The sequence below is a fragment of the Carettochelys insculpta genome, chromosome 29 (genome assembly GCF_033958435.1).
Source record: "Carettochelys insculpta isolate YL-2023 chromosome 29, ASM3395843v1, whole genome shotgun sequence".
Lineage (NCBI taxonomy): Eukaryota > Metazoa > Chordata > Testudines > Carettochelyidae > Carettochelys > Carettochelys insculpta.
In genome coordinates, this window is record NC_134165.1 from 7,418,580 (window position 1) to 7,480,315 (window position 61,736).

Consider the following 61,736-nt stretch of genomic DNA (forward strand, 5'->3'; position numbering starts at 1 on the left):
TCGGCTATGTCTACACTACATGACAAAGTCCATTTTAAGGCAGTTAGCTCAATTTTATAATGTCACTGTCCTCACTGTGAATGCCATTAGGTAGATTTTAGGGAGCACTAAATTTAATATTATTACACCCACAAAGCAAGTTGGCATAGTGCCAAGTTCGAACTTAAAAGGTCAAATGAATGCTAGAGTGGAAATACCATTTCTTTTAAATCAACTTTAGTAGCCTCCCGTATGTATCCCACAATGCCCCATGGCTGTCCACAATGTCCCATGGTTGTCCTCTCTGGCCACTTCCATCGCCCTGCTCCTCAAGTGTGCAGGAAGTCGGTAACAGGAAGCCCATGAATTTGAATTTGGCACTAGGGGACCCGTGAAATTGAAGTGGCCACCTGGGCCCATTTTGAAAGAATTTATTTATTATAAGCATGGCAATTGTATCTACTCATGAAAAACATAGCCCCAGCATGGGAAGGAGGCTTCTCCCCTGCTCAGGATATAACAGGAGTCTGAGATTTTTTTTTCTGCATTGGCACCAGCCAATGGCAGGGGTGTGATTAAGAGGGGAGGGAAGTGGCTGGGGGGGCCAGTTGTGATGGCACAGTCACCTAGGTGATCCCAGGGCACAGCTCTCCCACGTAGCTTCTAAGGAGCTCAGTGTTGGACACGTCTGTATAATAAAGTCTGAAGTCAAAAACGCTTCTAACTCAGTGCACCACAAATTGTCTTCTTTCCATTCATGAGTATGGGACCTGCAGGCTTTTCCCCTGCTTGGGGGAGTTGGCTTTAGTTTTTAATGGGTTGCACTTTCCTCAACTTTACTATCCTACTTTTCCTCATCTTTGCTATTATTCTACTGTACTTCTGGCAGATTGGCCCAGAAACAGGGTGCTCTGACAGCATCTATCGTCACTGGGCTGCACTCCAGCAAGCGGCTTGGGTCAGGGCGGGCTTGGGAAAAATGGTGCAAAAATTCCTTTGTCTGTTTTGTTTCAACTGGGGCGGTGGAAGGGCCGTGATGGATATCACAAGCAGTAATCTGCTCCTGTAATATTTTCAGGGAGGATGTTTCTGGTTTCAAGAGGGGGGAAAAGTGGCTGTGGGGGGGGGCAGTTGAGATGGCACAGTCACTGGGTGATCCTAGGGCACAGAGTCATTCTGGCATGTGGGTATGACAGTCCCCTGCCTGGCACGCTAATTGGCTGATCAGGCAAAAAGTTGTATCAAAGGGTGTTCTTTCTAAGGGGGGAAAGCAGCTGAGCAACCAGTTTTCATGGTTCATTCACCTTCTGAAGACAGCCTATCTGGTTTTCTTTTGCCTGGGATTCTCAACTTTTCCTTCTTTCCTTCTGAAGAAATGGCTGTTTGCTTTCTACGTGAGGTGAATGAAGGCAGTGCAATGTGGGAAGATGACATCACATACCCACAACCACTTGCAGAGCATTTTTTCCCCATATTACACCAGTGATAAAACCCAGAATGCTACAGGGCTGAGGGAACTGTGGGATAGGTTCCCAAAGTGCACTGCTGCAACAGTCGACGTTTGGTGATTCATTGTGGCAGCACTAACTCAAGTGTGTGGGGAGGTGAGGATAATCAAAATTGAATTTATAAAACCCAGCATTATAAAATCAAATATGTGTAGACGTAGCCTTAGAGCATGTGAGGCAGATGTTTGTCTAATCTCTTCTTAAAAACCTTCAATGACAGTGATTTCATAACCTGACCAGGTTCCAGAACTTAAAGTTGGAGTTTTCCCTTTTAGCTCAAGTTAATCTCCCGTGCTGTAGATTAAGTCAACTCCTCCTTGTCCTACTCTTTGCACTCATGAGCTGTGTCTACACGTGCACGCTACTTCGAAGTAGCGGCACTAACTTCGAAATAGCGCCCGTTGCGGCTACACGCGTCGGGCGCTATTTCGAAGTTAACTTCGACGTTAGGCGGCGAGACGTCGAAGTCGCTAACCTCATGAGGGGATCGGAATAGCGCCCTACTTCGACGTTCAACGTCGAAGTAGGGACCGTGTAGACGATCCGCGTCCCGCAATGTCGAAATTGCCGGGTCCTCCATGGCGGCCATCAGCTGGGGGGTTGAGAGATGCTCTCTCTCCAGCCCCTGCGGGGCTCTATGGTCACCGTGGGCAGCAGCCCTTAGCCCAGGGCTTCTGGCTGCTGCTGCTGCAGCTGGGGATCCATGCTGCAGTCACAGGGTCTGCAACCAGTTGTCGGCTCTGTGGATCTTGTGTTGTTTAGTGCAACTGTGTCTGGGAGGGGCCTTTTAAGGGAGCGGCTTGCTGTTGAGTCCGCCCTGTGACCCTGTCTGCAGCTGTGCCTGGCACCCTTATTTCGACGTGTGCTGCTTTGGCGTGTAGACGTTCCCTCGCAGCGCCTATTTCGATGTGGTGCTGCGCAACGTCGAAGTTGAACATCGACGTTGCCAGCCCTGGAGGACGTGTAGACGTTATTCATCGAAATAGCCTATTTCAATGTTGCTACATCGAAATAAGCTATTTCGATGTAGGCTTCACGTGTAGACGTAGCCATGGAGAACAGATTATACTATTTTCTTTACACAGTGTTTTCTTTGTAAAAATAGAGGAACTGGTACTCAGCCAGCTCCCTGCCTCCTGCCGAGGTTCCCACAGCTGGGGCTGCTGGCAGGGCTCCCCGATCCAACCAGCTCCCCACCATGAGGCTGCTGGGGTCCTCCCACCACCTAGCTGCGAATCCCACAGCTGGAGCTGCCAAAGTGCCAGTACTCACAAGTGCCGGCACAAAAAAAAGTACAGTAGGGTCTCACAATTTGTGAACTCAATGTTCGCGAATTCAATTATTCGTGACTGGCCAAGTGGCCGCTTCTCCTGGGGCTCTAGCAGGACCACCAACAGATGTTGCTTCCCCGGGGCTCTGGCAGGAGCACTGGCAGCCACCGCTTCCCCTCCGGCAAGAGTGGAGGCAGCCGCCGCTTCCCCTGGGGCTCTGGCAGGAGCACCGGCAGCCACCGCTTCCCCAGGAACTCTGGGCAGGAGCACCAGCAGCCGCCGCTTCCCCTGGGGCTCTGGGCAGGAGCGCCAGCAACTGGGTGCCATATTTGTGAAATTCAACATTCGCAAGGGCTCTCAACCCGGAACCCCTGCAAATATGAGACCCTACTGTACTGCTTTTACATATTTGAAGGCTGATGTTTTGTCCCTCCTCTCTAGATAAACATGTCTAGTTCTTTCAACACTTCCTTACAGTTCATATATTTTAAAGCTCTAGTCTCATCTAGTTGCCCTCGTGGGATGATGTCAGAGCCAGGTCCCACCAGGGCAGAGCTGGGCCTGGAGCTGACATTGTCTCTGCATCCCACGTTCCTTTCTGGACCCTCCAATTTGTCCACATCTTTCCTAAATACTGGATAGAGTACACTAACTGAGACTACATGAGGGCTACATCATACATACTCCTACTAATACGTCTCTGAATGATATTGGTCTTTGTGCAACAGCATCACATTCTTGAATCATCATCCATTGTAAGCACCAGCTTCTAAAGTAAAAAGTATAGATTTTTGGGTCAGTTTTTACTCATTGTGGTTGCAGAGAAAACTCTGAAAAATGTGCTCTGTGCAAATACCAAAGGCAGAAACACAAGAACTCCCATAATCTCATGGGTTTTAGGAGTCTGATTCATGATTTTGAATACTCGGGGATAACAATTCATAGCCATCAATTTTAATACCATAAACAACTGTTATCATAATATACTCTGAACCCACTAGCGCAGGCCAGCAATCCTTATCCAGTGCTTTTCTGTCACTTCTGTTTGAGTTATAACATCTACCCATTTGTTAAAAGTCTCCAAGTGATAGAGATTCCACTCCCATCTTGGGGTTAGTTATTCCAGTGGTTAGTTCCCCTCCCCTTTAGATATTTATATTTTATTTTTAGTGTGACTTTGTCCAGCTTTAGCACACAGCTATGACTTTTCAATCTGTCATCTGCTGTCAGAAATCTTTCCACGGCTGTACTTTTACACTGTGATCAGATCACACACAACTTTGATAAACTATCCAGATTAAGCTCCTTCAGTATCACACTTTCCACATTCCTCCCGTTACTCTAGGTCCTTCTGCTTACACATGAGTTTTCTGAGACTATGTCTTCACAGTTATCTACAAATGAGCTAACTCATCTGTTAGTCTATCCTGAGTGAGAGCCATACAGAATGAAATAAAATTGGAACTACAGAGGGACTGGATTATTCCACAGAGTAATTGCGTAGGTCTATACAGGATCTGGGGGTGTAATTTCCAACCCAAGTAGTTATACCCACACTATTTCATGCTAAAAATAGCAATTTTGCTGCACCTACTGAAGTTCTGATGGAAGTCCATCCATCATGAATAGACCCTCCTCCTAGCCTAAGTGTAGGAACTACTGGCTCCACTTCTCACCTGAATGTGGGGAACAACAAATGAAAAAACAAAGACAGGAGTGAGGGCCAGAGTCAAAAGCTGGAATCCAAAGAATGCCTGACAGCACCCAGGGCTCCTCAAAAGCATCCAGGGAGCCAGTAGACATGGTCCAGAGGAATTCTGCCTGAAGATGTGACTTCAAGAACAAACAGAAATACACCCGATGGTCACAGCACCTCCCCATCTAGCTTCCTCCTCCTGGCATGGCAGGTGGCCACCTTGCAGCCCACAGAACCATGATGGAATACATACTGGCCCAGTGGGGTTTCTTACCATCCCTGCATGGCAGGACATGGCACTGGGGCAAGATGTGAGGCTAAGGAAGTGAAGTACATGCAGAAGCTGTTTTCTGGGCATAGTTCACAGGTCATGCAGCTTGCTCAGGTGATGGTGCCAGGGAGGTTTGAAGGGCAGGGCCTGATGGTAACATCTGGACGGCCAGGGTTAAGAGGTAAATTGAGAGTACCCTCATGCAGGTCCCACTCAAGGAAAACATGAGAGGCAGGCAGTAAGGCTGCCCTCACCTCCAAGAGAAGACACTGGGAGAAATTCGTGGCGAGTCCCACGTGCCAGCTGAGAAACTAGGGGTCCTGGTTGTGCTCTCTTGGCTTTCCAGTCCTGATGGTACCAATCAGGACCAACCTCCAGCACACAGAGGACTCCCCCATTGCACACTGAGATGGAGATTGTATAGCAAAGGCTCTGAAAGAAGGTCCTCCTGCTAAGTGGCTACTGTGGACTAATGTGAAACTAACTTCCAGATTCTGGTGAAGACTGGCAACTCAGAAAGGCTTGTGGGAGACCCACAGGGGGAGGTAGAAGAGCTGACAGTCATATTGGATCTCTCAGAGGTAGCAGAGGGAGGTGTATGCCAAGCAGCATAGCTGCAGCTGCAAGAGTGAAGGTCTAGGGTTAAGTATCAGAGAGGAAGCCATGTTAATATGTAGCTTCGAGAACAACAAGAAGTCTTGTGGCACTTTATAGACTAACAGATATTTTGGAGCATAAGCTTTTGTGGGCAAAGACCCGCTTCATCAGATGCATCTTGTTGGTCTGGGGTTAGTCGCCTCAAGTATAATCCCTTCTGAGACCCTGGTTGTGTACTTGGGGCAGCTAACCTGTCCTGCTGCAGCTACACTGCTCTTTTTGCTAAGAGAGCTCAATCACAGGTGGGGTTCCAACCTGACCAGGATTGTCCATTTTTTTGAAGTAACTATCCTGGGAAATCTGTAAGTTTTCCTAAGACATTGAAAGTTCTGGTTGCTGTTACACTCATTCCTCATCTTTCAGCCTGCCTTTTCCTTGAGGTTAGCCCTCTGATCAAGGAGTTGCCTTTGGTTTCGTCTCTGGAGGAGTCTCTGCTGTGCAGGTGGGGAGGGGGGTGCATGGCCCACCTCAGAATGGGGAGGAGGGCATTGCCTGTCGGGGGAGTCCAAGTCTAAGAAAATATGGGCTTTCTCGCCTCAGGCCCTGCCCTTGCTCCACCCTGACCCCAATCCTTCCCCCAAACCATGTTCTTCCTCTGCCCTGCCTCTTCCTGTCCCTGCTCTGCCCCCTTCCACCTGCATCACACCCCTTCCTGCAAATTCCCTCTCCTGTCTGATGTGACCCACTCCCCACTTCTTCCAGCCCAGCTCCCATCCATGTTGTTCAGGGGAACAAGTGGAGCAGGGCTATCTGGAGCTGGGTCGCTCCTCTTCCCACCACCACAGTGAAGTGGAGCCACCTAGCTAGGAGATGGTGTGAATGGAGCAGGCTACTGGGTTGCTCTGCTTCCCCTGGCTCCTGCTGCTGCTGTTCAGTGCAGGGGGCAGCCTGGCCAGTGCTGCCAGCCCCAGTTCCCCCAGTAATTCTCCAGGCTGCTGTGGACCCCAGGGTGGTGGCCCCAAAATGCCCAATGGATGGCAGCTCTATCCACAGTTGGCTTAGCAGAGGAAAGCAGTGCCAGGGCTGAGCAAGGCCCATGGATGGTGTGTCAGGGAAAGCAGAGCCAGCTTGTTTGGCAGGGTCCAGAAGTGCCTTGGTCTGAATATGTGGGGCCTATTGAAAGGACAGGAGTGATAATAACTGCTGGGCCTTACCAGCATGTTAAGGTCCTGGGGAAGGTAGGGAAATGGCTCTAGGTTCCCAGAAAGGGTGGGGCCTTCGACAGAAGGGGCAGGGGCAGGGGCAGGGAACCAAATTCCCCAGCCAGCTCTTCATCGCCACGGCTGCGGCCAGATGCCAGCACCACCTGAGCTCTGGCAGCCATTTGAGGGCTCTGGGGTTCCACCTGCTGCTGCAGCGTCCCAGGCCCCTTCAAACTGCTGGGCCTCAAGGCAGCTGCCCCTTTTGCCCCCCGCCCCGCCCCGCCCCGGAGCGTGGGGGCGGGGCTGCCAATAGGAGGTGGGCAATGAGGCAGGACTGCCCTGGAGGGCCGCTCCTCGCCGGTGCCTCACGGCCCTTTCACCTCTGTTGCGGGAGGAAAGTGGGTCCCGGGCCGGGTCTGCAGGGCCCGTGCCAGGCTTGGCGGGGACAGTATGGCCGCGCTTCATTGGGGGAAGTGGGGCCGTCGCCAGTGGGCGGGCGTGTTCAGCGCACAGCAGCCTAAGAAGGGACCCGCAGAGCCCAGCAGAGCGGACCGCGGGGCCACCCCCACTCCGGCATAACCGCTTCGGTTGCGCTAAGCTCACCCCGGGGGCCTAGGAGGCTTTGACAACTACCCCACGTCCCTGCGGAGACACCGTAGCCAGCCTGGCTAAACTCCCCGCCCCAAGATAGGGTCGCGCCGAGCGGGGATGCACAAGGCCAACCCAACTTGCCTGCTTCTGACCAACCAGAGAGCAAGGATACCAACTCTCACCCCGTCTCCTGATCGACAGTTACTTTAGCCAATCTTAACCCGCGGCTCTGGCATTTAATGGCTGACAAATATTTTGCCCTAATGACTGACAAATATTTTGACCAATGAGCTGTTAAAATTGTCGATTGACGTTGCTGTTTGTCTTGATTGACATTTGTCCAGCCTATGGAAAGTAAGAGTGAATTTGATTGAAGGCTTTTTTCTAACGGCGACCGAGGAGTGGGTGAAGTTGCTCCAGTGGAAAGGGAGTCAGGCGGGTCGCGGCGGGCGCGACCACCAATGACGGGGTGCTGGGCAGAGCAGAGCGTCCAATGCGGGCGGGAGGCGGAGCTGGGGAGCTGCCGTTACCGTCTGTCGCAGGAGGCAGTCGCGGGCCGTCGGTGAGGGAGTGAGAGGGGAGTGGGGCGCGGAGTTGCCGTCATGAGCTACTCAGGTGAGCAGCTGCTGCGGCCGGGTTCTTAGGGCCGGTTGGGCACAAGATGGTGGTTCCCCGGTCTCAGGCGGGTGCCGCGCTGCCCCCTTGTCTCCCATGTCTCACCGCGGCCTGCTCTGAGCTCTCCTCCCCCGGCCTCTGGCGCCGTGGGGCGGGCCTGGCCGCAGGGCCGGTCTTGTAGCGCTCTGCTTTCTTCATGCTGCCTTTTCCTTGCGGGGGGCGTGCGTCCAGCGGGGCCTGGCAGTTCCTTTCCGCTGCCCGCAGAAGTGCAGGGGCCGGGCTGCCGCTCACGCCGTAGCACAAACGTATCGTACCCCTACGAGGGCGGACTTGCTGCCGCTGACCCACATCTCGAGGGGGTTGGAGCTGGCACTGGCGCCCTACCGCGAACGAGGCGGGGGCCCCGTTGCCTAGCGTGGGCTGGGGTATGGCACAGGTCCTGGAGGGCCAGAGAGTTGGGACAGGTCCTGGCCGCCTGCTGCATGGCACAGCACGGAGACTAGTACTGGCTCCAGTCCTCGTGCCTGGTGCAGCATAGGGAGCTGGGGTGGGGTGTGCGTGCTGACCTCGTCCCCGTACCTCACAGCGTTAAGGGGGTGTGACGCTGACAATCTCCATGCATCCCTCATCCCCACCGCACAGCGTGCGGTGAAGCTTGGCGGTGGGGGGAATTGTATCTGGCACTGGCTCACACCCCATACACACCATTCCTATCGTGTAGTGCTCTGTGAGGAGAATTGCACTCACCATGCCAGAGGGATGCCTCAGAATTCTCTAGGGCCTCTTGGGAGCAGAGAGAATTGCCACTATCACCAATTTCATACAGCACCAACCATCCAGCACTACAGGGGCTTTGGTTATATGAGGAGATATACAAGTGGGGAGGGTAGTGTTGCTGTTCTTTTACATTTTCTTTGAATGGGCTTTTGGGGAGGGGCTAGAATAACAACCGGGGGTGCTCACATGATTTCCTCCAGTGCAGTGTTAGGTTGTGTTGGTATGAGTATGCATGTAATACAGCACAGGTAATATTCTCCCTCTATCAGTTGTGAATTTTGGACACACTGCAGCGCAGGTGGGATTGATTTGTACTCACCTTACTGTGACTGTATTGTCTTGGTAATGCTGGAAGAAATTTACCTTGCTTTCTCAGATACACTTACCACTGTTTGAAGGAATGGGGTGTAATAAGTGTAGAGAGGATGATAGCAATATGATTTCCCCTTCCTCTCTCAAACCATTGCATGGGCTTTGGAGGGAATATATTAAGCAAGGAGAAGCTGGTACCAATACCCCTGGCTCATGAGGTCTTGAGCAGAGGGATTGTGATAAGTGGGGTGAAGCTGGCACAGATTCTTCCCTTCCCCCTACATATCTCAAATGATGAGCTCCAGAAAGAGAAATTGAGATTTATACTCTGCCAAGGTGGCCAGGCATGGGAATTCTGCATATGAGAGGAGGCATCAGTCTCTACTTCTCTTAACCTTCTGTTGAAACAAAGAAAATGTAATTCAAACTTGTTTAGTTGAAGTTGTCTTGGGTAATGTCTTGGGGATTAGTTTGGGAGCCCAGATTTTGTCACTTTGCTGCTTTTTGATTCAGTTTTGAGATTTTTTTTTTTCTTCCTCAGTGTGATTACAGTTAACTGCCATTGATGCTTGGTTATACATTTTACAATAAATAAAACTGGGAGCTCGAAGAAGGGCACAGAAAAAGTACCGAACTTAGAGATGTGGGGTCTGACCTACAGAATAATACTCTTCTGCTAAAAGACTCTGTTAATCTAGTTATGAAATCTGTCTTATTCTGGTATACCCAATTGTATTTGTGTATTTTTGTATTTTGTTTTGTCCCAATGTTAGCTTCAAATATGATTTGCAATTTGGACAAATAAAAATTTATAATTAGATTTGTAACTTCTGCATCATTTGACAGCTTTGTGTGTAAATATAAGGAGTTTACTTTGATCAGTCGCAGAAATCTCTCAGGACCCTTGTGCACTGTGGTAGCTGGGTGTAGTATTGTTCCTTTTCTTCCCCAAGGGGGTAACTTGTTCAGTGTGTGCACCTATAGCAGCAATTCTCCCTTAGAGTCCTGGAACCGCTATAATTTTCTACAGACTTCAAGGCTTAATGTAAAGACTTGTTTGTTTCCATTTGTTATGGCTTTGATAGACCTTCTGAATACAGATTGCTTCACTTAATAGGTTTATTGAAGCTGTCTTATAGAGGAAAGTTGTAGAGTACTTACGGAAAATGTTATGCACAGTTATTGCTTGACGTATTTTTAAATATGAAATGATATAGTTCACGTGCATGGATTGTAAAAATCAATGTCAGTCATACATAACATAACTAGAGGGTCGTAGAATTTGTTGCATCCTTATGTCAAGCTTATTACGTACGCTTCCAGCTCATTGTATCCATTCTTTCTCAATTTTCCTGAATGCAACCCTCACATCCACCTCTATTTGCGGGAGTCTGTAACCCACACTCAAACTGGGGATTTTGTGCATGTTCCCCTACCCCTGGGGCTCTGAGTGCCTTTCTCTCTCCACCATGTGTAAAAAAGCAAGTTAATTCACTCTTTTCATTGCTGAAACAGCACAGAAGGTTCTGAGATGGGCATTATAAGAAAGAGAAGTGGTTGGTTTGAGGGGATGCCCTCAGTGGATAAAAATTAAGAATACCTACTAAGCAGTATGATGAAGAGTTTGATGTGGTGCATATGTTGAAAGGAGCTATAGCATTTTTGGTGGTCTGTTACAATTTTGTAGGGAAAGCCTTAATTTTTTTTTGCTTCCAAGTAGAAATAGGGTAAAGTGTGAAGCATGTGGCTTTCCTCAAAACAGGAATGCATTTTATGTTGGTAGATGAAGCTTTTCAGTGTTTGTTGCTTGACTGCCATCTTGTAGGCTATTACAAGTATTAAGAACAAATTATGTTGCACTTGATAAGAATCTAGTAAATGGCTCTAACAGATTTGACACTTGAACAAAGACGTTACTTGAAGTTTAGTCAGTTTTCATTTTTGTGGAATTTTGAAGCTTTTATCTGAGATCTGTGTTAAAGACTCAGATGTCTCATGGCACTTATAGTTTGCATTGTGTTGCTAGTGTGCCTCAGTGTACTGTCAGCAGCATGCAAACTTGAATAGAACCTGCTTTCTGAAGTGATGCATACTAATGTTTGCATTGATTATAGAATTACTTTTTGAGGAGGTGGTTAGGGTAGGGCTAACAGTGGCTCAATATACATTTTTATTTGGGCTATCAGTTGCTGTTATCACATGCAGTTGACTCAATTAATCATGATTAATTGCTGCTTTATTGGCAATTTAACAATAGAATAAACACTGAAAAGTTTTAACTTTTTTGGATGTTTTAAGTATATTTACAAATATTTATTTCATTTTACAATGGAGACTGCAAAATATGGAGTGTTCACTTTTTATATTTATTAAAACAACAGGAAGTCCTGTGCCACCTTTATAGACTAATAGATATTTTGGAGCATAAGCTTTCGTGGGTAAAGACCCACTTCATCCAATGCATCTGACAAGAGTTTATGCTCCAAAATATCTGTATTTAAAAACAAAACTGTAAAACTTTAGTGCATACAGGTCCACTTAGTCCTCCTTTTTGTTCAGCCAATCACCAAGACAAATGTTTGTTTATATTTTGGGGAAATAGCATCTCCCGCTTCTTATTTACAGCATCACCTGAAAGTAAAAACAGAACCCAATCAACCGTCTGCTGTTGTACACTCACTTGGCCTACATCTACACTAAAGCCTGACTTGAGATCAGAGATCGATCCACCGGCAGTCAATTTAGCAGGTCTAGTTAAGCTCAGCCAGCTCAGTTGCAGATTACTCTCCCTTTGACCCTGTTACTCTATTCTGGATGAGAAGAGTAAGGAAAGTGAACAGGAGAGTTTCTTCTGTTGACCCCCACAGTAATTTGACTTAAGGTAAAACAAAAAGCAGTCATGTAGCATTTTAAAGACTATCAATTTATTGGGTGATGAGCTGAAGTGGGTCTGCCCCATGAAAGCTCATCACCTAATACATTATTTTATTAGTCTTTAAAGTGCTACATGACTGCTTTTTTGTTTTGTGACTGCATAGATGAACACGGCTATCTCTCTGTAACTATGACTTAAGATATGTCAACTCCTTCTATGTTCATGTACACTGGAGTTGCATAGCTTAAACTGACTTTGTTATAGTGTAGATCTAGCCCTAGATTGATGCATGTTCATTTTTAATCTGCACTGCTTTGCCTCATAATCAAGGAGAACCTGTCATTAACATGGACACATCCTTTGGAATAGTGGTTGAAGCATGACGGGCCAAATGCATCTTTATCATGTCTGGCATGTAACTACCTTGTGATGCCATCTACAGCAGTACCCATGTGTATGACTGTTCAGGCTTTCAAAAATTGGTGACATTAACTCCTGCAAATGTGAACATACTTGTTTGTCTGAGTGAGTGGCCAAACAAGAAAGTAGGACCGACTGGACATGTAGGCACTACAATTTATATTGTTTTAGTCTTTGAATTCAGTTTTCTTTGTTCATAGTTCTGTTAGTAAGTTCAGCTTTTATGATAAAGAAATTTCCCAAATACCCTTATAATGGGGGAATTGATAAATACTCTTTGTAATAAAAATATAAAATGAGCAAACATCCAATATATTTAAATGATATTCTGTTATTGTTTAACAGCGCATTTAGATTAATCACAATTAATTATTTAATCACTTGAACAATGATAAAAATTACGGTTGTCACGTAGAAAACACATTTCTGTGGTGAGCATCTCTTGCAAAATAAATGTTCAAATTGAAATTGAAATAAAAAAAACCCCACTAAATAGCTCATCCCTGGTAGTGTGTGTGTAGACTTGCAAGCTAGATAAATGTGGCATGACACAAGGAATTGATTGATTCTGGTAGCTGGGAAATTATGACTGGGAATTTTGGTTGACTTTGTGCATTGAATGGCAGAAATTGCTAGTTGCAAATGCAGAGCCAGAATGCTATGAGGAAGGCTATGATGATGCAATTACTTGTGCCTAAAAGTGTGTGGTAGGAGATGTGATGAGACCAGAGGTACTAGAAGAAAATTGAGTTTCTTACACTTAATTCACCAGTATCGGGGTGGGGGGGGTAGCTGTGATTGTTTTTGTGGTTACAGACTAATGAGAAGTCCTGTGGCACCTTATAGGCAAACATTTATTGGAGCATAAGCTCTTGTGGGCAAAGACCCACTTTGTCAGGTGCATGGAGTGGAAATTCCAGAGACAGGTATAAATATACAAGTATATGAAAAGAAGGGAGTTACCAATCAAGAGGAAGGCCAGAGTTAACTAGGACAATTCAGTCAGGGAGGATATGTCCAGCAGCTGATGTAAAGGTGTGAACATGAAGAGAGGAGAAACTGCTTTTGTAGTTTGGTAGCCATTCCCAGTCTTTGCTCAGTCCTAAACTGATAGTGTCAAATTTGCAAATAAATTGTAGCTCTGCAGTTTCTCTTTGAAGTCTGTTTCTGAAGTTTTTGGTTGCAGGATGGCTACTGTTAAATTTGCTACTAAGTGTCCAGGGAGATTGAAGTGTTCTCCTATAGGCTTTTGTATGTTTCCATTTCTGATACCTGATTTGTGTCCATTTATTCTTTTACGAAGAGACTGTCCAGTTTGCCCAATGTATATGGAAGAGGAGCATTGCTCACACATATTACATTAGTAGATGGTTGCTCCCGATTATTTGCTTCAGGTTGGCAGGCTGTCTGTAGGTGAGAACTGGCCTGCCTCTCAAGGTCTGAGAGAGTGAGGGATCATTGTTCAGGACAGGTTGTATATCACTGATGATGTACTGGAGAGGTTTGAGATGGGGACTATGATGGCCAGTGGTGGTCTGTTTTTCTTGTTGGGCCCATCTCAAATCCTCATCAACAACTATACACCATGCCACAGTAACTCTAACTCAGGAACCAACCCCTGCAATGAACCTCGGTGCCAAGTCTGCCCATATATCTATACTAGCAACACAATCACAGGATCTAACCACATCACTCACACTATCATTCACTTGCACATGCACTAATGTAATAATATATGCCATCATGTTCCAGCAATGCTCTTCTTGGAATGGTTGGCCAACTACAAAAACTGTTTCTACTCTCTAGAGCAGGGGCGAGTAAACTTCTTATTTTGGGCCCAACTTTTCAACCATGCAATTAGCAGGGTGCCCCCTCCTCCAAACCTGTCTAATATAATCCAAACCAATGGAAATTTCAATTATGTTCATGTGCCAAAAGGGGATTTTTTCCACATGTAAGAAAATAAGTATGTAAAATGTAAAAACTTTATTAATAGGTATATAAATGTGAATAGTTATACATATTTCAACATTTTTAATTAGATGGATAAACTTGAGATTCAGCAGCCAATTGTGCCCCTTATGAAATTTCATGCCCTGTCCTCTCCCCTGCACCCCAACCCCTGAAAGATGTAAGCCCTGCTCCATAGCATGTTTCCTATTTCATAGATGATATTGTTGTGGGAAATCTGCGCCAAGTGCATACACTATTTTAAAACTGCAAATTTTATTTAATAAATGTGAAGACTCCAGCATGGCAGTGGTGAGCACAGACCATTGGCTGCACATATGTGAGAAATCACCTTAAAGGCCATCACCCTTGGAACAGCGACTCAGCACAAGGGCCAGACCTGCTGCAGAAATACCTTGGGGGCCCTGCCCACCTGTGTCAGGCAGGCTCAGCCAAGCAGGCTGCCCAAGTGTGATGGGCTTAGTACGTATGGATCTATGTGTGGGGTGAGAGGGTTCTGTGGGGGATGCTGTAGGTGTAGGAAGCTCATGGGGCGGGGGGGGGCTCTGGATGCACAAGGGTGATTCCAGGTGCAGGGACAATTGGACTTCCCAGGGTGGTCCAGGTTGGGAGAAATAGAACTTGGTGAGGTGGTCTGGGCTTCCTGGGGTGGAGTCTGGGTACAGCTGGTTGGCTCAGTTCAGGTTCCAGGTGCAAGGGCCTCATCAGGGTGGTCCAAGTGCTTGGGAGGGTTTGTAAGGTTGGGGGTTTGGGCCTGCTGAATAGGGGAGCCACAGTTGCTGCTGTCACCACTGGGATTTTTTTCTCCCACAACATTAATTTCTCCACTGTCTGTTTGCTTTCCTCTCCCTGCTGCCCCCTGTCCTAATCTCTCTCCCCTCATTCCCACATCCCATCCCTCTTTCTTCTCCACTGCCTCTTCCTCCTCTACCCTTGGTATGCCCTCACTGTTGTATAGAACACAGAATGGCTCCCAGCACACACAAAAGAAGGGAATGACTGACAGCAGGCTCCAGAAGGGGGTATCCAAATGCAATCAGCTAGCCTAGAGTGTCACTCTCCCTCATCCAGGCAGCTTATTGGCCACAAAAATGGAGAAGGTATTAGCATGTGTTCCTGCCCACCCACATGCTATGCTTCTGTTTTGGGGCTAATGCCCCTGTTGTTTCTCTACTAAGGTCATGGGAGGGCCTTCTCCCTCCCTCTCTTCCCTACCCCTGCAATGATTTTTTTGCTGGCTACTCTAGGTGCTGGGTACCATATTCCTGTGCTGTTGGGGAAGGGCACACAAGTGCTCTTACAGCTTCCCCTTGCTTCCTCCTTCCATCATTATTTGCAGGGGACATGAATACTGTGCACCCGGTGATGAAAATTCCCTTAGAGTAATATGGGTTTGTCAAGCTCTCCTCTCTCTTTAGAGGGTATCCAGTGTCATGCCGGCTTATTTGGGTGCAGTTGATTGGTTAGATGGCTGGTTACTAAGGTAAAAGATTCTCCTTACACTCTCGCTAGCGTTGCTGGTATTACCATATAACTTGAGTTTTGATCACTTTTTGGTCTTTTATCTAGGTTATAGCAACTGGAACTCTGGCACAAACAGAGGCAAGTATAGTAATATCTTAATACATCATGAACCAATGTCATGTAATATGGAGAGTCAGAAAACTGGCACATTTTCACAGCTCAAATTTGTTCCCACTGTGTCTGAATAATATCCTCATATGTCATATATAACTCTGTTTATGTCAGTGTTGAATATAACTGTGGAAGTCAACACGTTAATATTCTGCCTGGTGCAGGAGCAAAACCAGATCTCAGAAATCAGCACAGTTTAAATCCGCTTTTTTTTCCCCTTTTCTGCAAAATGGCAATGAAGATTAAAGTGCTAGAAGACTGAATTTCTAGTTCGTGTCAGAAGGACACACAAATGGCAGTGTGTCTGCAGTTAGGTCCAAACTTTAAACAGGCCTCCCTTTATAAATGCTTGTCTTTTTCCAGAGACTGGGCTTCTAGAAAATGTTTGTGTTTTTAAAAAAACAAAACAGAACCATGATTATTCCAATTGGTCAGTCAACTGTTTTTGTTTTGTAAAACATACAGTAAGATGAGCTTGCTAGCAGTGTCATTGTTTCACTGCTTGTGTTATAATATCACTTGGGGGCCCTGTCCAAGATCAGAGTCCTGCTATGATAAGTACTGAACAGATATGTTGATTCAGTCTGTGTTGAAGAATATGTAGCTTAAAGGGGCAAGATAGAGGGGAAGTGAGAGAGTGGTGTTTGGCCAAAGACACTCCAGGTCAGTAAGTTATCCTGACTCATAAGGTAAGTGTTCTGTCCACTAGCTCATGGTATCTCCTAGTGCTATTAAATATTCTTAAATAACAAAGGTCATTAGACTATAATACATTTTGTGATACTGCCTATTTCACATAATCACAACTTGTTCACAATAGTTTTTTATTCATAAATGCAGATTAACAAAACTGTTAATTTGCATGATATGAAGAATCTTAGAAGTACAGGATTGGCAGTAGGACATGCTGATGATGAACTGAACAAACCTGATAAGTTAAAAGGGGGAAAAGACCTGATGCCGTTTTTAGTCAGTTTTCCGTCCTTATCTACTCGGTAAGTAACATGCCATATGTTAAATCTGAGGAAGCTATTCTCCATTGCTCCTGAGATAACATACAGCTGAGAGCCACTTCCCTCACTTATTTGTGGCAGCAGAGGGAACAGAAATGCCGTGAGCAATATGGGTCCTTGCCAAAGTTGGTTGGAGTTTCTTATTTTTAGAATTGCACAAATTCCTGTAGATCTTTAGAAGAATAGACCCCAGACACAGTGGTGTCATTCAGTTCAATTCAAACAAATCACTACGATTATAATGTGAACAAGCTGTCTAGTTTATAGGCATGAATTTTATGTTCTTTCTTTCTTTGATTATGAAGTCAACATAACAAGGTATGTATCCAGAACAACTTCCTGTCAAAGTGACTTAGAGACAGACCCACTTTGAACTAAATAGGCTTGTCCTAAATATATTATCTTGTGTTTCTTTCTCATGGCTCCTGCATTCTTTACATATACCTAAATATCCAGGTCCCTATTGCTATTCTTTCTGAGGGTGACCTGACTACATTCTCTCTGGAATCTATTTTTTGTCAGACACATGGATTGTTTTGGAGGCATATGTGAATGTGTATACAAGTGAATCAGAGCAAGAATGAAAGCTGAGGTTTGAGTATTAGTTGGGGCAGATTGTCTGCTGGGATTTTATTTGAAGTTTCCTCCATGTATGTTTTGGCTTTCAAGTGCTGGTGTTGATTACACTAACGCAGCTTGGCAGATGTATTGTAAGGAGGAAAAATGGGTTAAATGTAAACTACAACTACCATATTCTAGCAAGGAACACTCTTGGGCACATCCTGTATCTGGTTGGATAGAAATGTTCACTCGACCTGCTTGACTGGAAGTCTGATTAGCGCTTTCTCATTTCAGGTTACGAGGGATATAGTTATGAATATGGATACGGTCAAGATAACACTAGCAATTATGGGTATGGTATGGCCACTTCAAACTCTTGGGAAATGCCTAATTCAGACACAGACCCTAATGTTTCCACTGGTGCCGATACCGTTATAGCAAAAATTAACCAGCGCTTAGATGTGGTATCTCATCTAGAAATGGACACATCGCAAGGAGGACATTATGGCTCAGCCGGAGACAGGTGAGTCTAGAGATCAAGAAAAGGTTCAGTGCTAAACAGGTGGGCATCATTCCCTGAGGGAACCACTACTTGAAACTTCAGCTGACTATCAGAATTGCTACTTTTTCATTTTGACCTCATTCTCGTTGTGTCTTTACCATTTGATTCTCAAAATGAACTAGTGGATGAGGGGTTTTGGATCAGCTGGATTTTTCCTTCCTTTGTTCATATTTTTTAAATATATCCTGTGTCTATCCCAGTTCAAGCAGTGAAGTCTTAATAGTATGGCAAATAAATGAATTGGATGCAACCTTCGTAGCAGTAATAAGATTTGTTTAACTTCAGGGGGGAAAAATCTTCAGTTTTCAACTGAATATGAATAAAGAAGGGATTCCTTAGTATTTCTATTGCTGGGAGGCTGCTGCTATTTCATTTCCATAGCATTGCCACAAGGTTCATTTGCCTATGTCCCTTCTTTGACTTTTAAATGTGGTTGTTTAATCTAGAATTAACGTTTTCATTCCAGCTTTGGGTTATTGGTAGGCAATACAGTGCAAACATCCAGAAAAGAAATGAGGAATTTACAATGTTTTAAGTGAGAAGTATATTGAGCACTAATCAGGATTATTCGTGTCTCAAAGATTTTTAGCATTACATTTCAACATAAAATCTGTTCAGAATTTATACATCTGCAATGAACAGTGGGGTTGTAAAGTGTATGAAATACTAATTCATCCTAGGAAATCCATTTTTGAGTATTTTTACATGTGAATATTTTGCTTATGTCCAAGTGTTGAGTTGAGCAATAACCTGTTTACATTCATGTAGGGAAGGCATCTATTTTTTGTAGAGAACTTGGAAGTTTGTCTATTGTTTAAATATTATGTAAACAGAGATGTTGTCAAACTCACTTAAGCTATATATTCCATATAACGAAAGCAAACCAGAGCCTCTTCTCTAGAGTGAAACCATAACATGTTAGTATTAAGAAATGTCATGCAAGAGACTTATACATTTATTACATTTTTATGTTCTGTTTTGTTTGCAGTCAGCTATTTTTGCATCTATGCTTTAATTTAACCAACCAAGTTTAAAACTATGTAAACTCTTCAAAAAATAGTATCATAAAAACTTGGAATATGTTTACCAAAAGTATAATTCAATAGGAGTTAGTAATAACATGTAATGACTTTTGAATATTGTAAAATTGGTACATTTAACTGTGTTTAAGGAGTAGGGAGCAAATATATGGTAGACATCACAAAGTTTTAAGGAATTGCTCCTCTGAAGACATGCATCAAATTGATATTGGTGGAGTACTCTGTTTTAGAAGCGCTCATGTAAAATACATCCAGGGAACAAAAAAATTCTGATGTGTTTTTAAACCTGTATTTGGAATCATAGGGCTGGCAGGGACCTCAGGAGGTCATCTAGTCCAGCCCCCTGCTTCAAGCAGGATCAACCCCCACTAAGTCATCCCAGCCAGGACCTTGTCAAGCCGGGACTTAAAAACGTCATGGGATGGAGAATCCACCACCTCTCTAGGCAACGCATTCCAGCGCTTCACCACCTTCCTGATGAAGTAGTTTTTCCTAATATCCAACCTACACCTCTCCCTCTAACTTCAGACCATTACTCCTTGTTCTGACATCACTGAGAACAGTTTCTCATCCTCTTTAGCTCCCCCTTTCAGGAAGTTGAAGGCTGCTATTAAATCATCCCTCAGGCTTCTCATCTGTAAGCTAAACAAGCCTAAATCCCTCAGCCTGTCCTCATAGGTCTTGTGCTCCAGACCCCTAATCGTTTGTGTTGCCCTTCGCTGAACCTGCTCCAGCATATTCTCATGCTTTTTATACTGGGGGGGTCCAACACTGGACACAATATTCCAGATGTGGCCTGACCAGTGCTGGATAGAGGGGCAACAACCACTTCTCTAGATCTGCTTGAAATGCTCCTCCTAATGCACCCTACCTAGTATGCCATTAGCCTTCTTGGCTACAAGGGTACACTGTTTACTCATATCCAGCCTTTCATTCACCGTAATCCCTAGGTCCCTTTCCGCTGTACTGCTGCCTAGCCAGTTGGTGCCCAGCCTGTAACAGTGCTTGGGATTCTTCCACCCCAGGTGCAGGACTCTACACCTCTCCTTGTTGAGCTGCATCAGATTTCTTTTGTCCCAATCCTCCAATTTATCCAGGTCACTCTGGATCTTCTCTACCCTCCAACGTATCTACCTCTCCCCCTAGTTTTGTGTCATCCTCAAACTTGCTGAGAGTACAATCCAGTTCCTCATCCAAGTCGTTAATAAAGATGTTGAACGACACCGGACCCAGAACTGAGCCTTGCAGCACGCTGCTTAAAACTGACCGCCATCCAGATACTGACCACTACGTGCTGGGCTGACCATCAAGCCACCTTTCCATCCATCTTATAGTCCAAGGATCCAATCCATATTTCCTTAACTTATGGGCAAGAATGTTGTGGGAGACTGTATCAAAAGCTTTGCTGAAGTTGAGGTGAATATATAGCATCCTTGGCCTGCAGCAGTTGCCCCTTCTAGGCGCCACAGGCTGCCAGAGCTTGTCCCCTCTGCATCCGGCTGACCCTGGGTCCTTATCCCCTTTAAGGGACAGCTTGAGGCAAGCCCGCAGTTAGGAAGCCCAGCCCTCGGTTTAGGGCAGGGCAACAGGTAAGTAAGCAGTTTAGAGGCCCAGCCCTTGGTTCAGGGCAGGGCAGCAGACAAACAATTTGGAAGCCCAGCCCTCAGTTCAGGGCAGGGCAGCAGGTAAGCAGCCTAGTCACCAAACGGGGTGGCTAGGGAGAGGCAAGGGACTGCCCTTCCAGGGACGTGAGGTAGGGGGCACAGACCCTCCCACTCCACTGCACCCTGGCTCGGGGCCCTAATGATCACTCTCACGCTGAGCTTGGTAGTCGGGATGCAGACCACAGCACACCACCATGGACTCATGTGGAACATTCCCCGTGCAGCTTCTTATCTTGACCTCCATCGGCACTGGGTACCAGTCAGCTTGGTCATCAGGTCTAGGCTGGTGGGTGTCTTCCGGGTAGGTAGCCCTCAGTAGGTCTGGCCAGTCAGATACCTTGACATCATTTGGTAGCCCACCAGGGGCAGGACCGTGGGCTCTGGACGGTTAGAGGCCTCAGCGCTGCGGACGTCAGGCAGGAGTCCAGGACTGTGCTCCTCTGGGACCCTGGGGTATCTGGCCACGGGCAGTCTCTCTGGCCCTGGCAGGGCCTCGGTGGCGGAGGGGGGATGGCCTGCTGCAGGCACAAGGGCCCCCATGGCTCAGGGTAGTTGGGGGTACTGATCCAATGGCAGGCTTGGCTGCGGTGGCCTAGGCTGATCTGGGTAGCTGGGGGCAGCTCTTGCCAGCTGGCTTGGGCGGTGGCGGAACCCCGGTCCTGGCACCCAGGAGCGTGGTCAGAGCCCTCTGCCCTGCTTGGAGGCCAGTCCTTTATTGAGCCTCAAGCCCTGGCCCTTCAGGCCCCAGGCGCTGCCCTTTGAGGGGCAGCCCACAGGTGTTCTGGCTTTGGGCCTGCCCACCAGGGTCTCTGAGCGGCCTCCTCTGCCTCTGACTCAGAGGGAGGCCACAGCACCTTGGTACAGTATATCACATCCACTGACTACCCCATGTCCACAGAGCTTGTTACCTTGTCATAGAAGCTAATTAGATTGATCAAGCAGGACTTGCCCCTGGTGAATCCATGTTGGCTACTTTTGATCACTTTCCCCTCTTCCAAGTGGATTCCTTGAGGATCCCTTTCGTTATTTTCCCAGAGATTGAGGTAAGGCTGACCAGTCTATAGTTCCCTGTATTGTTCTCCTTTCCTTTTTTTAAAGATGAGTGTAATGTTTGCCTTTTTCCAGTCATCCGGGATCTCTCCCAATCTCCAAGAGTCTTCAAAGATAATGGCCAAAGGTTCGGCAATGATATCTGCCAATTCCCTCAGTATCCTTGAGTGCATTAAATCCAGGCCCATGGATTTGTGTACATCTAGTTTTTCTAGATAGCTCAGAACTTGTTCCTTCCCCACAAATGGCTGCCCTCCCCCTTCCCATACTGCATTGTCTCGGACCATAGTGTGGGAGTTGACTATGTCTGTGAAGACTGAGGGAGAGGGGGAAAAAAAGCATTGAGTACTTCAGCTTTTCTTACATCATCTGTCACTAGGTTACCTCTCTCATCCAGTAACGGCCCCACATCTTCTCTGATAACCCATTTATTGTTAACATGCCTGTAGAAACCCTTCTTCACATCCCTTGCCAGCTGCAGTTCAATTTCTTGTATGCATCCTTTTTTAGTTTAAACTGGCTAAGGATTTCCTTGTTAAGCCAAGCTGGTTGCCTACCATGTTTGCATTTCTTACTATGCAGTGGGATGGTTTGTTCCTGTGCCTTCAGTAAGACTTCTTTAAAATACTGCCAGTTCTCTTGAACTCTTTACCCCTTCATCTTCGTTTCCTAAGGGACCCTGCTCATCAGTTTTCTCAGGGAGTTGAAGTCTGCTCTTTTGAAATCAAGGGTCTGTATGTTACTGCTCACTCTTCTTTCTTTTGTCTGGATCCTGAAATCTATGATCTCCTGGTCACTGCAGCCCAGGTTTCCACCCATTTCTATTTCTCCTACTAGTTCTTCCCTGTTCATGAGCAGCAGGTCAAGTTGCGCACGGTCCCTGGTCAGTTCCTTCAGCACTTGTAACAAGAAGTTATACCCAACATTCTCCAAAAACTTCCTGGATTGTCTGTGTGCTGCTGTATTGGTCTCCCAACAACTGTCAGGATGATTAAAGTTTCCTGTGAGAACCAGGGCCTGTGATTTGGAAGCTTCACTTAGCTATCTGAAGAAATCCTCATCTCCCTGATCTGGCGGTCTATAGCAGACACAAACAACATCATGTGTGTTACTTCGCCTTTAAGCTTAACCCAAAGACACTCAACTGGATTTTCTCCCTCCTTATACTGGAGCTCTGAGCAATCATACTGCTCCCTCACATAGAGCGCAACTCCTCCTCTTCTCCCCTGTTTGTCCTTCCTAAATGGTTTATAACCTTCCATGACTGTACTTCAGTTATGCAAATCATCCCACTAAGTCTCTGTTATTCCTACCACTTCATACTACTTTGACTGTGCCAGGGCCTCTAATTCTTCCTGTTTTGTTCCCTAGGCTTCTGGCATTTGTGTACAAGCATCTTAGAGAAGTGGCTGATTGGCCCATTTTCTCCTCTTCGCCAAGGAAACCTACTTGATTGTTACCTCCACCTTCCCCACTTACCTCAGGGCTTATGTCGCTGTCCCCCAACGAACCTAGTTTAAAGCCCTCCTCACTAGGTTTCCAAGCCTGCCCGCAAAGATGCTCTTTCCTCTCTTCGTTAGGTGGATTCTATCTCTTCCCAACAATCCCTGTTCGTGAAAGAGAATCCCATGGCGGCCTCTTTAATCTATCGGGCAAAGGTAAACAAACTGAAGCTAGATAAATCTTGGCTGAAACTGAGGTGCAAATTTTCAACAGTGATGACACTCAACCATTGGAACAACGTAACAAGGATTGTGGTGTATTTCCCATCACTGAAAACTTGGATGATGTGGCGACATTCTTTGGCCTATTTTACATGAGATTGTAGATGACTACACTGATCTATTTTCTGGCCTCATCTATGAATCTGTACTTCTCTTGTAGGGAGCACAAGACAGCAGGTGAACAGTTTAATAGACTAAATTCTTGGGTTCCAATTTTGTAAGATTAAGCTTTTGAATTTGATGTTCCAGCTGTCGTACGTTAGTCAGACACCGTACATTTGGCATCTTCTGCTTAAAGCTCCAAGCATCAGGCAAGCTGCCAGGTAGAGTTCTGTCATGATAGATCATATTTGGCTGGTAACCCAAACCAGTTAACAGATACTAGGTCTTGCTGGAGAAAAGTTGTTAAGTATCCAGAGTAAATGTAGTGAGACAAAATATAAAATTCATGTTGTGTGTGTGGGTTGTTTTTTTTTAAATAAAAGAAAACATCAGGTTTTTAGCTTTCAGTCACACTTCCCAAACAGCAGTAGCTTTATCTTATGAGCATTTCTGGTGATTGTAGTAGTCTGGATGGCTCTTCTCATATCAGTTGATGGAATTGCTTGTTTTTGGTGCCTGTGAGGTTAGTTTGTCTCCTCCTCAGACATTGCTCCCTTTCAATTTCGTTGCTTTCAAGACCTTGCTATAAAGCATAACTTTTTTGTGCCCAAGTGGTCAGTGTTAGTTTAACATTCTGTGTTCTTGCTTCCTTGTGTAATGTTGGAACCTGTTTGTTCTGTCTTAGTGGATGTGGATTTCCCTCACATTGTGGCTCAAGTGGTAAAGTAGCATGTTGTCATGAAGAGTGCGGAGCCTCCCCTGAAACTTGGATTTATCGTCTTTGCTGCAAATTGAGTGTGTCAGCCACTGCATAAGGTGTACAAAGGCACTATTTTAGATATTACAGAATTTAAGCCCAAAACTCCTCTGCAGGTTTGGTATTGGTCTTCTGACGTTATCCTGGTGTAAAAGCTGCTCTTGTGGAAACTACAATGACCACCAATACGTCTTATGTCATGAAAGTTGACTTCATAAAACACTTCCCAACAGACACAAGCTTAATCAAAAAAGGCACTCCTACGCCAGAATAAATGCCCACATGATTAGCAGTATAGATGTTAGTTTAAATTCATATGGAACCCTCTTGTGTAGACAAGACCTAAATTAAGCTTTTTTTTTCTCCTGACAATTCAGAATGCGGAAGGGAAGCAGTACTTTCTTTGTGGCCTGTCTCTTCATTTGCCCTTAACTATTGTTCACACTAACTTAAGCATAGCTAAATAGAGAGTGGTTAGTGATTGTTTCATTTAAATCACAAAATCTGAATATATAGTTGAAAATCCACAGCTACAACTAACTAAGGAACCTCTCCTCAGCTTGGGAACTCTAAATTTTTTTAGTGTGTGACACAGTAATTTTCAGAGAAACAGAATTGGTTTGTGCGCTTCCTGGTTCTATAGGTGTATTTTAAATCTGGCCAGATATCTGTGATCCTTCAGTGATTGACTGAGGTTGAAGGGAATCTCTGCTGCTCTTTGCCATTCTGTTTATGCCTTTCTACTGAACTTTACATGTCTTGCCCCTTGCTCCTGTTGCTGTATCACATGGAAATACTCCCATGTTACGTGAAACATCTGAGCCTTTTTTGTTATAAATGAGACTGGAACAATTCTGTTTTTTGTTTAACCTCTCTGCTGCCGTTTTTTGGTAGGCTCTAATGTGGTGCCTTTATATGCTACTGACTGGATTCCTTGCTTGCTGTGCAACTTTTGCAGGTATGATACATATGAGTCCTACGACTCAAGGTCTTCACTGAACGACCGTGATCTGTACAGATCCGGCTATGGTTACAGTGAGGCTGAACATGATACCGACAATGCCTATGAAGGTTGCTATGACAGCTACTATGGGAACCACAGGGACCAGTACCAGAACAGATCACGGGACAACTTTGGCCAGCGGTGTCAGAACTGGGCCAGAGATGGTCGAAATAACAGACCCATGGCATCTTCATATTCCGGGCACATGGGTGGACAGTGGAATGAGCTGCCAATGGGAGGGCGGGGCCTTGGCCCCCATGGCTCCTCTAGGCTCCCATCCCTCTTCTCCCACAACATTATCCCAGAACTCAGCATGTTCCAGGGAATGCGAGGTTTCTCTGGAAACATGCGCTTTGGAGGAGGCGGCATGAAACAACGAATGAGGAGAAACTGGAAAATGTGGGACGCAGACTTTAAAGTAAGTACTTAACGCAATCCCCTTCCACCTATTTACCTCCTATAGAGACTGTTCACTTCCCAGCAAATCACACTGTCCAGCTCTGAGTGCTAAGGACCCTGCTCTGAAATACCATACTGAATTTCCACAGTATAATTTGTATCTCTGTGCATTATTTGCTTCGCGTATTGGTGTTCTTTGTAAATGGTTTGAAGAGACCACATTCATTCATAGTGCAGTCTTAGCATCCAGAATGTTTAAGCTTGATGCGCTTATTGTAAAGCTAGGAAGGTAAATGTGCTATAGTTTTGCTGTTTAATCTGATATGCTGGAGGAAGGTGGCTCTGAAGAACTGTGCCAGATATGATCTGTCTTAACTAACTTTGCCTGTCAAAAGTAAAACTGCATTTTCAGGGAAATTTAGTTCAATATAAACCCTTTTTAAGGTAGCTTAATGCAGACTTATTTGCTGCTGACAGAGGGACAGTTTCCAAATGTACATTTGGGGACTGATGATATTTTCCTTTTTCTAGTCACAGAAGAAGAAAATAAAGAAGGACCTTACTGCTAAGAAGAGAAAACAAACTGATGGCACTGATGAACCTGACAGCAAGGCAGCAAAAACTGATGGCTCTGACAACTCTGACTCTGAGAATGGTAAGAACCATTCTTGGTGACTACTGAGATGTCTTAGTCATGCAAAGTTACCAAAGTGCCTTTGTTTTCAGATAGTAGGTGACTCTGACATTTCACTTTCTCTTTCATATTTAATTTGGTGGCAAAGTTTTTAATACCATTCTTGAGGGAGCTAACCAGCTGTTACTTTTTTTGTTTTGTGTTGTGCTTTTCAGAGGAGGGGACTGAAGGAGAAGCAGCGGAGAAGGAGGGCTCCAAAGCTGTAAGTGAAACTGACACTTGTAATTAACAGTAAAGATCATAGCGCTTGAGGGAAATGGATGAGCGGCCACAGTAATAAGAAAGGGCAGAACGTTGTCATGGCAGCATTAAAACCCAATTAATCTTCTTTCAGTCAGAGTGGGAACCACTTCTTGTAGTAGCGGAAAGTATTGGTGGGGAGGAGGAGGAGTGGATCCTCATGGTAGAAATCTTAAATATCGTAATCTTGGGAGGATTTACATTTTCTTGTATTGTAGTAATACCTTCTGGCCCCAACAGTGTGTGTGTGGAGTGCTGTGCAGATTCATAGCAAGACAGGCCCTGCTCCAAAGATCTGAAAATTTGTGACTAGAGATTTTATGAATGTGACTGGGCAAAGTGGGATGAGACCTAGAGATCAGCAAGTGTTCCCTATAAGCTGTGCACTTGTGCAGCCACTCAGGAGAAATTCAGATGCCTACCAGCTGATTAGCAAGAGTGCCCATAGATAAGTTTTTTGTTTCTCTTTCTCTTAACATTTGCACATGCCTCAGTTCACATAAACATTTGTTCTGCACCTGGATGGAAAAGATTAGAGGGATCATTGATTGCATATGGTACTGTTGCCAAACTCCAGTCTAAAAGTATTCCTCAGGCAGGGAACCATGTTATCATGAATCAGGAAGGAGTCTTTTGGGGACCACGATGATTCAGAGGTGTAAAAACTAGTATATGCTCACTTTCTGTATAAGACAAATTGCAGGTACTTATTTCTGAGAATCTCTTGAAACTGTATTTTAGGAGGGTGAAGATGAAGAAGGAAAAGATTCTGAGAAAGGTGAGCCTGAATGCACTTGTGTAAAAAAGCATTGTTGAGAAATGAGTCAAGAACTTTGTCATGGAGGAATGTGCTAAGATTTTTCAGACCTTACACCTCTATACAGTATACACCTGCCAGTGAAAGTATCGGAGGGGTAGCCGTGTTAGTCTGGATCTGTAAAAACAACGAAGGGTCCTGTGGCACCTTATAGACTAACAGAAAAGTTTTTTCTGTTAGTCTATAAGGTGCCACAGGACCCTTCGTTGCTGCCAATGAAAGTCTCTCTCTCTCTCCTTTTCGAAGAAATGGCTCCTAGTAATATTCTGTTGACTGACTTGATTCAGGCACTACCTTTCTCCTTTTGCTCTTTGAGCTGTGGCTTGTTCAGAAACCTAAAGGTAGTGAATTACAGTGATCTGACTTAAAGCTCTAGTCTTTCATCCTCTAGCTTGCTCTGAGTTCTGTATACAGTAAATAGCTATCAGATAGGGATTATCTGTTGGCACACTGCTAGGCCTAGAATAAGAGGAGATGTTACAGGTTAAGACTGAGGTGCTCTAGCAAACAAGGAAATCCAAAACGTGAAATTTATAATGTGTCTCCCTGCTATGAAGAAGTCGGGTCCCATGTACACCGTAGGCTGGCCAGTGAGTATGGAGCTAACCTGGGACTTGACGCCTTGGTTCAAATCCTTATTCTGCCATAGATTTGAGACCTTGACTAAGTGTGTTGGTTTTTCTTACTCTGTTCTTCATCTGTAATATGGCCACAAAATATTTCCCCGTCTGATAGGGATGTTAAGATTGTGAGGCACTCAGATACTGTAGGAATGGGGCTCACTCTGTGTACTTTTAGAAAAATACTAATTGGTTAGAGTAGAAACCAGGGGTGCCAATGCTGTTTTAGCAGATGGATTGATTAGAAAAGTATGGCAACCTCTCACCAAAGGAAGAACCTGTCTAAATAGAAACCTGTTAATTACAAGTTAGATATTGTGTTGTCAGTGGAACGAGATAGCAGCAGAATAAAACCAAATGAGAACTCTTGGCTGGGATACAAGAGGGCTACTCAGATACCATTGCAGTATGACAGTGGAAGCGACTTCCCTGTCCTGGAAAAAATTTGGGATTTTTTTTTTTTAAATAGGAGGAGTTCAGTTTTGTTACTGCCAGACTTCATCTCTTGTGCTATATGCACAGAATCCAAATGTGTGAGCCTCTTAAATGTCAGACTAAACTAAAACGAGCCATCTTTTCCCAGTAAAACCTGGGGCATTATATCTCCAGCTAAAAGGACTGGTTAGGAAACTGTATCAGTCAATATCCTGGCCCAGCAGCTTTTCTGAAGTCTGGGCCAGGGGGTGATGGGATGTATGTTAACAGGCTAGCAATGCTTGTTTCATTGGCCAAAACCAGGAATTGTTAAGGGAGCACCTCTTTCCAACATTCAGCTGTAACTTGGCCATCTCTGAGCTATATGGGTCAGTCAACTTGTCTACTAAACTTATCTAGGTAAATCCTCTTAATCAGTTGGTGTCCACAAATAGTGCCCTGAAACACAACCTGCTTTATACATTTAGGTGCTTTAACAATTCAAGAAGAGATCAGTCAAATCAAGCGCAAATTGCAGGCAGGCAAGAAAACTCAAGAGAGGCAGAAAAAGAGGCATCGGGATCGCATGGTAGAAAGGTACATCTTCCTCTTCCAGTGACAGTATACATCCTGTTAAGAACTCTGGGAGGATTGCCTAATGTTTAGAACATGGGCCCTAGGCATCTGGGTTCTGACTTTTTTGTCCTAGGCTCTCCCACTGACTTGTTTGTAAAACCAGAATTATTTACCTGACCTCCTCTGTACCAGTCTCTCCATCTGTAAGACTAGCTTACCACCTCATGGGGAGCTGGTAAAATAAAAGTATTACAAAAGTACAAAAATATTGTTAGCTAGTTATAGAACGGAGAACTTTAATCAATACCTCTCCCTCTGGGAGTGATAGTACTGATATCCCTGTTGGAATATTCTGTCACATTCTGGGGTTCACTCTTCCAAAAAATGGAAAACTGTAGGATTGAAAGAAATGTCACAAGAATAATTCATAGACTGAAAACTTGCCTTACAGTGAGGCTTAATATTCTCTTTAATAAAGCAAACAAACTATGAGCATCCTCTGTCTAAGCCCTTAATACATATACAAGGAGCTCTCTGACCATGGGGCTCATTAACAGACCATAATGAGATCCATTGGCTGGAAGCTGAAACTTGAAGTCAACAGAAATTAAGTTGAGCATCTCTAACAGTGAATGTAATTAACCATTAGAGCAACTTGCAGGCTATGATGGGTTATGCTTAATGAAAAAAAAATCTTTAAATCAAGACAGAAATCCTTCCTCAAATCTTCCCTAGCTTTCCCATCTGATGATGTGTTTGATGTAGGAATTAGAGTGCAGTTCACCACCCTTGGCTATACAAGATGTCAGTTCAATTATTGCTAAGGCCAGAATGGACCACTGAAATAAGGATAAAACCTGTAGGAAGCATTCAAACCAGGAGAAACACCAGTCCTTTTGTCCTTTTGAATGAGCTGTGCTGCCTGCTTTTTTTTTTTTTTTTTTTTTTTTTTAAGTTGTATCCCTACGTACCAGTTGGCAACTGGCTAGTCTTTTCAAGCTGATGTTGAGCCTGTAATGGAACGCTTGAGCTTGTTGTGTGGGTTGATCTTACTTTGTTCTAACTCTTTCTTGGTAGGATTCAGTTTGTTTGTTCATTGTGCAAATATCGTACCTTCTATGAGGATGAGATGAATGCTCATCTGGAAAGCAAATTCCACAAGGAGCACTTCAAATTTGTTGGAACAAAATTGCCTCAGCAGACAGCTGACTTCCTCCAGGTGAATCCTTTGGTTAAGTTTCCCATTTCTTCACGTTATTACAGTGCATCTCAGTTACATGAAGATTTTCCAAACCTACAAAAATACAACCAAAACCTTTAGATAATTGGATAGGAATGGACAGTTCAAATATCTAAAATTATGAAAACTTAGATGTGAAATTATTACTACAGGTGTGATTAGAGCACAGGACTGGACATTTATGATCTTATTCCCAACTCTACGCCAATTGCACTGTGACTTTGAGTGTGTTACTTACCATCTGTAAAGTGCAGACAGTCCTTGACTACCTTCAAGAGAAGAATTAGGGCTTGATTAAGGGTTGAAATGTTTTAACGAAAGGCACAACTGCAGTGCAGGGTGAGTGAAGTAGATACTGTGCTCTGTATTTTTGAATTCTTATTTATCTAAAGTGGTCAGATGTACAGCTGAAGTTTAATATTAAATATTTTTGTACTTTACAGGAGTATGTTGCTAACAAAACAAAGAAAACTGAAGAGCGCCGTAAAGCAATTGAAGATATTAATGCAGTTATCCAACAGATCTATAAAGACCAAGATCTCACCCAAGGTGAGAGCAAGTCCCTGCATCTACATGGCTTGAGAGAAAATTGCTTTTTCTCATTTTTACTATGTGATTATGAATTAAATCAATTGGACTATAAATATTATACTTAGAGTAGTATAAACAAGTCATATGAAATTTTATTTTCTACTGATTTTTGTCAGTGCTTTTTGTGTAGCTTGTTATAAAACTAGGCAAGTATATAGATGAGTTGATGTACGTCCTGGAAGACCTCTGTGTATCCCCAGAAGTACATGTACCCCTTGTTGAGAACCACTGACCAACACAGTTGTGTCAAGCCTAGCTTGTTGAACAACTAGCTGGAAACATTTTGGATTCTATAGTCAGTGTGGATACCAGCAGCATTCATCTTTCAGGTGTAAAGCATTCTTTGGTTCTCAGTTACGTTAGACTATGGCTGTGCAACGCCTTCTCTCATCCTTGTTTAAGACTGAGCATCACGTTGTAGGAAACCAGTCTCCAGGGGTGCATGAGTATATTTAAAATTAAGTGAATTCACAAAACAAGATGCAAAACTCCCTGAAGTGTGATATGGCCAGCACAGCATGAGTTAGGTGAACAAAGCTCTTGTCTCTCCTCAGATATTGGCATGGAACACTTTATTAAAAAGGTGGAGGCTGCTCACTGTGCTGCATGTGACCTCTTCATCCCAATGCAATATGGAATTATCCAGAAGCACCTGAAGTCCCTTGACCACAATCACAACCGCAGAGTAAGCGTGCAGTTGGTTAAATGTGGTATATTGGCATTTATATACGCAAGTACACACTACAGCTGGCTGGGCAGATATGGCGATCAGCTTACCTCTGCATAGTAAATAGGGTGCAGGGTTTTATTTTAATTAAAACACACTGATAAATACTAAAGGCTGGATATGATTGCATTCCTACGGCCTATGAGCTGTATGGGAAAATGGGACTTAAAATCAGGACTAGCCTTATTTAAAGCTTTCTGCAGTAGTGGTCTCTATAGCAATAGCTTACAGTTGTGATACTATAATGCAGTGGTCTATTATTGGAGAACACTGAGCTTCGCTTTTGTAAGAAGTCAGCCGAAAAATAATTGCCTCGTATTGTGAGGAACAGTTGTGTAACATGCTGTCAGGATCCCATATTTTATGCAACCTGTTGGCTGTAGAATTCATCCTCTGATGTTCTGGCGTTTTTGGTTTTAAAGAGAATCTCCCATTTATAAATAGCCTTTCTAAATCTCCTAAACAAATCTGAGCAGATTGCTTTGACTTGTCCCGTACATCTAAAGGTGGTATTGATTTTTGAAGTCCAGTGGCAATTCAAATATTGGTACTTAAGCATGTTGACAATGAAATGGTACCAGTTAATGCCATGCCATATATTGAAGGTTCAGTGGGTAGGTGCGTGCCTTGGAAGCCACTGGCAACAGACTTCTTCAGGTGCCTCTGTCCACAAGAGAATTGAACTATGAGATTCTCTCCCCAGGCCAAAAAAAGCCAAACTGCATCCTAGCTTTCCATGGCTACCCAAAGTCACACGTCCCCGTTACCCCACCCACTTAACCTCTAAGCTGTCCATTGTCAATGCAAGTTCTGAAGTATGCTGCAATAAATTTGGTGGTAGAGCGTAGCACATACAAAACTTGGTTGTGTCAAAGGGTGCATCTATACTGCTAAGTTTTGGTGGCTAAATTAATCGCACACAAGTTGCCAAAAAAGTCACCAAAGCATTGTTAGTGGCTCCCTCATTTGACAGATCACGGCCGTGTGTTTTATTTTTGTTGACAGACTGAACAATGCACTGTGGGTAGGCATCCCAGAGTGCATAGAGACACCTTCTTTCACTAGATACCATGGGAGCACAGAATGGAGGGCAGCGCAGCACAACTTGGGAATATGGCAAACATCCCGTCGGGCGCTAATTTGTTTCCCAGCGCTTCTGGCTTCCTTTCCTGCCATTTGTAAACCTGCCATTCTTTGCTGTGCATTCCAACATCTGCAGTGAGAGAGCATGGATTCCCACACTTTTCTCCTGTGCTTTGTAAAGTATTGTGAGGCAGCCATGCATTGTTGAAGTTACTGATGGAGGAAGAAGAGTCGCAGACAGACAACACCGAGTGACACGAACAGCAGCAACCTGGCATTGCATTTGGTTATCACAGCGCCTGTACAGGGTAGAGCATCCCTTTTGGGAAAGGGAAGCTAGCACTGAGTGGTGGGATTGCATTGTTGTGCAGGTGTGGGATGAAGACCAGTGGCTACAGAACTTAAGTTGTGTAAAGCGGCTTTACCGGAACTGGGTGTTGAGCTGGCTCTCGAACTGCAGCGCAAGGACACAAGAATGGGAGCTGCTGTCTTAGTAGAGAAGTGTGTGACAATTGCTGTGTGGAGGCTGGTAACTCCAAGTTGTGGCCAGTCTATACAATTCAGTTTGGAGTGGGGAGGTATACCTTTTGGGGCTGCCCTTCGGCAAGTGTGTAGTACAATAAATTAGATTCTGCTGTGGAGGACTATGATGCTGGGAAACATGCATGACTCTTGCTGACTGCAGAGGTGGGCTTCCCTAACTGTGGTGGGGCAGTCAGTGGTGCACGCATTCCAAGTATAGCGCTAGCCCATCTTGTCAGAGTGTATCAACAGGGAAGGGATACTTCTCAATGGTGCTTCAGGCACTAGCTGATCAATGTGGGTGTTTCACAGACAGATGTGGCGTGGTCTGGAAAGGTGTCTGACCCATACATCTTCAGGAACCCTGCCCTTTACAGAAAGTTACAGGTGAAGACTTCTATTTCAGACCACAAGATGAGAGAGGAGGGGACAGAGAGAGAGAGAATCCTTATAATGGTCCTTCACTTGCAAGTTCCTTTTTCAACACAGCCACTTGCCCACTGGTCCTTGCAAGACACCTGGTTACGGTGCCTGGGTGTCTGCAGGCACTGTAAACAGGGTGAATTTGTGTGGGAAAAGAGAGGGGGAATGAGGGAGTGTGCATAGGGGCATAAAAATATAGTCCTGGCTTGCATAGCAGGTTTGCACAGAAATAATTCTAATGATGCCCCACTTCTCCACAGGCTGGTATCCCTCTTGCTGATATTTCACTCATGAGTGTAAGCAGGGAAACCCAGGCTCTACTTCTGGATGCTAGTAGGAGTTGCCCCACTCCTTATGCAGTACAGTTATGTGCTGCTTTGGTTCCTGCAACACTTATTGAAGAGTGATATGGGAGAGGATCATACCATGGTGAGGGGTGGGAGATATGGCTGCGCTGCCATGGAATCTTCCAAAGAAAATTAATAAAAACTTCAGGCAGAGTTTCCAAAACAATAATCTGCAGGATTCAGTTGACATGTCGGCATTCATCAACACCCTGCTTGGATATAATATCTAGTCGTGCAGAGCTATGCCAGCTGACAAAAACATGGCCACTGTACTACCTTTCTGGGCCCTGCCCCAACCACTGCACTCCCAAAAACACAGCCACTTACTATGTAGCCCAGCCCTGCTTCCAGTTAAGCTGCTGCTGAGACTGGCCATTTGCCTTTGGGACTTGAACCATTCCTGTCTGCCTGCCATACAGGGCCACCTCCATAATTTCATCCACTGGATTAAGTCCTTTTTCTGCTGACTCAGTCCCTTCAGAAGTATCCATAGGCTTCTTGGTATTGGAGGTGGGTTCACCCCCTTAGTATATAAAGTTTATAGTTTATAAAAATGGCACGCCTTGGGTGCATCGCCAGAATGATAGTTTGCCTCCCTCACCTTACGGTGTGACTGCCTCAGCTCCTTTATTTTTGCTTGGCACTGAAATATGTCTTGCTCATACCCCTTTTCCCACAAGGATCAAGAAATGTACCTGTATATGTCCCAGTTCCTATTCGTCACTCACAACTGGGGCCTGCAGACTCATCAGTGTGTGGGGAGAGAAGATCCAAAAGGTCCACAGTGGTACAAGTGGAACTGAGCCATGATCATTTCACACAGAGGCAGCCAGCAGGAAATGGGATTTAAATTCCTGAGGCTTGAGAGGGGCAGGGGTAGATTGCTGTTTACCTGGCTAAAGCACAGCCCAGAGTGGCTACTTAGACATTGTGGGAACATTGTGGAGTTCAGGAAAGGCAAGAAAAGACTGTTGTAGTGAACACTGCATCCTCAAAAGTAAAGGGAGGCGGAAAGAAAAAAGTCCCTTGCAAGTGTAGACATGCCCAAACACCTCCAGTGTCAGTCAGCATGTCTGCAATAACTGATTAAACATGTAGCTAGAAGCCCCTGCTAAAGCAGGGGTGGGGAGCCCCCAGCCCATGGTCTGGAACTGGCCATTGGCTTGCCTGGATCTATCCCCCAAGGCTCGCGGCTCCTCTCTCCAGCATCTGGCCCATGGAAGGGTATGGAGCCCTGAGCCTCCTGGAATTTCAGCCAATCAGAGCAGCAGGTGGACAGTGTCTGGGAGAGGCAGGAAGAGAGCCTCTTCAGGGAGCATTTCTGCCTGCTGCCATTCCCCCAGCCGGGGAAGGGGTGTCGGAGCAGAGCAGCCGTGACTGTTTTGGTGGCTCTGCTTCCTGCCCCCACCAGGCAGAGCCCATGGGCCAAATCTGACCCCCAGTTGCCTGACTGAAGTCCACAAGGCTTGGGGCTCCCTGCATGTGGAGGTAAGTGCCCCCACATCGCTCATACTCTCACATCCAGACCTTCACTCTCAGCCTGCTCCTGTACCCCTCCCCTCTCCAAGACCCTACCTGACTTTCAGCCTGTTCCTGCACCCACCCTCCCCACCCAGATACCACGCCTGCTCAGTAGCAGCCCCCTCCTGCACACTGAACCATCAACCCCCCCCCAATTTTTGGTTCCACCTTGGGCCCCCAAAAGGGTTAATCCTGTTTGGAGGAAACCCTGAACCTCAGTCCCACCTTCACTTCCTGCCTGTGGTGCTAGAGTGAGGGGAGTGAAGTGTCTCAGTGAGGCTTTGGGCGCTTTTCTTGTGTCTCACTTATTTGCCTTCCGCCTCAACTGATTTTTATGCGGTCAGGGGCTTCTGTTCCTGAAAAAGGTTCCTCACTCCTCTACTAAAGCGTTGCATGGCTTAGTTAAAAACTTAACAGCTTTTAATGCTTTGTTCCCTTTAGGCCATGATGGAGCAGTCAAAGAAATCGTCTTTAGTAGTTGCAAGAAGTATTCTCAACAACAAACTAATCAGCAAGAAATTGGATCGATATTTGAAGGTAAATACCAACAAAGGAGCCTGGGGTTGGTTTGAGCAGAGCTGCAGTGCAGAAGCTTGAGGAGAACTTTCTTACTAGCTGCATTTTGCTGACTGAGTTTCTTGCAAGATAATTTGCATGCTGCTGCTGTGAAGTACTTCCCAACAAAATGCCAGCTCTTTGGGATCTGCCTGGATGGTCAAGGGCTTTTACAGTAAGTGGAGAGGAGGAAGCTAGACAATCTCCCCTCTTTGTTCCTAATTGGAATTGCTCCTAATTCCCAAATGAACAGGCATAGGCTGCTGCAGATTTTCAGTTTAATGGAATGGAATTTAGTCAGTTTGCTAATTGGGGTCACTAGCACAATATGCAGCATTATTCTGGTTTTGCTGTTGGCATTAGTGTTTGAGTACCCAATATACTATATACTTCCAAGAGCTACTAATTTGACTTCCCTTAGTGCTCTAAACAGTTGGCAAAGGTTGAAATGGATTTCTGTGTGAGACACTCACAGATGTTTGATGTTTCTCCTTTCCTATAGTTCAGACCATGGGTGGCAAGTTCTGTGGACCCATGCTGCCTGGGAATGTTCCTGGCCCAGGGCCTGGCTCCACTACATTCTGCTCCCTCACCCCATTGCCTGCTGCCCGCAGGCTATTTTAAAACAGCCCAGAAGCCTCTGCTGCCACCACATGGTAGTGCAGCAGGGCTTGAGGGGCTTCCTCCTGCTCTCTCAGCTCAGCTGCTTGTACCTCCTTGTAGCCCCCAATGGGGTGTCTCCACGTGCTGTCCCCACCTTGAGCACCCCTGTGGCCAGTGGAAAACCATGAGGGGCAGTGTCTACAGGCCAGGGAGTTCCATGCACTGCTGCCCCCTCCTTGCCTAGGAGCTGCTGCCAAAGGGACTGCCCAGGTAAGGGTAATCTCCCTGCCAGAGCCTGTATCCCAGACTGAGCTTGCACCCCCTCCTGCATCCCATCTCCTCTCACCACCTTGAGCTTCCACCCAGTACCCAAGTGCCCTCTTGGAGCCTGGTACCCCTCCCACACCTAACCTCCCTCCCAGAGTCTTAAGTAGATAGGAGGAGGGACTTTGGGTGAGGAAAAAGCATGGGCTCCGGGCACGACCAAAATTTTTGCACATTTTACTATCTGCATAGTAACAAAGAAGAAGCCGTGCTAGTCTATACACTATCAAAACAAAAAGCAGTCAAGTAGCACTTCAAAGACTAGCAAAATGGTTTATTAGGTGAGCTTTCGTGGGACAGACCCACTTCTTCAGACCACAGCCAATCTGTTCTGGTCTGGCTATGGTCTGAACAAGTGGGTCTGTCGCACGAAAGCTCACCTAATAAACCATTTTGCTAGTCTTTAAAGTGCTACTTGACTGCTTTTTGTTTTACTGTCTGCGTGTGCTAAGCTGGGTGGTGGGGAGGTTGAAGTAAGTAGCAGTGCTTATTAGCAGCAGGTCTGCTGTCACTTTCAAAAGAGTGATATTGGGCATTAAAATCTTAACCACCTTTTTTGAGTATTGTCCCTGTGGGTGTTCCACTTCAGATGTTGATGCATCCCAGTGCTGTTGATCAGCTTTTTGGTAGTAGTGCCTGATTTGGACAGGCAAGCAAAATAGCTGTCTTGTATTGCCATTGGCATTTCATATAACATGCACATAGCCTGACCCCTTTGGGTCCTTCTCAACCATCTTTGGCCAGAGACTGCTCTCCATCAGTGCAAAAGAAATCCTGGAAGAGTAACTAACACTCAGTAGCAATTAGGTGAATTAGGGTTAAGTTTTTCAGTTACTTAGTTTGACAGTTAATCTCCCCTCCTCCCCCCCTCCCAAAAAAAAAGGGGGGACCTCCCATTTTTCCTATCCTAAGTTACTTTTACAAGGGATGTCAAAAATATGCCTGGATAACCAGATTTCAAGAGATGTACTTTGCTGTGCAAGGACACAACGCCTATTTCAGGTGGATATTCAGTGCATCTACTGTTTAGGTAAGTTGTGCTTACCACAGTTGTGCTTGCTGCAACAGCCTTAAAACCTGAATGAGGGGAGACAGGTGTTTCCTATGTCGATTCATCTTTATAGATCTAATGTCCACCTCTGAATCTGGATACGCCACAACATGGAACTCTCCAGGCACATCCTCGATTCATAGAGTAAGTACCAGTTCCTCTATAAAATTGAAGAAAAGGATCACATCCTCCCCAGGCAAAGAGATATTTAAAAAGCAATGGTTCCCACTGAGATCTGTCCTCAGTCAGCCTCAGAGTGGTCATCCATGATGCACCAGGCACATCTGGCCCCTTCTGTGCTGAGACCTTTGCTGGCAGGAGAAGGGAGTCAAGTTGGAGGCACTTAAGTAGCCACCGCCTCTGAGACACCAATTACTTCTATGAAAGACGTGGTACCACACCCTTCACTGTGCCATACTATTTCTGCTGGCTTTATCAAGGCATAATTTTTGGAAGTCTCCCTTTGCTGTAGAAGAGGTGTGTAAATTTAAGAGCTGGTGTCGGTTCTCAGGCTGTCTTCATGAGCAACCTTAGGCATTTACGCCCTCCTTCCCCACCTTAATCAAACAAATGGATGAGATACCAAACATACTTCAGCAAAGGAGATGATACACTGCAACAACAGAGGTCACGTGACAACCAGAGGTGAAGACATCAGCCACAAAGATGTTCTTCCTACTCAGGTTGCGGTATCCCAAGCACTATAAGCCAAGACAGTTTTGAAATGAGTCTGACCTCCACCAACCATCAGTGCCTGTACTGCCACCAACCCAGATCTTTGGTCAGCTACGACTTTTCCCTTGTACGTGGGCCACCATCACCCAAGATCATGGAGTGTGAGAGATTATTCATATAGGTTTTATTGTCTTCTTGTCTGCCCTCACCATGCCTATTCCGCTTCAGGGACCTTCCTCACAAGCACTTTCTATAACTGCACCATGCAACAAGTTCCAAAGCAACACTGGGGAAAAGGGATTTTATTTCCACCATTTCCTAACTGAAAAGAAAAACTGTGAATGGAGACCTCAGTAGATTGCAGAAATTTCAAGAAGTGTGTTTATATCTATAGATTCAGAAGGATCACACTAAACTCATTTATCCCAGCGCTGGAAAAGGAGGACTAGTTCTCTGCCCTCAAACTACAGGATGCAGATTTTCATTTCACCATCCAGCCTGCACACAGACGGTTTCCACAATTCACAGTAAAGACCATTTCCAATATAGAGTGCTACCTTTTGGACTCTTTACAGCCACAAGAGCTTTTACCAAAACTCTCTAGCACAGTGGCTCACAAAATATGGCGTGCATGCTGGATCTGGTCTAGTGGGACCTTTGACCAGACTCCCTGGCTACCCCAGCTCCACCTACCACACAAAGTAGCAGGCTGCTGGGGCCAGCATCAGTGTTGCCTCTAATTCCTGCCTTGCCCCCACCCTCCGCCCCCAGCAGAATGAATTTTCTTAAGTCACACATCTCTTCTATATTGGTGTACATATCTCCTTCAAATGGGCAGATAACAGAATTCATCTGGCATTAGTGGGACCAAAGGGTTCTGAGTATGGGAGGGACCTCAGGGCTGCTGATGGAGCTGTAGGCTTGACAGTGGGGTTGGGGTTGAGGGACTCAGGGCTGAGACATAGAAGGTTGGAGTACAGGCTTGCAGGAGAGGGCCCTGGTTTTGGTAGGGGACTCAGGTCTGACCTTTGGGGTGCAGGGTGTGGGTGGAGGGGATGGTCTTTGGGGCATAGGAAGGTGTTTGGGGTTAGTGGAGGACTCAAGGTGGGTGGGGCCTGGGTTTTCTTGGATGATTCCCTGCTGAGACAGTGATGAGGGATGCTCCCTGCCCAGACTGTGACAGCTCAGTGCTGGGGCTGGCCATGGCAGAGCTCCCTCCACTGCACACTTCCCTCAACCCCCAGCATATTGACCAGAAACTGGGCAATTGAAAGGGCAGGGGCAATGTTTGTGGGTGTGTGTACAGCATGCAGAAACCCGCTGTTTCCCTCCTCTCAAGGGGTGCACTACGCAGTGCTACATATACTAGCCCCAGGAGCCATTTTGAGTGGACTGTGGGGCCATGGCAGCCAGAGCGCCGCTGGCAGCCATGAGCTTTCTCTTGAGTGCTTCCTGGCCAGAGCCTGCACCTGTCCCCTGACTCCCCTGTTCACACCAACCACCTGGCCAAGGTCACAACCTGCTTCTGCACCTAAATTCCCCTCCCAGAACCCATACCCCCTCCTGCACCCCATCTCCCATCCCAAGGCGCCTTCTGTATCCCAATTCTGCACCAGCCTCTGCACCCTCTCTATTAATATTGTAAAAAAGTGCAACCCCTAACCACTTACCGAATTCTTAGTATCCCCTTTCCCCATTAAACTAGTGGTAGACAGTGACTATTGATCTTCCTACACCTAGATGTTTGTCTTTTGAAAGCACTTATTCAAGTAGAAACAATAAATATTACACAAAGGACTATAACTCTTCATGGACTTCAGATGCCCTAAAGTGAAGTCCAGTTCTTGTACTGGATTTAGAATAGAGGACGTGAATAGTGGCAAAAGCATCACTAGCAATTGCCAGATTCACAACACTGAATGCTTTCATGTCAGTGATCACAAACAGCCCTGGGTGTATTGACATGCACCTGCCTCTAAATACTGGAACACAAGGCAACCACCACCTTTGTAGGAAAAACTCACTTGACCACATCTGCGCTACCCTCAGGGATGTCAGAGCTCAGTAGATGTACTCTAACACTTGCTAGAGTGATGGACAAGTTCAAGAAAAGTATGTATGGGGATCCCATTGCAGAAGAATCTACCAGCCATACTGAGGGCAAGAGATGGTCAGCTGGAGCACAATCTAAATTAACATAAAAGCCAAGCAAAATGGTCTTCTCCTGGAGATACATTTACACATCCACCTACTTGAATTATGTGTAGTTCACAACACACACAACTGTTTCCTGCCATTAATACAGAACAATACTTGACTTGCAATGAGTTACATATATGTTCTACATAAAGCAGCAGGGGGAGCTTGATCTCAATCCTTATGTATAGAAATCATAAAACTGTGGAACTGGACCATAAAACACGTCGTTGTCATTGCAGCAGCCTCTCTCCCAGATTGGCATAACATGACAATGCAGCATCATGCAGGCAGTTTTCCCAAGAATGCAAATGGGAACTCAACAGTATCACACGATGCACATTGAGTGCTCACTCATGTCAATCCCATTCTAGGTTGTGTGCACATCCATATGCAGTCTCTGCCGTAGTGATACCCGTAGGATCAGCTAGTGCCCCCTTGATTGCCACATGTATGTGTTCATACATTTGAGTGCCACCAGTCTTAAGCCCTTCCAATTACTTTCTGCCCATAATCAGCGTGCCTTGTTTTGCATGGCAAAAGCACTAGTAGTTCATAACAGCCTGTTCTTCTTTCTGCATAACTTGTAGGTATTTAGTTAGCATTTTAATTAAGTGCTAGTTGTTAGTTTAGTGGCTAGAGTCCCAGCAGGGACTTAACCCTGGAGCGTGGCATGCCTGTTTTCCCAGGATTTAAGCCATGTTCTTTATGCAACAGAGAGAGTGCCTATCAATGACCCTCACAGCAGCTGTTTGGAAGCCCTTGGGGGAATTAAAATACAGGATTTGCAAAAAAAACAAACACCTTTTTTCCCAGAACCCAAAAGAAGGACAGCCACTTAAACTGTCCAGAGGGAGGCTGCACTGCGCCTGGTGTCAGACCCCTACCAGCCAAATTCTACTCCTTTGAACCTCCACATCTGTGTCCTGCTGGCACTGGTATCTTCCCAGATCCTAAACACTGGTCTCCCTCATGAATTAGCACAAGCAGGCCTTCACAGCCCCACTATGTCACCTTTCATAGGATCTGACTTTCAAATTTGCCATGCGACTCCTAAAGTTGGACAGACATAGATCAGCCTGGGTGCAGGCTATGGGCAGACTTCCCTCCTCTGGTCAGGATAAGGATGGCCAGCAGCAACCACATCTGGAACCCCTGTAAGTGCTCCCCCACTCCTGGGGCCTCTTTGTCCCCCTCAAACTCAGGTGGCAGTGGCAGCTCCCAGCAACTTTTTCCAGGCTGCCTTGATGTGCTGCACAATGCGCATCTCATAGAATACTAGGACTGGAAGGGACCTCAAGAAGCCATCGAGTCCAACCCCCTGCCCTAATGGCAGGACCAAGTACTGTCTCTAAACCATGCCTGATAAGACATCTGTCTAACCTGATCTTAAATATCTTCAGTGATGGAGATTCCACAGCCTCCCTAGGCAATTTATTCCAGTCTTTCACCACCCTGACAGTTAGGAACTTCTTCCTAATGTCCAACCTAAACCTCCCTTACTGCAGTTTAAGCCCATTGCTTCTTGCTCTATCCTCAGAGGCCAAGAACAACAAGTTTTCTCACTGCTCCTTATGACACCCTTTTAGATATCTGAAAACGGCTATCATGCCCCCCATCAATTTTTTTTCCAAACTAAACGAGCCCAGTTCATTCAGCCTTCCTTCATAGGTCATGTTCTCTAGACCTTTAATCATTATTGTTGCTCTTTTTTGGACCCTCTCCAATTTCTCCATGTGTTTGTTGAGATGCAGTGCCCAGAACTGGACACAATATGCCAACTGAGGTCTAACCAGCGCAGAGTAGAGCAGAAGAATGACTTCTCATGTCTTGCTCACAGCACACTTGTTTAATGCATCCCAGAATCATGGGGTTTTTTTTGCAACAGCATCACACTGACTTGTATTTAGCTTGTGGTCCACTATAACCCCCAGATCCCTTTCTGCCATACTCCTTCCTAGACAGTCGCTTCCCATTCTGTATGTGTGAAACTGATCATTCCTTCCTAAGTGGAGCACTTTGCATTTGTCTTTATTAAACTTCATCCTGTTTACCTCAGACCATTTCTCCAATGTGTCCAGATCATTTTGAATTTTGACCCTATCCTCCAAAGCAGTTGCAATCCATCCCAGCTTGGTATCATCTGCAAACTGAATAAGCGTACTTTCTATGCCAGTATCTAAATCGTTGAAGATTTTGAACAGAACCGGTCCCAAAACAGACCCCTGCGGAACTCCACTTGTTATACCTTTCCAGCAGGATTGAGAACCATTAACAGCTACTCTGAGTGGTTATCCAGCCAGTTTTGCACCCACCTTGTAGTAGCCCCATCTAAATTGTATTTGCCTAGTTTACTGATGCGAGAGTGTATCAAATGCCTTACTATAACATAAAGTAGCTCTCAGTAATAAAGCAAAACCTCATGGGTCTCTTCACTGCACGCTGCTGTGAGGCTCACTAACTTACAGCCAGCCACAGTTAATCCCTCTGGTTCTGTACAAATATTTTTAGGTCCACAGATCTTTCAAGTGCTGATCCTAGCCTGAGGTCAGCAATGTTCATGCCCTGCCTCAGGATCTCACGTACCTGTCATTTGTGTGAAATTGAGATGGTCTTAGCAGACATCTGCCAAGAACCTATCCAAATAATTCTGTCTTGTGTTGCAGGGTGAGAATCCCTTCACAGATGATCCAGAAGAGAAAGAGGAGCATGAGGAAGAAGGTGGAACAAGTGGAAATGCAGAAGAGGGAATAGCTGAAGGAGCAGATGAAAACCAAGGTGAAGAAAACAAAGGTGAAGAAAATCAAGATGAGGAAGGCCAAGACCAAGCAGAGAAGCCAGAAGTAGAAACAACTGAGAATCATGAGGACCAAGAGGAGGTCCAGGCACAGGCAGAAGGAGAAGCCGGATACACAGAGGATAATAATTCACAAGCTGCAGAGGAAGCCCTTGCTGGTGAGGAGGAAGAACAGCTGGTAGAAGGTGAGGAAGAAAACAAGGGTGTTATTGCAGCAGCAGAAGAGGATGAGCCTGTGGAGTAGACTCTGGATGGGGAATCTGACATGTTTAAGATCCAACATTAAGTTTTTTTTAAAGCATAACTATCTGTGAAACTTCATAGTATGTTTTTGGTTATCATTCTACTAAACTTTCACCTACTTATGGCCATTGAAAGCCTCTATCTGTAAAGTGGTTTTGGAAGTAGATTTTTTTTTTAAACCAAACATTCGTTTTAGTAGCTACGTTTTGTGCAGTCCAAGATTTTAGATGGCTTTGTACTAGAATTTCCTTTGAGCATGTGTACAGATCAGATTGTGCTAATGCACCACATAGTACAATACAATCCAGCATTTAAATCTCTATCTTCCCTGTGAAACTTTTTATATCTGAAAGAAAGAGGGTTGTCTCTTAGCCAGCCTTTCTGGAAGCATACAGAGCTTCAAATCCAAGATTTAAAATACTTCAGTGTATGATGTAAGATTCTGCATAATTTCCATGTGACTGTAGTACATTTCCTGATGTTTTATTCTTCCTTTTTAATGCAAAGCAAAAATAAGTGGTGTTGACGTTGTACTGTTTGTAAAGTACTTTCACTGAAAGGTGAATGTTTTTGGTGGGTGGAGATAAAGCACTACATTGAGATTACCTCGTCTGCGCCTTAATTTCTGGAGGTGGAGATGAGTGCAGGGGTTTCTCGTTTGTCACTTCCTTAACTTTTCCTTCTCTTTTTGAGCCACTACTCCTTCTGATGGGACATTGGCTCCTTCCAGCAGCCACTAGCTACCAACATCCTCTGGGGTTATTTCCTTCTCTTCTGTTTAGTCTTTGGGATTCATGAGTCTAGAGCAAATACCTTTAACAGTCTGCTCACCTCAAGTTGAAGACATCGGTGCAATGGTCTCCCTAGAGCATTCCTTATTTCTGCATGGTGACGATTAAGGTTTCTTTCTCTCATCTTCAAACCTGGCTCCTCCATCCAGATACACTATCAGGATACTACCACTTTTGCATTGTATCTTCTTCCTTTGTGAATAATACGAAGTCTTTCCCTAGTTGCATGGAACCAGTTTATTCCACTTGAGTACCATCAGCTTCAGCTTCTGAAGCTCACCTGTTTTGATGTTTTTTCAGTGGGGAAAACTCGTTGAGCAACGTCTTGACCTGGTGCAGTCATCTGGGTGCTCTCAGAACACATTTGGTAAGGTTATTTTTTTTTAAGTCACTGTTCTTTAAAAAAGGAACAGAATGACCAGCAGTGACTGCTTAGAAACATAACTGCCACATGGCAGCTTTGGGTGGAAGGCTGCCCCTTACAAATGTAAAGCGGAGATGACTAGTTGAACACCTGTTGAAATTGTTCAGTCAGGTGGGTGCTCTCAGAACACCTTTGGTAACAAGGTCCTTAATGCAGACAGCACAAACAATTTCAGTGGGGCAAGAGAGGTCTGAAAAATGGCTGTTTTCAAGAGAAGGTGAATGAGGGCAATACAGTCTGGGAAGATGACATCACAACCACTCGCAGGGCATTTTTTTCCCCATAATGCACCAGCCAAAAATAAAATGCCATGGGGCTGAGGAAAATGTGGGATTGGTTCCCATAATGCACTGTTGCAACAGTCAGACTTTGGCAATTTAGTGGGGAGGCACTAAGTTGACTCTGTGGGCAGATGCAGACAACTTTGACTTTCTAAAATCCAGTTTTACAAAGTCAACTTTAGTAAATTTGACTATTTCATAATGTAGATATCGCACAAGGCTATAAAATAAGATGTCTAAGATCTCCAGCTGACTGTGCCTTGTGAATATTCACAGGTATTTACAGAAGTTGTCCCAGGTTAGTCACTGATGTTTTAATGCTGTCTATTTAATTCTGAACTCACAAAATCACATATTTAAATATTTCCATGACATTGTAAAGCCTACCCCTGCAAGACACAGAACCATCTTTGTTCAGACAAATCTCTGCTGGCTTATGCTGAGTTATGGACGTGTGTGTGTGGAAAAGGGTAGAGGTGGTACTATTTTGGGACAGGCTTAATGGAGATGCTTTAATGGCTCCAACATCTGTGGAACTTCCTTAAAATAAAACAAAGCAGCAGAAATGTAGCACTTGAAAGACTAAAAAAGATTTATTCGGTGATGAGCTCTTGTGGGACAGACCACTTGATCTGAAGAAGTGGATCTGTCCCACGAAAGCTCATCACCCAAGAAATCATTTTGTTCGTCTTTAAAGTACTACATTTCTGCTGCTTTATTTTTTTGGAGTACAGACTAACACAGCTACCTTTGTTACTGTTCCCTAATATAGAGCGAATGTAGCTGTAGCTGGTCGGTTTTCTTTATAAACTTGACTTCTTTGTTCCTACTTGCATTCATTTCTCCATACTATGGAATTTAAGCTAGATGGTTGTAGACAGTAGAACTGCATAGCTTCTAAACTACAGGTGTCCATGTAGGATTTTCTAGCGTAGTCTTACAACAGAGAATGTTAACACTCAGCTGGTTAAACTGGGTTTAGTGTAAATGTTGAGGCACAGGGTCAAATTTCAAAATGTTTACTATAGTGATCTGAAAGTTGCAGAAGGGTCACCAGTATTGCATATCACTACTGACTTCTTCAACGTGGCTGTGATATGGGAAACTCTTGCCAAAATGGTTAGTGTGACCCTTGAGATGCCCCTCTTTATGCATCCAAGTAGAAACAGAGGTTATTGTACCTCTCTTTGGCATGTGTGTCAGTGACGTGAGGACATTATGTCCAGTTCAAGTACCTTCGTTTCAGGAAGGTTGACAAGTTGGAGATAATTCAGAGTATAAAATGATTAAAGTATTAGAGAACATTCCCTATAGCGATAAACGTGATGAGCTCTATTTATTTAGGCCTGTTCCATGCTACTAGGTGAGGTAAATGTAAGTTAACTCTTCTCAGGTTACTAATCTGTTTGTCTACACCAAAATTTGTCCCTGGCCTATGTAAGTACTCCTTTATAGCAGTCCAATAACACTTCCTCCCCAAGTGACAGACTCAGTGGACCAATTTATGTCAACATACTGCATGTGTAGACACTAGCTTGTTGTCAGCCTTAATGGTCCTTCAGCTGCTACCCTACTCTCAGCTGTCATAACTCGTCCCTATGACCGTGATTGCACTGATCAGTTTTTGAACACCACTCCCCAAAAGTCTCCTCATAGGTCATGTGTTCCAGCCCCCTAGTCATTTTCATTGCCCTCTGCTGTACCCTCTCTAATGCATCCACATTCTTTCTGTATCGTGGGCTCAAACTGCATGTAATACTCCAGCTGTTGCCTCACTAGTGCCAAATAAAGCAGAAAGACAAAGTTTATCAAGATTTATTTTGTGAGAAAAGAGTTATTTATGAAGTTAAAGCAAGTGAACATATATACACACAAAGGAGCTCTAAATTTAAGTTTTAAGAAGTAACGGAAGCTTTTATAAAAGGTGGGCAGTAAGTGGTCTGTGGCCTGGACAATACTACACAGTTAGCCCTTTGCAGGCTGCCAGATGCTTTATTTACCTGAATCAGCTGAGAGATACAGTCCCTCCAGCATGTTCTGGGTCAGCCTGGGGGACTCTACCCCATGAGACTTGGCTGATATAGTTGAAATGAAAGCCTCTCTGGGGGTCATCCTTGTCAGGTGCTTGGATTACTGCAACTGGTTCCTCTATCTGTAGGATTAACAGCTGCATTCTAAGGGCCTCCAGAATAGGTAAACTCTTCACCCTGTCTGGTACCCAGCCACCCTGTGGAGAAACCTCATTTCCACTACCACACTCACTATAGCTGGGTCTGCTGTCATGGTCTGTGCATTCCAAGAAGTGAGAATGTGGTGATTGTACTTGCATGGATCAAGAGGAGTGAGTTCAGCATAGCAAGTTTTTACCTGTCTGGTGAATACCTCTGTACATTACATCTTCTGTAGCTGGAAATGTGGACCTTGATAATCCCTCCCTCTATACCAGCTGAGCAGTTCAGCTAGATCATGGCTTCCCAAACTGGGGGGCGCATGAGCTGATCCACCCCCCCCCATTTTTCCCCCACCCCAAGAAAGAGCCAGCCTTTGCTTCTGACTTTCAGCCCATGCCATTTCACATGGGCAACCCAGCTCAGCCACTACAAAAAGCAGGCAGCTGGTGAAGGCCTGCATGGAGCTAGCTGCCTCCTGCAAAGGTGAGTGAGTGTGGGTTGGGTGGAGAGGAGAATGGGGTTAGACAGCAGTGTCTGGCTTTGGGGGGGGAGGGGCTCCACTGGGCAGCCCCAGCAGCACAGGGCTCAGGCAGCTGGCCAGCTTGGGATGCAGCAGGCACCTACAAGGTGGGGCCTGTGCCGTTAGCTTGGATGATCCATAGTCAGTCTCCTAGGGTTTCCCAACTTATGAAGAAACTGCATCATCATCTTTCACATTGAATTCGTTTCTGCTGTTTCTGCTGTTAAATTACATTTTTATTAAATATGTGGGCCAAGAAAACTATTTGTGCTTATTTTGAATTTTAAATAACATTATTATATCAAGATTGTTTGTTTATTTTAAGTTAAGAATTGATTTTTTTGTTAAAAGCGAGGGTTCGATGATGGTAAAGAAGAGGTTGGGGGGGCGTGAGGTTTCTCGAAAATCAAAAGGAGGGTGTGATGCTGAAAAGTTTGGGAACCACTGAGCTAGATAAAGAGAAGGAAGAAAATGTGGGAAAATATGTACCAAGCAATCCTCTGCAAGCTTCTGGTGCTTCAGATACCAAGCACAGGGCTTGGAGGATCACCCTTATAAATAGAATGGACAGGAATAGTGCAAAGAAGAGAGAGGCTCAGGAAAAGGAAATGTGCAGGAGGAGGTGCTAGATCTTCTCTAGAGGCAAATAGACATGCTGGAGGCTCTTGGTGACCTTCATGGTCAACGGATTTATGCTCGCCTCCCTTTTCAGCCCATAGAGAACTTCACTCTAGCAATTCCCCACACCTCTCCCCCACACATTCCATACATGCCAGCTTCTTCTATGGGAAGAATTTCTCCATGGCCACTGCACTACCCCTGGTCACTACATTCTCAGAGAGAGTACAGACAATCACAGTTCCACATACCTATGAGAGATATGGTCAATATATGTTTGTAAAATGAACATGAGAATTCTTTTCTTTTCCAAGATTCATTTCCCTTAATTTATGAATTTTCATTCAGTTCTAAATACTGAGGTTTGCAGAGGTTTGAAATAAAAGTATATTTATGAAAACTTAATTCATCTGTATTTACAACACGTGCAGGCTGAGTAAGACTAACAGCTAATAGCAATAGGTGCATTTGCACTGTTATATTTACTGAACACACACAAGTTTTGTGTTAAGGTACAAAACAATCAAACAAAACAAGAACAATGTCATTACTGTGGCTCACCATTAAAATGGTCTGTCAACGAGCCCCTGAGCTGGATTGTTCCCTGTTGAGCTCCTCTTATAACCCTGGCATCTGCTGCTCTTAATCAGCAGACAGTCATTCCATGTCTGCTTTCCACCCCACTGGAAACTTCTCCCCATTAGATTCACAGATATTATGAAGCACACAGCAGGCAGCTACAACCATTGCTTTTTGTTTTTCACCCAACATTGTGTGTAAGTTCATGAGTAGACAGTACCCTTGAAACAGCCAAAGGTCCTTCTGCACCAGCTGAGCTTGGAACAGAAGTGCTCCTTGCTGGTGTAAAGGTGGTGTTCTTACAACTTCGTGAGCCATGTGACTAAGCTGTAGGCTGGGTCTCCCACAGTCACTGTTGGAATTTCAACATCCACAATGATAATCCAATGGTCTGGAAAGAGAGTCTCTGCAGTTTTCTGAACAGGCCTTTGTTCTTAAGATGCATGTGTTTCACATCACGCGAGAATGTTGTGGTTGACGCAGCCCTCGATGCCGTTGAGCTCCTACCAGTAATGGACGAACTGGATCAAGAACCGACTGTGGATGAACTGAAGAGAGCCATCGACAGCATTGCAGCAGGAAAGGCCCCTGGTCAGGATGGTGTACCACCAGAGGTAATCAAATGTGCCGCTGACACACTCCTGGAACCCCTACATGAACTACTGTGCCTGTGCTGGAAAGAGGGTGAGGTGCCACAGAATATGCGCGACGCTAACATTGTAACGTTGTATAAGAACAAAGGAGACAGAAGCGACTGCAACAACTACCGTGGAATCTCCCTCCTAAGCGTCACTGGTAAACTGTTCGCTCGCGTCATCCTTGGCAGACTCCAGAAGATTGCTGAGAGGGTGTACCCCGAATCGCAGTGCAGATTCCGCGCAGAGAGGTCTACCATTGACGTGGTCTTCTCTCTAAGGCAGCTGCAGGAGAAGTGCAGGGAGCAGAGAAAGCCACTCTACATAGCCTTCATCGACCTGACCAAGGCTTTTGACTTGGTCAGCAGGGATGGTCTGTTCAAACTGCTCCACAAGATAGGCTGTCCTCCACGGTTATTCAAGATGATCCAGTCGTTCCACGAAGACATGAGAGGAACCATCCAATATGATAGCGCATTATCGGATGCTTTCAGAATCAGGAGCGGCGTCAAACAAGGATGCGTGCTTGCTCTGACATTGTTCGGGATCTTCTTCGCACTCCTCCTGAAGCGTGCCTTTGGATCTTCAACAGAGGGCATCTTGCTGCACACAAGATCTGATGGGAAACTGTTTAGCCTTGCAAGGCTGAAAGCTAAGTCTAAGGTGCGAGAAGTCCTCATCAGAGACATGCTGTTCGCAGACTATGCTGCTGTAGTGTCTCACACAGAAGACCAGCTTCAAAAACTGCTGGATCAGTTCTCCAAAGCATGCAAGGACTTTGGGCTTACCATCAGCCTAAAGAAGACAAACGTACTCAATCAGGATGTTGCTGAATCCCCATCAATCAGCATTGACAACTATACATTAGAGGTCATCCACGAGTTCGTTTACGTCGGGTCCCCCATCACTGACACCCTGTCGTTGGACACTGAGCTAAATAGGAGGATCGGAAAAGCGGCCACAACTCTGTCCAGACTCAGCAAGAGTGTGTGGAATAACAACAAGCTGTACACTCACACCAAAATGCAAGTCTACAGAGCCTGCATCCTCAGCACCCTCCTTTATGGCAGCGAGACTTGGACCCTGTATGCCCGCCAGGAAAAGAGGCTGAACGTCTTCCACTTGCGCTGCCTCAGGTGCATCCTTGGAATATCATGGAAGGACAGAGTGACCAACACCGCCGTCCTTGAGCAAGCTGGAATCCCAACCATGCACACCCTCCTCAGGCAGCATCAACTCTGCTGGCTTGGCCACGTCCACAGGATGAATGATGGAAGGATTCCAAAAGACATCCTGTATGGTGAGCTAGCCTCTGGCAAAAGACCTCCCGGATGCCCCCAGTTGCGTTACAAAGATGTCTGCAAGAGAGACCTCAGAGAGGTAGACATCGAGCTGGACAGTTGGGAAGAACTAGCAGACAGCCGCAGCAGATGGAGGCAGGGGTTACACAAGGGCCTTCAGAAGGGCGAGTTGAAGATCAGACAGCTAGCAGAGGAGAAGCGAGCGCACAGAAAGCACAATAAGGACTTGCCAGACACCCACTACATCTGCAACAGATGCAGCAAGGACTGTCACTCTTGTGTGGGTCTTTATAGTCACAATAGACGCTGTAAATGAAGTCCTCAATTGAAACTTTAAAGGGCGCGATCCATAGTCTATGCAGACTGAAGGATGCCTACCTGTGTTTCACACCTTTCCTGACCATTGGTGTCAGTAAAAAGTGATCCATCAGCACTTGTGACTCTGCAGCCACTGTTCATCATCCCATACATGTATAACAGGGCCATTCCACTAGTCAGTGCCTGTTTCTAGAGTCCAGCACTAGTGCTCTACCATCTGCTGCTGCCCTGTGAATAACAATAACAACCTTGAATTGTTTCTATATCCTAGCCTCAAAGGTGTTGTCCTGTTCCTGGCCACTGTGCAAGTTCCACAGAATCAGGCACACTGCTTGTAACACTCATTAAGATCATGCAGCGCTATGCAGAATCCATACTTCTCACAGAGATGCCAGATAACAGGTTTATGGGACGTTTGAATAAAAATATGGCATGTAGGTAGTGCTATAGGATGGAGGCAATTACATCATGGGACTCTGAAGCCATGTTCCCAATCACTCCTGAAACTAATTTGCAGATGTGTAGACAATATGCATCAAAGTAGCTTATTTTGATGTCATTACTTCAAAATAGGCTACTTTGACGTAGCGTTCTAGTGTAGACATAGCCACATAGTGAGATTATCTTGACTACTAGCAAACCATAACAAAGTTAAGGTGTACTTTTTATTGAAATTTGGGGTCCTTTGGTCAAGGAACTTGCTAGATACAGCCCACCAATGAGAAGATGAATGTAATATTAACATTGCCTAAAACTCACATTCAAAAGGAAGATTGTCTTGAAAACTGATATACTGCAACAACAGTTGTGGTGGGGGGGGGTACTTTACACCATGGGTTAGCAGCCCCCGGCATGGATGCTAAAAGTGGCACATGAGTGGATTTTCATCAGCATGCCAGGGAGGGGCTCAGTTCCACCCCTTGTCCCCCCTGCAGCTGGGAGCTTGCTTAAAGCCATGCAACCCATAGCTTAACAGACCAGCTAATGCTACCAACTACTACCTAAATTAAGATGCATAGCTTTTCAGTTTGTTTATTAATGAGGCGGTTGTAAGTAGAACTATTAATGACATTAAAAAGTATCACCAGCACTTAGACTGTAGAGGTCAAAGGATCAACTTTTGGCACTCCTTAAAAAGGTTGCTGGCCCCTACTTTACACAGATGGAAGGGACAACATCTCAAGATGAGTGGGTCATCTCATACCACTTTGGGCTGTTGGTGTCTGACTGTATTAATCTCAAAGAAAATGTTCTGATTTAACTGAGAACATTCTAGTGGGATGAAGAGGCCCCTTTACACCTCTACAATCATCTGCAGATTGTGTAGATAGATGTGCAGCACATCTACTGCCTAAACTACTTCCTGACATAGAGGAGGGAGTCAGAGCTTTCCCAGCCAGCCTAGCAGCTGAATGTTTAGAATATCTGGTGTGTAAATATCTTGCAATGTCAGCTACAAAAATGCCATGCAAACATCTATTCTTACTTACAGTGTTACCTGAAAGTGAGAAGCCACCCACATTATTACCTGTAAATGAATACTGAGTAACAATTATGAATGAATGGACCTGCAGTCTCTAAAATTGTATATTGTTGTTCTTTGAGTGCTTTTTCATATCTACTTGTTTCTGGTGTGTGTATGCACAATCGTCGGAAAGCTTTTCCAAGCTAGCAACTACCAGTTGAGTCAGCTGGGGAGGCCCCTGGAGTGGCCCCTATGTAAAGTCTATAAATGACCCAGCTGAACTGGCACCCCCTCAGCTCCCTTCTTACTGCCCATGAGGCTGTTCTTATTGTGTGGCTAAGTACCAGTTGCTATGCCACAGTTCCCTAGCTCCATTATGACTAACAATTCCTCAAGACAATTGCCTCAGGATATGACATCCCTTTCCATTCTGCTCCACCCCACCGCCCCGCTCGCCCATCCCACTTCAAGGAGCCTTCTCACTAGCTGCTCCTCTTTCAGGAGGTAAAATCACTTCTGGACCTGGGGGTGGTGGAGGAGATACACCCTCCATATAGGGGCCAGCAGTTCTACTCCCAGTACTTTCTGGTCCCAAAGGCAAATGATGAGCCATCCTGGGCTTCTAGGAACTCAACAAATTTGCTGTGTCCCACAAGTTTCACATGGTGTCTCTAAGCACAATCATTCCCTCTCTGGATCCAGAGGACTGGTACGCCACTCTCCACTTAAAGATGCATACTTCTACATTTCCATTCATCCCTCCTGCCATTGGTATCTTCATTTCACAGTGGGCTACCTGCACCCTCAGTTTATGGCCCTCCCTTTCAGGCTTTCCCAAGCCCCAGGTTGTTTGCCAAATGTAAGGCATTGGTGGCCACCTTCCTCTGCTACCATGATGTCCAGGCCTACCGATATCTGGGCATTTGGCTCCTACTGGGCCACTTGTCACATCAGGTGGCACTCACCAGATTCTGAAAAGGCTGGGCCCGCTGCTCAACCCAGCAAAGTCCTCAATGATCCCTACTCAGCGCATAGAGTTCACCGGGGTCATTCTTGATGCCACTCAAGCCAAGGTGTTCCTCCAGGATCACTACTACCAAGCTCTTGTCCAGCTCCTGCACTCCCTCTCCCAGGCTCCCATCACCACAGTCCATATGTATCTTCGTCTGCTAGGTTACATGGCAGTGTGCACATATGTGGTCCCGTACATCAGGCTCTCGCTTCGCCCTCTCCAGGCACAGTTGGCATTGACGTACCATCCCAACAGGCATGGCTTAGATGTGGTCATCACAATGCCTCATCATGTCTCCAATGCGCTCTGCTGTGACCACAGAACATTCTTGTGGGAGTTCCCTTTCATGCACTTCAATCCACTGTATCCCTGGTCATGGACGTGTCCACTTTGGGCTGGGGTGCCCATCTGGGATGTCTCATCACTCAGGCGCTGGGGACAGCAGAGGAGTGGTGTCTCCACATCAACACACTCAACAGCGCTGGACCATTTGCCTCACTTGGCTGGTGTTTCTGCCTCATCTGTGCAGCTGCTGTGTGGCAGTCCTGATAGATAATAATATGGTAATGTAGTACTGGGTGGGGGAGGCAGCTCTCCTCCTCACTCCGCTCATAAGCTCTGCGCTTGTGGGAGTACTGCATAGCCCACTCCATTTATCTGGAGGCATCCCATCTCCTGGGGTCCAGAACCAGCTGGCAGACCATGTCAGTTGCTGGTTCCTGACTCACAAGTGGTCAATATGCATGGACATCCTTTACTCGATCTTCCAAAAGTGGAGCTTTCCCTGGCTGGACATCTTCCCTACTTGGAGCAACTGCAAGTGTCCCACATTCTTGGTTTCACAGTAGACACTTTCCCCATACCATGGACCCTGGGACTGCTCGAGATCTTTCCTCTGTTTCTGCTTGTGCATTAGATGCTTCTCAAGGTTTGCAGGGACAGGGTGGGCATAATCCTCGTACCCCGGTGTGATGGGGTTCAGGGGGTCCCTCTGCACTGCACCCCGTCCACTGGCAGGAGTGACTCTCACTCAGCTGGTACAACAGGAGGTTTATTAGGCAACAGATGCCCAGTTTCTCACAGAAGCGACAGTACAGCAGTCAGAGACAGTCCTTCCAACCCGTCCTGGGGAGAAGACCCCGAGGGGTGCCCCCCTGGGGTGTAGCTTTCCCCTCCTCAGGCTGGCTGCCTTCCAGCTCCTCTTCCCCTAGCCTCTAACTGCCGCCCCCGATTCAAAAACCTAGCTCGGCTCCTCCCTCCTCTTTGTTCAGGGCAGAGGTGTTACCTGCCAGTTGTAGCCCCAGGGTCATCCTTAGCCACTGGGAACTGCTCTGCTAGCCTCTCACATCCAGCCTGACTCACACAGGTACTCCCCCCACTCCATCACATCTCTCCCCGCTTCCAGACCGAACAGAGCGGGGTCACTTAGCCAGTGACCTGGGGAAGTTCAGGGCCCACCCTGCGTGACAGGGCATCGGCTATGGTGTTGTTGTTCCCCTTCACATGGACCACCTCCATGTTGTAGTCCTGCAGGAGCAGACTCCACTGCAGGAGCTTGGCGTTGGCCCCTTTCATGTGATGCAGCCAGGTCAGGGGTGAGTGATCGGTGTACATGGTGAAACGCCGTCCAAACAGGTACAGCTGCAGCTTCCCCAGTGCCCACACCATGGCCAGACATTCCTTCTCTATGGCTGCGTAGTTCTGCTCCCGGGGCAGCAGCTTCTTACTCAGGTACACAATGGGGTGTTTCTCCCCTTTGTCATTCACCTGCATTAGCACAGCCCCCAGCCCCACGTCCGAGGCATCGGTGAACACCAGGAAGGGTTTGTTGAAGTCTGGATTTGCCAGCACGGGGGCCTTGACCAGAGCCTCCTTCAGTGCGCCGAGGGCCTCTTGGCACTGCTTGGTCCAGACCACCTTGTCAGGCTTTCCCTTTTTACACAGCTCCGTGAGGGGGGCTGCGATGGAGCTAAAGTGGGGCACAAACCTCCGGTAGTACCCCGCCATCCCAATGAAGGCCTGGACCTGCTTCTTAGTCTGGGGTGTTGGCCAATCTCTGACAGCCTCCACTTTAGCTGGCTCTGGCTTTAAGCAGCCGCTGTCCACCTTGTGGCCCAGGTAGGTCACCTGAGCCATTCCTACCTTGCACTTCCCTGCCTTGATAGTCAGACCAGCCTTCTGGAGTCGGTCCAGCACCTGCTTGACCTGGGACACATGGTCCTCCCACGTCTGGCTGAAGATGCAAATGTCGTCCATGTAAGCCAGGGCAAAGCTCTCCATCCCTTTCAGTAGCTGGTCCACCAGACGCTGGAAGGTAGCAGGTGCCCCCTTGAGGCCAAAGAGCAGGACCAGGAACTCGTAGAGCCCCACAGGGGTGATGAAAGCTGACTTGAGCCGGGCATCTTGGTCTAATGGCACTTGCCATTCCATCTGCTCATAGGAATAAGGGGACTTCAAAGTAGCCGGGGTCCTTTCAAAAAGGAGCCCTGTCTGGATGAGCCACATCAATTTCGAAGTGCCGTGGCCACCCGCATGCCAATAAGGTGCTGAATATGTATTTCAGCGCTTTATTTGCATGGCCATTTTGAAGTTTTTGGTTAGTGTAGACATAGCCAGGATGTTTTCCTGCCTGTCTTTTATCCTAAACCTCATAGCTCCCAGCGGGAGCAGTAGCTGCACTCTCTCCATATGAAACAGGCACTTGCCTTTTATATTGCCTGGATCTAGCAGACCCACTTCTTCAGATCTGCAGAATAACTGATAACAGAGGAAAAGAATTGTAAAAAGATTGAAAAAGAAAAAAAAAAACACCTAATGAATCAACTAGATGGGGAAAGGAAGGAGAAAAAAAGCTGCTGTAAAGAAGAAAAAAGCCTCTGCAAGTGTCTATTAAGTTAAGTGGGATGTCTGCAATCACTGTGAATATCAAAGGTGGGGAAATTGTCCATGTAAGGCACAAGATAATTGAGATCTTTTTTGAGTTCATGGTGATGGGTATCAACCTTGAAAATAAATTCTGATTCAGAAGACTCCCTTTGTAAACTGGTGTTAAAAATGTCTTTGTTTTAAAATGCATGCCATAAGGGCTGTGCCTACACTAGCACCCCCCTTTCGAAAGGGTGATACTAATGAGACACTTTGGGATACGCTAACAAGGTGCTGCAATGAATATGCAGTGCCTTATTAGCATAATAGTAACTACAGCACTTCGAAAGTGCCCCTTTTGATCACACGCAGCTCATCTACATGGGGTCCTTTTTGAAAGGACCCCATACACTTTGAAATATACTTATTCCTATTTGGTTATAGGAATAATGGGATTTTGAAGTGTGCGGACTCCTTTCAAAAAGGATCCCATGTAGACGAGCCGTGCGCAATTGAAAGCGGCACATTTAAAGTGCCGCGGCCACCATTATGCTAATGAGACACTGCATATTCATTGCAATGCCTCATTAGCACCCCCTTTTCAAAAGGGGGGTGCTAGTGTAGATAAAGTCTAAGTCTTGGATAGCGTGCCCTGCCAAACTGAAATGCTCACTTACCAGTTTGTGTGTCTGATTTGTGCCCATTCATTCGTTGGCAAAGTTTGTCCAATGTACATGGCAAAGGGGCATTGCTGGCACATGATGGCATATATCACATTGGTGGAAGTGCAGGAATGAGCCCCTAATTGTGTGACTGATGTGGTTAGATTCAGTGATGGTATCTCTAGTGTAAATATGTGGACAGACCTGGGAAAGGGGTTTGTTGCAAGGAAAGGTTCCAGGGCTAGTATTTCTGTGGTATGGCATGTGGTTGCCAGTGAGAGTTTTCCTGAGGTTTGGCGGTTATCTGCAGGAGAGAACCGGCCTGTCAAATCAAACCTTGTCTTTACTTGGGCAAAACCACGATTAGCTGGTTTATACATTGCTAACAGTCAACCAGTTCATCTTGTCTGCACAAACCATCCTATTATTCCATGACTCTAAGGATTCCCCTTCCAGCTATCCTATACACTGTCATGTCTACTCCAGTCAGCTAGAAATCCCCACTTTTTCTACTTTAACAACCCACATATCACAGCACAGAACTGGGGGTGGAAGATCCTTTCCTCATTTTGCAATGTGAACTGTGGTGACCTGCTGAAAGTAATTCCTGCACCATTTCATTGTCACAGGGCAGTAGAGTGCATGCAGATACACAAGAAAACACAGTTCTGTGGCGTACATCACACCACATAAAATGGCACATTTACCATTCTCGTTATTATGCAACATCCCAGGCTGAACAGCTCTTGCAATATATTCCCCATGGATCTTGATAACTCTAGTCTCAGAGGGCTTGTTTACACTAGCTTCCTAATAGCTCCAAAGTTCTGGGACTTCGGTACTCCTCAAAATTTTGAGGAGTAAAGGGACCTCCCCAGGCACTTTGAAGTACTGGTGGGTTAGCTGTAGCTAGACGCAAGCTGGCACTTTGAAGTTTAAAACCTCACTGCAGCACTTCATTAACAAACTCCCAACACCCTACTTACCATGCTCCCTTCAAAGTAGGGAGCTAGCGTAGACATGCCCAAAGAGAGTTAAGATTAGAAATATGGAATAGAAGTGGCTTCTCTGGGCACTGCTGAGAGAGCCAAACCAGGACAAATTGCTTAAAACAGGGCTACTTACAGCCTTAGACTCTGGGTTCTCCTAAATAAGGCATCCCAAACCAGTCACAAAGAATGCTTCTGTTACCATTCAGGCCAGCAAGAAGTCACACAAGCAATTCTCTTAGACACTCCAGCTTCAACTAGTATCCCTATTAGTGCCACAACTAGTATCCCTCCTTACAGATGAGAGGTTATGAAAATCAATCTCACCAAATCCACACAGGTTCTACTGCTCCCAAAGGACCAGCCACATCCACAGGTCAAAGAGTACCTTAAGTTCTTACCCAAAAAACATGTTATGCCAGTCCTTTAGAATCTAAAAATCTAAAGGTTTATTAATAAAAAGAGAAAGAATAGGGTGAGAGTGAAATTGTTAAAGCAAACAAATTACATATAATTTCAAAGTTCTTGATGCAGTATGCAGCACAATAGGCTGCTATTTTAGGAGTCTTTGAAGTTGTCAGGGCTGCCTTCCCACTCTAACACTTGAGTGTAGAAAGTGGGGGCCCACAAACCTTAAAAATACCTTGCCTTTAAAGGCTCTGCTTAAAAAAAAAAGCTCCCCAAGGTTACAGATTTCCTGACCTTGGCAGGTAATCAACACTACCACCCAAGTGAGGAAAACCCTCTTTAACCCAGGAAAATACACCTGGGATATCTCCCTGTGGGATAAAACCCAAGTTCTTAACCCTGTGTAAGGAGAGAGCTTGAAAACAAAGAGCTGTAATCCGATAGCTGACCTTTCAGTCTATGGCATGAATATATACAGATCCTTCTCTAGAATACAGGAATCAAATCATTGCCTTAACAAGTAGTTTATTCAGAAAATGAGAGAAAACAACTCAAAACATTCCAGTTGCAATACAGCGGATTACTTCCCTTGGATTCAGTTTAGAATTTAGAGTACAGGGGAAAGAATCTAATCATTAACCAGAGCAACTCCACATCAAGTCCCAAAATAAAAATAACCTGATTGCATCTAGCTAAACATTTATTTTCTACTTACATATCTATATGCTGATTACAAGATGGCCAAGAGACTGACTGGATTCATTTAAGAATTTTTGGTCGCTCCCAGCAATAGCTGCAGACCCCGAAAAAAACACCCCTCCCCAGCTTGCAATAGTTCTTAGTTTAAAAGAATTTCTCTTCCTCCCATTGGCTTACCTGACTGCCCCCCATCAGAGAGTTGCCTCTAAGAGTTAACCCTTTCCCTGCATTCATTTTGGACAGGAGTACATCCTTTGTTCGGATGGGTCAGCAATACTTCCACACTCAGTTCATAGCAGAGATGTTCCTGAAGCAATAAGCTGGGTTGAAGACTGCAGATTGAAGACTGACAACTGAAGATTGCAGATGCAATAGAGGAGACTCAGGATCCCCTTTACATCCTTATCCATGTGGAAGGAAATCCACTGTTCCTGTGTGAAAGCAGGTTCAAAATGGAGCCTCTCCCATGAGGGCACCTGTACATATCCTTTGTTGGGCATTTTGCCACAGGCAGTCTCCCAGACTACATGTCCACAGCTAAATTCCTAAAATGTGTATTGGAGTTAGGTATTGCTTTACCCAATGCCCCTCCTCCTATGATCTCCCAGATAATACAATTTCAGCTACAAGCCCAGAACCAATACTTATAACTCCACATATAAAAGTGATACAAACATATAAGCAGCATAAACAAACTAATTCAGTGAATCACCAGCTTTCATTAGACAACTCACCTAGCACAAGATTTGGTGCAAACCTAGGACAATGGCTACAATAATGGTTCTCATGTTCATTTTAAAATGGTTTTCAGGTGGTGAAGCCTAGGTGCACACAATGTTCAGAAAGGCTGCTAGGCATTTCCTGGCAACCTACACTCTGCATTAATTTAATCATTAGGCAAAATCTTTGCATGCTGTCCTAATGAATAGCTCAAAGGGCTTGGACACTGAAGACCTAGATTAGAGCCAATACTGCTTCTAGCCCACTAAATGACATTAGGAAGTCACTTTCCCGATTGTGCTAGTTTCTTCCTCTGTAAAATGGAAAACAATTCTACCCTCCTTTAAAAAATGTTGAGAGCTGCTGATGGAAAGTGCTATGTACAAACTGGGGTGTTTTCATTATTGTGACTAACTCATTCTTGAGCATCACTTGAGGCACAAAAAGGTTTCTGCGCCACTTCTTTACTGCTTTTTGCTAGAATGTCACCCTTCTTGTGTTTTTATAAGATGTTTTAAATGGAGAAGCATCAGTTTTTGGGGTCAACCCAGACCAGTGAGAGGGTTTTACCACTTGTCCTTAATGTATTCTGCTGCTCTCACACCCCAGCTAGATGCGCTGTGCCAGTATGCAAGTACACACTGAATTTCTTTCTGTTGAGGAGCCCTGATTCAATAGCTCTCACTCAAATAGCCTTTATGTCACCCCATTGATTACTCTAGTCTCCACCAGCCTTTGTTACCATTAGCCAAGTGATCCCAACACAACCTTAGACCTGAATTTCCCCCAACGCATGTGCCCTGAAACATCTAACCCTCTCCTGGAACATTCAGAGGAGTAGTAAGGTTCATTGTTCCTTTAATAAATAAATATATAGAGAAACACATCTCAAAGAGTTAGAAAGGACCTGAAGAGGCCATTGAGTCCTGCTCCCCTACCCTCTTGGCAGTACCAAGCACAATCCCCTTTTCAATCTGTCTACTCCAGTACCCTAAATGCCCCCCTCAAGGATTGAGCTCACAACTCTAGGGTTAGCAAGCTAATGCTCAAACCACTGAGCTATCCCTCCCCACCTAAGTGTCTAATTAAGAATTCCTTCAATGAGTATTTTTAAACTCTACTTAGCCCAGACCCCTAAATGGCCTTCTTAAAGACTGTGCTCACAACCCCAGGTTTACCAGGCTAGTACTCAAACAACTGAGCTATGCCGCCCCACAATGGGTCAACTGCACAGCTGCTCCTTGCTTGAGTTAATAATCACTCCATTTCAAACACAGCAGTTAATTTAAAACAAAAACGTTTCTTTAATCAAAAAGAGAGGTTAAGGAAGCTCCAGTTTAAAGGATGAAGTCAGAATGCTACAAACAGAAGTGAAACAGACATTCTAGAGCAGGGGTGTGCACACTGGGGGGCATGTCCCTTCA

General features: G+C 45.4%; 1 protein-coding gene across 3 annotated transcripts; it reads left to right on the plus strand.

Annotated features, from left to right (window-relative positions):
• Window positions 1–7,509: 7,509 nt before the first annotated feature.
• AKAP8L (A-kinase anchoring protein 8 like) lies at window positions 7,510–48,284 on the plus strand. 3 transcript variants are annotated; one of them, XM_074980078.1, is made up of 13 exons: window positions 7,521–7,730; window positions 15,655–15,687; window positions 17,589–17,817; window positions 25,152–25,614; window positions 26,127–26,250; window positions 26,445–26,491; window positions 27,271–27,307; window positions 28,869–28,977; window positions 30,034–30,175; window positions 30,640–30,745; window positions 31,342–31,472; window positions 35,852–35,947; window positions 43,481–48,284. In XM_074980078.1, the coding sequence occupies exons 1-13, from the start codon at window positions 7,718–7,720 to the stop codon at window positions 43,853–43,855; spliced, it is 1,905 nt and encodes a 634-aa protein (XP_074836179.1). In that variant the 5' UTR covers window positions 7,521–7,717; the 3' UTR covers window positions 43,856–48,284. The 3 variants fall into 3 exon arrangements, with proteins under 3 accessions (XP_074836181.1, XP_074836179.1, XP_074836180.1); XM_074980080.1 differs by lacking the exon at window positions 31,342–31,472 and having other exon boundaries at window positions 7,510–7,730; window positions 43,481–43,619; XM_074980079.1 differs by lacking the exon at window positions 15,655–15,687 and having other exon boundaries at window positions 7,522–7,730; window positions 43,481–48,283.
• The last annotated feature ends 13,452 nt before the right edge of the window (window positions 48,285–61,736 follow it).

Bases quoted from the DNA above. Each gene is read 5' to 3' on its own strand.
- AKAP8L (XM_074980078.1), top strand. The intron at 15,688-17,588 runs GCAAGTATAGTA...TTCTCATTTCAG, and splicing joins GAACTCTGGCACAAACAGAG to GTTACGAGGGATATAGTTAT. The intron at 28,978-30,033 runs GTACATCTTCCT...CTTTCTTGGTAG, and splicing joins CGGGATCGCATGGTAGAAAG to GATTCAGTTTGTTTGTTCAT.